The sequence below is a fragment of the Parus major genome, chromosome 4 (genome assembly GCF_001522545.3).
Source record: "Parus major isolate Abel chromosome 4, Parus_major1.1, whole genome shotgun sequence".
Lineage (NCBI taxonomy): Eukaryota > Metazoa > Chordata > Aves > Passeriformes > Paridae > Parus > Parus major.
In genome coordinates, this window is record NC_031771.1 from 8,698,669 (window position 1) to 8,770,757 (window position 72,089).

General features: G+C 40.8%; 1 protein-coding gene across 2 annotated transcripts; it reads left to right on the top strand.

Moving 5' to 3' along the window:
* Window positions 1–14,835: 14,835 nt before the first annotated feature.
* ZNF330 (zinc finger protein 330) lies at window positions 14,836–27,630 on the top strand. Of its 2 annotated transcripts, none has more exons than XM_015625787.1 (10): window positions 14,836–14,905; window positions 17,663–17,792; window positions 18,056–18,075; window positions 18,202–18,272; window positions 19,802–19,881; window positions 21,205–21,331; window positions 22,039–22,143; window positions 24,652–24,698; window positions 25,796–25,913; window positions 26,249–26,789. In XM_015625787.1, exons 2-10 carry the CDS (start codon window positions 17,673–17,675, stop codon window positions 26,521–26,523), a joined length of 963 nt encoding a protein of 320 aa, XP_015481273.1. In that variant the 5' UTR covers window positions 14,836–14,905; window positions 17,663–17,672; the 3' UTR covers window positions 26,524–26,789. The 2 variants fall into 2 exon arrangements, with proteins under 2 accessions (XP_015481273.1, XP_015481272.1); XM_015625786.3 differs by lacking the exon at window positions 14,836–14,905 and adding an exon at window positions 14,991–15,118 and having other exon boundaries at window positions 26,249–27,630.
* Window positions 27,631–72,089: the final 44,459 nt, after the last annotated feature.

A 72,089-nucleotide genomic window follows, 5' to 3' on the forward strand; every position in this document is an offset into this window, starting at 1 on the left:
GTATGGATGAGGAGAAGGGGAAAATGGGCTTAAAATGTAAAAGGAACAAAGAAAGTTTTATTAATGGAACTACAAGAATAAGAAACCATAATAAAAGCTCCAGAAACCTTTTCTCCCCCCACCCAACCTTTTTCTTTTCCCAGTTGATACCATAGAGACAAAACCTGGGATGTTAAAGCAGTACTGACTATACAATAGTCTTTTCATCAGTCTCTGTAGTGAGAGGAGTTTTCTCTTGTCATTCTATGGAGAGTTCTCTACAAGAAAACAGTTTCCTCGTGGCTTTTCATTTTCATGACTGGCAGCCACCTGGAAAAAAACTCTGCCATCATGCCTTCCTCTCATTTTCACACCACTCAGAGGTGTGTTCATGGGCCATGAACTCAAGGGGTATTGTTTTAAGGATGAGTTATTCAAAGGCAAAGGTTCTCTTCATCTGTTTCTGTGATCATCTCTGGGAACAGAGGCTTGCTTCTTCTCTCTCTTGGGGCAAAGGGTCTTCATCAGCTCTCACTTCTCTCTTTCACTGTTCAAGCATCTCATGGGATCACAACTGCTCTACCATCTGCTTAGCTTCATCAATGGATACCTTTGCTCAGATCTACAGTTTGAAATACTTCATTCCTCCCAATACTCTTTCATGAATTAAAGGAGTTTTTCAGAACATTATAGTCCATCTGTATGGCCTTACCAAAAGAATAGTTCAGCTTATTAAAGCATCTCTTAATTTTCTTTCCATCTGGAGCTTGACTCTTTCTTTTACTGACCTTGATGTTTCATGTTGTGTTTTATGTGTCGAGCTCCCACTTTCCTCTGTCTGGAGAGGGTATTAAGTCTGCAGGTCTCATCTGTGTAGTGAAATGGGCTAAATCTGGCCCAAGCCATGGAGGCCTTCATGGTGTCAGGTTTCAGGTGTCTCTCTCAGCCCAGCAGCCACAGGGAGGGAGCAGATGGTTTTCGGCTGGGAGCTGTCTGTGTGGGCCATGGTGGGGGAGAGGGTATCAGCAAGATGTCAGCAGCCCTGGCCCAGCCCAGCCTAGGGCCAGGGGGGCTCCCCTGGCTAGAGCTTCAGCCACCCCCCTGGAATCAGACCCGGAAGGCTTCCCGGGCCCCACAGCAGAGCAAGGCCTTGTTCTGGGGCCGGAGGAATCCCCACAGTCTCCATTCCCCGCCCGGGAGCCACGGCAGGCTGAGCCCAGCCCTTGCTGGGCCTCACAGGCCGTGGGGAAAGGGGACAGCCGCACTACAGCTCCTTTCCAGGCTGGAAACCAAGAGAGCCAGAAGCTCCCAGGCTTAGGTTTAAAAGGTGTTATTCACAAAGGTGATCCCACTTTTCAGTGGTCCAAAATGCTGCCCGTTCTCAAAACTGGCTAGCTATTGGCTTGATCTCAAGCAGAGAAGAAACTCTGAGCAGCCTCTCTCAGAGAAATCAATTCTGTAAATATTTCCCACTTTTTTTCCTAAATGCCAAACTACCACAACTTCTCAATCTTCAAGATACAGATTTTACAATAATGTTGACAATGCATACCCAAAGAGAACAGCATTACAAACTAGGTCTGTCCACAGGCACCGAGAGCATCTTGCACATCACATTTCACAGCATTCTGCACTACCTAGCAGGGGCACAAAGGAAGCACAGCAAAGATTTCGATGTTCTACAAAAGACAAATTGTTTCCTCTCTCAAATGCACAAGCAGGTCGGTTAATAGATTTTTAATTTCCAGACCATAGTTGATCATAACAATGCAATCTTAAATAGTACAAGTTTTCACTTGACTAGAGGTAGTGATAACTTTAAAAGAACATTGTCAGCACAAAGTATTAAAAACACCAGCCAGTGTGAAAGCACATTAGATTACTTACAAGCAAGATATTTGAGAAATACATTTTTCTCCAGCTGATGCAGAATATTTAGTCTCTGCCTCAGTCAGCATGAACAGTGAAAATATGGTATTTTCCTGTATAGCAGCACAGTGCCACAGCTTCTGGATTGTACCCATTTAGTCTGTTGGGAACATTTACCTGGAAGACTTTAATTACACAAACTTTATTTGGTTTTTTGTTTCACTTTTATGGATGATTAAAAAAAAAAAGTCATTTCAGCCTGCAATGAATGAACTTCCAGCAAAGAGGCAAAATAACCCTCTCTGACAGTATGTTCATACTCCCCACTTAAATAAGGGATTGCTATAGGAATGGTGAGTCTATGTTGTGACTCCTTCATTTAATAAATATCTGAACTCTTTTAGACATGGGCCAAGTCTGAATCTCTACAAGAGAAGCAACCACAAGAGGTCGTCCTTGCACCATGAGAACCCTTTTCTCAGCAGTCTAGGAGGAACACTTCACAAGTGTATTGGATCTACACAGTATTTTCAGGAGTTACAGAACTGAACATAAAACTGACACAACTGAGATTGTTTTGCTTTATTCATTAAAATAAAAAAGAAAAGTTTCTGTAGTAAATTCAAAATTATTCTTAAAAATATGTAGCTTTAATACATCTTTTCTCACTTAAATTTCTTTCTTGAACCTTTCCACATACTCATAGTTCAACTTCAACACAAGGACCAAGGAAGGGAATATTATCTGTGACATTTTTCTTGCTAGGAGAAACAGCTATTTATCAGTCCAAAAGAAGAGAGAGTAAAAATCAAAGCTCACATCCTTTCTTAAGAGATCTTTCGACCTTCAACAATCAATTTTGTCCCTTGTCCTGTTCTCAGTTTAAAAATACAGTTGAAATATTAAAAACTGCTTCTTTTCTATTGTTATCTGACCTAAGACTGTCTCACTGCAATAAGGAGGTAGAAAAGTTTGGAAACTGTTCTAAACTCCAAAGATTCTCTTACCCTGATTACTTCTAAAACTTGCTATTTCTTTACCCATAATCTCTTGAAAACGATAGACTTAACCACACTTGTACATTAAAAGTCTTATCTAGGAGCCCATCTCATGTTGTAACAGGAGCTTCATTCATCTCACATAGTTTTGTCCTGGGGTGACTTTTATGATTCTTGTATTCCCAATCGTCTTTTTTATGTTACACATTAAGTTCTACACCTTTAAGAGTATTACACACTCTTAAAGTAAGAGTTCTACACCTTTGAGAGTGAAGAGGGGGAAGAACAAGCATGCAGTTTGTGTTCAGGAAGAGCACTCACTCCCCCGCAGGCTTCTTTTGGATTGTGTTTTCTGCATCACAGACAGACAGCGGGACAGAACTTTCCTTTGCTTTTAATTAGTTTTTAGCTAGCTGAAGCAGAGAAGTTCCCCAGACTCTTTGGTTTTCTTTTCCCTATTTCTTGAATCTGTTCAAACCTGCTCTGGACTGGAAACCCAGACAAAATCCCAGGAGCTCACGCCTGTGGCCCACTGGGGCCTGGGCCTCGGCACTTTCCAGCACCGGAGGGACTGATAAGAGCCTGAGCAAGCTGAGCTACACTACATGAAAAACACTTTTCTGGATTTGCCATCTCTTTGAACAGCGAGAGGTTTTATTTTTTACTATTACTCAATTTCCGTTAAATAAACCGATTTTTTCCACTTTTCTCCAAAGAAATATTTTTCCTGAACCAGTTGAGGGAGGGGCCACTTGAATTTGTTTTCTGGACAAACCCTATTCAGAAGTTTTCTCCCAAATTTTCCCTAAACTAAGACAAGCTTCCTCCACCCACCTCATTAGCTTCCTTTTGTCTCGTCCTGGCACTTGCCATTTTTAGGGGAATTCAGAGTACTGTTAAAATGATATCATCCTCTTATCTTGGCCCAAATAAATTTGATGGAAGATATTGTTTTACATCTCTATTCTATTTCCCATGAAAATTGCAACATACTTTATGCAGGTAAAGTTCTCTTAATTCTTATACCAAACATTAGCCTTAATGTAGGATTTAATATCTTCCATCAAATGAACTTTGTCTGCTAAATAATATTATGTGTATGCCCAGATATTCTATTTATTAATGCCCACAGGTTACACCAGTAGACAGCTTTCATTAGTCTGCTAAATCAGTTATTTTATAGCCAGACAGATGAATCCAGCACAACTAAGCAATCAGTAGCAAATCCAGGCCCTTTTAGGAAGCTCAGAGTTCAACATACCCTGCAACTTTCATGGAATGAGGAAAAATTCATGAAAGAATTTTCACATATTTTTATTCACAAACTTCATACAAAACCATGATTCTATCTATGTTCATCTTCTTTCCCCAGATTTCTCTGCTCATGGTTTCAACCCAGCATTTAAGCCCAAACATATCCTTCCCAAAGTCACTGCCTTTCTTGTAGCTGTATGTAGTAATTCTTTGCGTTATCTTCTCTCAGCTTATCTGTTCTGACTGCTGATTCCCTGCAGATGGCCAGATAAGGAGCCAAAAAGCATAGCTGAGGTTCTCTCTCTAAGCTGTACAAGCTTTCCCTGCTCTATATGGTTTTACAGGCGTAACTACACCCAGGAATGTGTTACAGTCACACTGCACTAAACCACCTACAATATTCTTGGGATTTCCTTCTCTTCCCTCCCACTCTCTCTCCTCTCAATTTTATTTTGCTCTCTTTTGTTGAATGAGATCCTGTTTCAAAGTGAAATAATACTGAGATATGTAGCAATTTGAAATTCTGGCATAATAAGACCTGCAATTTTACTTTTTCTCCAGTTTGTAGAAAGCAGCTCTGAAATCAGCGTGAAAGGTATGAAGAACTGCAACAGGAAAGACAAGTGTCAAAAACATCATAAAATGGTTAGGTGTGCAGGCCAACAAGTCTGACCAAGGGGCCAGGGACTATAACCCTGTGATATGTGGGCTGAGAGGAGGTTGAAGTGCTGACCTGAAGCTGTGCAAACAATCTCGGCTCATCTCAAGGTCCCTGTCCACTTGTTAAGGCCAAGGGCTGGAGCAAGGATGGATCTCTGAGGACCAGAAACAAGGTAATAGTCAACTCCCACAAGCTCAGGACAGAATCCAGGATGTGGCCCAAGAGATGTCACAACCACCACTAACTCCAGCAGCTGCCCAGCCAGAACACTGCTACAGCCTGCCCTGTAAGAGCAAGACACAAGGGGGAGCACTCCAGGATTACCCAGCGCTGACCAAGAGGCTTTGCTTATCCATCAATTGCCAACAAGCCTCCACCAGGGAAAACCTTGCAACCTTCCCTGTCAGTGATTGAGTAGGCAGCAAGGATGTTGTCTTTCAGTTCATAATGAACAAAAGCTTTTGATGGCTACTAATGTGTATGAGACTATGGAAGGTGCCATCTTCTACCACAGGATGAAAGTGGAAAGTTTGTGTCAGCAAAATTCCCCAAAGGAAAGGCAGTGAGAACTGTGTAGCAACCTATTTCCAAGCTGGATAATTGTATTTTATGTTTGCCTGCATTTATCTCTGCATCCTTCTTTCCCATGAATTTCTGTAGTACTCCCACTTCCTATTTATGAGCTGCAACTGCTCCACAAGAGATGTAGCTGCGCAACAGAGATAGGGAAACAAACTCTCTTAGGATAATATTTGAGTAGCTTTCAATATTTGCTTTTCTTTTAGCACCTCGGTTCCAGCTCTGTTCTTAGATGGGCTGTGTCACATTGCATTTGTTGTATGCCTCTCACGGGCATTGCTACATGGCAGGGATAAAATATCAGCAATTAAAAATCACTCCAAACTTTACATCCATTTCACCTCTGATGCAAACAATGCTATCTGCTAGATACCCACCCATTTGTATGAGATCAGCACTAGGCTGAAGAGCAGCTGTTGAAGCTGAATCCAAGGAAGTCTGATGTAATGGCAGATTGGGTAAATCAGAGGGAAGAATGTGTAATTTCTTTAGCTTTCCTTCAGAACACCTTTCCAGTTCTTTCACTGCTCTTTAAGAGATGTAGGGCACAGATATTCCCTGAGACTCATGTTTGTGACTGTCCAACTGTGAAATTAAGAAATTGCACCACTCTTTAACAAGGACCATTGCCCCAGTCTCTTCAAAACCTTCTCAAGGTCAAATTCAGACTCACTAACTGACTTGGTGGTAAAAAAAAATAGCCTTTTAGAAAAGCTCTGGTAACTCCATAGCATTCTTGGAATGTCTTTATATTCATCCACAGAACAGCCTACTCACCTGATTTGCCTTCATTTGTGCCTCACCATGGTGGTGGGGGCATGGCAGCTTCTGAAAGATTGAGATGAAAGGACAGACCTGCAAGTCAGGAGGCTGTGACACAAATGTTCCCTGGGTGTCAGCACGGGGCAGAGGTAGGGTGAGGCCAAGGTGACAGTGGGGGGCAAAAAATGCTCAAAGTATCAGACTCAGCAGATCCACGTGAAAAGATGTAACTTGACCTTATGCTCAGCCAGGTAACACTGAAATTCTCTCCCTTGCCTTCTCACAGCACCTTCAGCAAGTATTTTCAGGCTGTCTTTCCCATTTTACATGCTCTCTTCTCACTGCCTTCAATACCCAACTCACTGATGGATGAATGCTGCAGTCCACACCTGATACTGTGTAAAACTTGACAGATCCACCAGTGACTGCAGAGGCACGTGTTGAACTAGAAGGCACCCCACAAGAGGGGATACGTGCACAGGACTCTGAACACATGATTTCCACCTTTCACACAAATGATCCCATTTGGGCTTCACATTTTCAAAGATCTTAATTAGAGCTCTTCCTTTGATCTTTCTGGGAACTTTAAATGACCCAGGAGAAGCTGCTGGGATGCTGAATTTACTTTAGTCCCTGAAATCTCATGAATAAAAATTTAGCAAGGAATGTTTTTTGACAATCCAGTTATTTGATAGCCTTGATTAAGCCTTTTTAGAATGACTGGAGGCTTTGAATATTATTTATTCATATTTGAGCAGAGAAACAGTCACTCATGCATAGAAATCCTCAGTGACTCGTGGAATGATGTGCTTCCTTATGCACAGAAATTCTCAGTCAGTCACACAGTGACACTCTCCTGCCCAGATATATTTGGTAACATGCACAGTGACAGCCTGGCCCAGAGCACTGATTTTAGAAATCCTTGCAGATTTCCATAAGGGCTTCTTCTCCCTCGAAGCTGAAAACAAAACTCCCCAGTGACTCCAGCTCATGGTGCCAAAAGAGGCTCATCCACCTTCTCCTATGAGCTGAGCCTTTTCTCACCACTGATGCATTTCCCTGGTGAGAGTCTCCCTAAGGTCACTATTGCATTTATGAAAGGAAATCTCATTTTCGCTACCTTCACATTTTAATATCTGAATGGAAAAGCACTGCTGTTCTGCATTCTGTTTTATTTTGTTTGGCTTTATATGGAAATTTTACATTAAACAAACATTACATGACAGTAAATGGGATGAGATGGCTCAGGAGATCAGTAATGGGCTGTGAAGTCTTTCCTTTCTAGGCCAGTGATCCAGTTCATTCTAGGCTGTTTTAGCTGGATTTAACATAGGAAAACAGTGAGCTCATTTAAAAGGTTTAGCCCATTTTTATTTAATTTAAGCTTTCTGAAATAAATTAGATTTAAAATTAACTGACCAGTGACAAAAATACCACTATGCAAATAAACTCCATCAAGAAGCCACTTGCAAAAAAACATAAGCAAGCAACATTTTACTTCAGCTGGGTAATGACACAAATGAAATGCTCTCGAAATATAGTGGCTGCCAGGGGCATCCCATCCATCTTCCAGCCCAAATCTGTTACACAACTAGTTTTTGTAAGATGTCTGGAAGGTCTTCAAGCTCAGAGTGGGTCAGATCAAGGCAGGCAGTGACCAAAAGTTATTCCTTTCTAACTTCACCCATCATCATGCAAACTGCAAATTCATAGCCTCAAGGCCTTTGCAGACAATATTTGCATCTGCATCCTAGCTGCAGATGGCAACAGTTTGCCCAGAGACATGACATCAACAAGAAACATAGTAAAACAAGCTACTCCTCAAAAACCTTGATACTTCCAGTGGCCCATCAGACACATATTCAATGCAGAGACTGCAGAACTCTATATTGTCAAAAAGAGATATAACCTAGTAAAAATGAAAAAAGAAACCAGCTTATAGCCCAGAATGCTGTTTTCAGAAACTGTTTGCTTTTGTCTTGTCTTTAGGTACAACAGTGTTGCAGTTTTCACTAGTGTTTGCAATAATATGTAAATGCAATTAAATAATTGGAGCAAACTCTTCAATTCCCCCTCCTACTCCATCAAAAAGGCTTTTTCACAGCTTTTAAACAGTACTATGCTTCAAACACCTATTACAAAAGTGGAATTGTGTTTCACAACACATCACCAGTGGGAAAGCTCTAGCTCAGAATAGGGCTACAGATTCATTACTCCACTGCTGTATTGCACCATGTTAAGGTAAGTGGTTTCTCCTTGTTGCTCCCCCTCTGGATCTGTGATGTGTTAGTTCCTTCCCCCTCACTCCTCCCCGTTGGTTTCTCCCCATTGGTGTAACTTGGCTTCCCCCGCCCCCTTTCCCTCTGTTCAAAAGTCCGCGCGCGAGAGACTCTCGCTCTCTCTTTTCCCAGGAAAGTTCCAAGAGTAAAACAGGGATGATGTCCCGGAAGACAGAGCCTCCTCGTCTTTTATCTCTGTCTTTGCTAAAACCCCCTCCCACCCCCGGTGGACTGCAGCTACTCAGGTGTCTTCCCGGGGCTGGGAGCAGAGGGAAAATAGCACTCCACAATAAATATAAATAAGGAGTTCAGTGAACATGGTGAACACATGACTATTTATATTGACATTTCAGTAAGTCTAAATGTACAGGTACTTGAGAAGCAATAGAACTGTTATTACAATTTTATGAATGAAATCTAATAAAACACAAATGAGAATGAATAGAAACAATTTTCAGAATATCAACTAACAGTAGTGGAACATAAACAAATGGGTTTTCTAAATCAATCAGAATACTGAGGACTGATATCCATGCCTAGAAATGGTTCCAAGTGTCATTTTTCATAGTGCCATAAGCATCTGATTTGACACTTGATTACCTGCATTCAAACATCTTATTTATAATAAAGGTATTAAATCACCTACACTGTGAAATTCAATATATGATGAATTGCTGTACGATGCTATGCTACACTGGGTGCATTCCTGTTCTTTATCCACAGTGCTTTTCAAAAATATGGTGAGGGCAAATAAGATGGAATCTTGTTAATTTTGTGGAAGAGAGGATAAGAGAGAGCTCCTTACAATGTCAGGGAAGTGAACACTTGATACAAAATTTCTCTTTCAGTCCTCTGAATCAACAGCTAAGCCACCCATGTTGTATGCCATAAAACAAATGATCTGTCCTTCAGCTTTCATTAGCTGAATGAATTCAGTTTTAATTCAGCCAATGCTCAGTGCCACTGATATTAGTGCCATCTAAATGGAGCTCTAATTAGACAGAAAAACCATTCAGTTCATATCTGCATAAGAGAGTTCTACAAATTAATTCTACTGAACAAGAAAAAGCCATAATTAAAGAGAAAAATTGCTATCTAGATAAGAAATTACACCAAAGAGGAACATGTCACACAGCTCAATAACAGAAAAAAACCCCACAGAACAGCTGAAATGTTGAATTTTTTTAGAACAGATATTTCAGAAAAATATGGCAAACAAATATTCTACCAAATATTCTATGACACAGTCCAACTGTCTTTGAAATCAGTAGGATCCTCCTATTCAGGATCTTTGCAGGCAAGGTTGCTAATCCTGGGAAAGGAGTGTCCAGAGCAGTGGTGCAATCCCCATTCATGGCAACACTTAAGATTTAGCTAGACAAGGCCTTGACCAGCCTTACTTGATGTAGAAACTTTTATCAGAAGACATGGACTGGTGACCTCTAGAGGTCCCCTTGTATCTAATTCATTGTATTATTTTAAGAATATCCATTCTAAATGCAAGAGAGTTTCTTGACCTCAGTTCTTGGGGCTCCAGCACAGGTTTTCAATTGCTTAACCACTCTTGCTTCAAAGGATTTTTTTCTGTATATCAGTTGTAATTCCTCTTGCTGCAGTTTGTGACTGTTGCCTGTCATGTTGTCACTGGGTACCCTTGAGAAGAGCCTGGCTCTGTCTTCTCTATAAATTTTCTTTAGGTCCTCAAAGACAGCAATTAGATCTTCTCACCCTTCCTTTCTCCAGGTTAAAATGTGCCAGCTCTCTTCATACATCATAAAACTATGTCCCCTGAACCTTGACATTCTCCCACTGTTGTTCTCTCTCTCCCCATGTGGCCCCAGGCTGTAAAATTTCGTTCCCATTTGCTCTTGTGCCAGAATAGGCATTTTGCTCACCCTCTAGCTCAGCACACAGATGGAAGCCCCACTCTCCCATTCTAACCTTTCATTTTTCCAGATACAGCAGATCCTTTAGGCCTCCTCCTATGGGACTGGCTTCTCAGTTTCCTGATCAACTTCGCAGTCTTCCTGATGAGAGTGTGAATTACTCTCATATCCTGTGACCAATTAAAACATTCACATTTTTCATTCTCCTCTGCCGCATCCACCTGACAAGCCTCCAGCACGGACAGAGAAATTCTTGTCATCAGTCATCCTCTGTCTGATCTTGATTTTTTTTTTTTCTTTTAACCTTTTTCATTTCTGTCACACAGGTGCTGCCATTTATCAGGCATCTCCCTCCTCTTCAAAAACAAAGCCTCCCAGATATGCAGCAAATATATAACTATGTGCCAGTCTTTTGATGGGATCAGAGGGAAGAGAAACAAGGTAATTTATGATATTGAAATCTCATAATGGAAGAACAATACTAATAACTTGCCACCAGACAAGTTCTTTCTCCATAAGAAAAAACTATATCTTCCCCCTTGTTACAAAATGAGTAACTGATTAGCCTTGCACTATCCCCTCACCTCAGCAATCTTAATTAATATATGGTAATTAACATATGATGGCACATTAATTGTGCACAAAAACCCTAGTATTAGCTTTACTGCATATCTTTAATCTCAAAAAAAAAATAAAATAAAAAAGCCCCAGGAAAATACCATGATAAAAATGTTGTTCAGTATTTTGTTGAAGTCATGGAAGAAATGTGAAATAATGCAACTTGAATATCATAGGAAATATTAATAAATTTTAATAAAGAAGTTGACACCTAAGTGAGCTCCCCGAATCAAGACTCTAATCACTTAACAGCAAAATTTCTCTTTTTGTTTTATCTCTGATCTTTCTTCTTTTCCCTCTTGATACTTTCCACAAACATTGACCAGATAAAATAAGCATTTAGAAATTTCTTGGGGAATGACTTTCCAGGGCTAAGATTAAAGCATGCAAGCATGAGGCAGGGGGAAAAGAAAACACACACACACAAATTAGACACTGAATGTCTAATTCAGTAGGCATCAGTAAAGATTTTTGCCTCAAGTTATTTTCTTTGTTTCCCATTTCTTTATGTAGTTAAACCAGCAAATATAAATGTCTTCAGACAAAATTATCTTACATCAAGCAAATATTGACATGACTTTTAAGGTCAATTGCTGCAAGGCCAGGATTTAAAAGCAAATTAAATTTGATGTATGCTGTTTCAAAGGTCATTTAGAAAGGTATATGCTGCACCTATTTTACAATACAATCCCCAGGGAGGTAAACATATTGAATGCTGCAAGGAAACATTGCAGTAATGAAGATAATTATGGTAATAGGCAGGTAGGTAATAGAGACTTAATTAGATCAGAACAAGCATATTATTCACAGAAAAAGAAATTTCATTTCATTCAATTAGAAGTGAATTATAACAACTCAGGTCAGTATTTATTTCAAGTTGAGAGATATTATGCTTTCTTGTATCTTTAAAGGGACTGAAATATCACAGCAAAAGGCAGTAAAAATATTTCATTGTCATCTAGCATAGTATCCAGTGCCACTGCATATGAAGGTCTTATCTGCCCCAGAATATTGCCATTCTGATAGAGGTTGTGCACACACCTCATTTCTTGATTTTCCTTTCTCCATAACTTTCAGTAGTAGAAGTGAGAAGACCTGAATCCTTTATTATTACATGAGTAAGTTAAGGAAAAAATAAATGTCCATTCCTGAAACATGCTCTCACAGCAAAGGAAGAATTTTTGAGATGAGGAGAGGAAGAAGTGAGCGGAACAACTCTGAAGATGGTCAATGTCCATGTGAGGTCATACACGGCACTGCAATGGCACTACTCAGCTTTGCCACTGGAAAAAACAAGCCCACCTTCCCTCAGACAACTGTTCGTAACACCCTTTTGCTGAATTATTCCCATTTGAAATGCGAATTTACTGCCTTAAAAATATGTATCTGACTAGCAATCAGTATGTAACTTAGAGTGCCATTGCTCTGCTTTGCCACATGACTCTGAAAGGTGAACAAAAAAGAGATCAAGATGGAAAGATATTGCTCAAAATTTCCTTTTTCTGTATCCCAGACACCCACTTATTTTTGAGAGAGTCTGATTTATTGGCATCTTTTGGCCCTTTGTATAGTTAAAACTGACTTTATGAAATGCATGATGACACAGCAGAGCAGAACAGAAGAGAAAACCAGCACATGATGCTGCAGGGCTATGCCTTTAGCGTGGGAAGTCTAACAGCTCTGCTCTCATTGCATCATTTAGCTTACAGAAGTGGCTTTCACTTTTCTCTCCAGTGTCCTCTGCAGGTAGCTCAGCTTAGGGTTAAGACAGTCACCAATACATGTACCATCTTGAAAGTACTTGCCTAGACAAATACCTTTTTCAGGCAGTGTAGGGTACCCCTCACCTCTTATCTTGGCCAGCCAGACAGTAGGCATTAAGCAAAGACGTGACAGTTCTGATCCTCTGTAAGGTAATACAAATGATAACCATTCAGAGACACACTCACTGTCCTTCCACTGCTTCTTGCACAAAGGTAACTGAAAACACTTCTAAAAATGAGGCTCATTTTTTTGAAACAAGTCTGCAACAATTCTCCAGAGACTAGTCCAGTACTGCTAATGGAAATTCTGTAAGCTCTAAATTGGCATTCTCGTGTATTTATTTATTTTTTTTAATTTTAAATTCACTTCTATTACAGCTATAGGCCACTCTATTGGTTCTGAAAATAAGATGTTTTACTGTTTTACTATTCATGACTGAAGTGACAAACTCCTGCCATCTAGAGGGTGGTTTCTGGAACATATTTGGGGCAGATACTGTGTCACAGTGTAAAATAAAACGAAGATAAAAAGCTTAGTGTCTACATATCTCCTTGGGGTTTTCTAGATTTCTCCTTCTTTTTCATTCATGAATTTATGTAAAAATGCCCAGTCACATCTGTGCATGTATAATAGTTCTTTCTTCAAGAGTTCCATTCATTCATGAGAGCAGATTAGCTGACTAGGATAATGATTACAAAATAGATTAAAACTTTCTGTTTGTATTTTTTTCCAATGAAATAACATTTATTCTCATTGTGTTCTTGCATTCATGGCTGCTTAAAACAGACTACAGTGGTCACAAGCAGAATACAAGAATATTGGTGATTAATGACATTCATTAAGAAAAGTGAGACTTACACAAAAACAACTCTAACATCTCAGAAAAGATGGTATTTTCTAATTAGGTTTTTATTTAAACAGTGTGTGGCCAGGGCTACCAACAATAATTAAAAACTACTTCTCCACACACTTTCTCACAAAGAAGTGTCCAGTTTAGTGACCACCATAATTTTTTTGTTGCTATAACAATAATGCTGTTTTCTGTGCATCCCACTAACGTGCTGTGAAGATCACGTCTTGAAGGAAAAACATGACATGCAAACAAATTGTTGTAGGAGAACCAACAGTGGTCTTACAAAAGTTAGGAGTGTCTTCCTGGAAAGGCAATGATGGCCCATGAAAACCTCTCTCATTAAGTGAAAATCACATTTCATAACCAGCAGCCAACTTTTAGGAAGTATTACATGACCAAATACAATGTGAAGCAACATAAACATCTCACTTGAGCAAATTGATGATCAAAGCACACAAAGCAATGCCCTAGATTATCAGTGATGAAGAGAGAAGGGGACAACTGACTCAGCGATCAGAAGCCAATTTTACTGGGTTACATAAGCTTACATACCATTCTAGGGAAGCTAGTAATTTTTTACTACAATGGTTGAATTAAACATCATACAAACATACATGCATATTTCAACATTGATTCAATCTTCTGCCTGTCACCAGACTTGATTCAATCTCCTTGAAATCTTCAAATCTCTGTTTGGTCCTGCCAAGGCATCCTGGCTATCAGATCTCTTATGCTAGTCAAGTTCAAAGTACTTTCTGATTTCACTATACTAGATATTACTTACATGAAATATGTATCAAATCCTTACTATGTGAAAGACCACAAAATACACTGGAATGTGATCCATGCACTTATCTTCCATTAAATATCTATACAATACATCTTCTAACTATTTTCACAAAGGGTTTTCTAGGCAATATCCATCTGTGATAGTAACTTGCATAACCTCAGTTAAGACAGAGCTGCTTGCAGGGATTTTTTATAGCATGGATATAATTTCCCTTTTTAAGCTACATTGTATTCCTACCATTTAGATTAATCAATATGTCACTTTAAAAATAGCTCAAGCCACAGATGAAAGATTTCAGAGATAACTTTGCAGGGGCCCATTACAATCACATCTGATCGTTGCAATTACTATACCCAAAATTCGGTCTCTCGACAAGTGAGAGCTGAGGTACAATTGCCTCTCAAGCAAACAAGATCTGAGGCTGGGCCATGCACGGAGCACCAACATCCATGCAAACAGATGGAAAAGCTCTTTCCTGATGCCCGCGCCGCACCTCGTGAGGGAAAAGGGGCAGAATCGTGCTCGGAACGTTCCCGCCTGGCGGCGCGAGCCAGGCGGGCAGCGCACCGCAGCGCACCGCCACTTCCGGCTTCCGCGCGGCCGCCCGAGACAGGTGGGAGCGGGAGCGGGGCCGGGAATGGGAATGGGGGCGGGGGCTGGGTCAGGGGCGGGCCCGGAGTGCTGAAGGTGGTGCTTCAAAGGGGCTGGGCTAGAGGTGCTGAGGGTCTCGGTTCCGGGCTCTTGCGGCTTAAGTGCTCGAACAAGCGAAGCGGTGTCCGGCGCCCCCGTGACCAGGTGCCGGGAAACGCGGAGCACGGCGATCCAGGTTGGCGGCGTGATGCGGCACGGTTTGGGGGGCCCAAATACCGAAGATGAGAGAAAGCGCTAAAAGCTGAAGCCCGGCAGTGTGCGTGCACACGCTCAGAGCAGCCCTGCTGTCGGCGCCTCACCCCACGGCCGCGGGGCGGGTCTCGTCCGGCTCCCGGCGGGACGAGGTGCCCATGCTGAGGAGGGAATGGGTCAGAGGGGCTCCTGAGGAAAGCCCCTCACACCTGGGCACGTACAGCACCGCTGCCCCCAGGTGCTGCGGGTCCACAGTGCAGTTTTTAGTCACTTTGCTTCCAAAAGATGGAGTAAGTCATGGTAATTTGAAGTAACATGGAGTAAGCCTAGAAAGTAATTTTTGCATTATTAGGGCAATAAGTTCATGACCCTTTTAAATATGAAGTACTGTTAATGCAGTTTTTTTAATTATAATTTTGTATGAGTGGTGAAATAGATTTTGAATACGCATAGAGTGGAAGCTGTTTAATGGTCAAGCACAAGAAATCTTGAAGTACGGAAAGCCTCTTCTGGGTGTTGGTATTTGTGGCCTGACAAGAGTAGCCCCACAGTTCCCTGCCCCCCAGTAAATAGCTTGTTCCAGCTGTTGGCCATGTCTGTGACAGCAGGGTGGGCAGTGTATCACCAGATAATGAGGCAGGGCACTGTCCTGCTCAGCACAGAAGATCCAGGAACCTGCTGGTGCAGTCAGGGTGTGTCTTTGGGTCCTCACTAAGGACAAGTAGTCGTGGCTTTAGCAGAATTTAGATGCCGAGCACTATTAATGCACAACCCCCAGTTAAAATCCACCAGAGTCTTTGGAGCTGTGGTGGGAAAACTGTGGTCTTTGCCCATGGTTGCCTTAGCAAATAATGCAACAGGAGCTGAACATTTACAGAATGGAACACAGTGCTGGTGACCCAATACCCACATAACATGTTTTAGGGGTTTTTCTTTGAAGTGTTCATCTCATTCCTACACAGCCTCCTGATACCTGAGATCTGCTTCCTTGTGCTGCAGCATCAGCCATTAAGCTGGAGAGCTACACACACTCCCGCAGCTGCTGTTGTGGCCCAGGCACAGCATTTCACTCCTGAGTAGGAAACTTTAAATGGAGAAACAACCCTCCTGAAGAGTGTTCCCCATGCAGGAGCTCCAGTGCAGCATAATTGTACCCTCTGGGGCTGAGGGAGGAATCAGGCATGGACCTCTTATTTTAGGTCCTCCAGTTGTACTTTTCTGTCCCACACATCCCTCAGGGGTGTGGGCTGCACACAGAATCTACTGTATCTTTCCTTCCTGAAAGTGAGTGTGCCAAAAGTGGAGGTAGAGCACTCTGCAGAGGCATTTGAATACTAATTAGGGGTTTCAAAAGAGATGATAGTCTCATTTGAAAGGTCGACAGGGTTTATGCTGTTGTAATTTCTGGAATCACAACATTGTTAAGCTCTAGTCCAAAAATTGCAAAGATGGTAAATTTCTTTAAAAATCTGAGCCCATGATGAAGACAAAAAACAAATGAAAACTCAGAGGGAAAGAGTGATAAGAATATTGATCTATAGGCTCTTGTTATTATTGGATGCTCTTTGAAAGCATGGATTCAGTCAACAGCTTTGCTAAAGGGACCTGACATTGCAGTTCTGTTATTACTTAGCTCAGTGCAACTTTCTGAGAACTGCCATCTAAAATTTCTTGTACTCTGTGTCCTCAGGAGGTGCTGGGGCAGTGCTTTTCATGAAAACAGTTTGTCATTTTGTGCTTTCCATTATGAGGGGATGTGAAGAAGTCAAGGTTTAAATACTAACGATTAGATTCTGCTGTTAAAACAGCATTTGAAAGGTTTGAAAATTAGTGTGGAACCTGATATTGTACTCTCAGTGTCAGAAATGTCACACTCTAGAATAATGACAGTTGCCAGCAGGCAGTACAGCCATACAATTTTGACTACAAAATACGACACTAATACGATTTAAACATTGTGCAAAATACTACAGGGTAAGAAAACAGATTTATGTGTGCTATCAAAAGCAAATTTTAGTATCTGGTCAACGCTATATTTCTGTGTTCAGGGAAGTTAGGATTCTTTGGTTTATAAGACCTTTTGAATGAAGATACTAATTTTTCTTCCAAGTTGAAGCTGCTAGAATTGACTGCCTGTTGATGCTGCAATTGTTCCATACAGATGCTTATTAAACAGGCAAGGCAAACCAAAATCAGAGGTCCATCACAAATAAACTTACAGACAGTAATGGTTTAGTTTTTTTTTTAAGGCAAAGCACTTCAAAGATAGTTAAACACAAAGTTCAGGACAGCAAAGACTTCCAGATCACAAGATTCTTTATGGTTCGTCACATGGCTCTTCCTTGAGGATTGTCCCCTTATCCTACATTTCAAAAGGAAATTTCACACAAGCAAATTAATGGAGACAAAACACAGTTACTGCAGAAACTGTAAGATCCAGGTTTAGTGCTGGATGTGTCATGCGTGTCCTTGTATTTACATACATAGTTTTGTGTGCATTCATTCCATACCTATTTTTCCCCCACAGATAGTGAAACATGCCTAAAAAAAAGACTGGTGCTCGTAAGAAAGCTGAGAACCGTCGGGAACGTGAGAAGCAGATAAGGGCTTCACGAGACAACATAGACTTGGCCAAACATCCTTGTAATGCTTCAATGGTAAATCAACCTAAAGTATTCTGTAGTAAAATACCTAATTTTCAATTATGTAAACTCAATGATAATACCTTTACTGCATTTAATGCCACTAGAATGTCATTCTTCCTACTATCATTCCTTTATATTTAAGGTTATGTTTGCACAAGACAGAATATGGATTAAAAGGTATGGATCCTAACTGTAACTTCCTGGGGAGGTCTGTAAATTTTATATATTTTGCCTAGAACAAAAATAATAACCAGTGTTTTATTTCTTCTCTTTAGGAATGTGATAAGTGCCAAAGGTAAGATTTATTCCCCTTCTAAAACCAGTAGCTTAGTATTTGTTTCAGACATTTTACAGGTAATTTTTAATGCTTTTTTCTAAAGCTTAACACTTTCTTTTTGTTTTTTCCCCTCCATGTGCCTAGACGACAGAAGAATAGAGCTTTTTGTTACTTCTGTAATTCTGTTCAGAAATTGCCCATTTGTGCACAATGTGGTGAGTAGAAATAATGAATGAAAACAAGCTGTCCTCAGTCCTGTTCCTGGTATTAAACTCTCAGTACCTGTGTTACAATAGCTTTTTTAAGTACATCTGTGATGTGGAGCAGGCTCTTTTGAATAAGCTGTGAATATCCTCCTTGAGAAGTGATCTTCTTTGATTGGTATATGTGCCTCTAACCCCCAAAGGTTTGCAAGCCTGGATCGTGGCTTGTCTTCTTTGGAAAAATTAGTCTCACTTTCTTTCAGGTTTGAGAAATCTGACTGTTTTCTTAGGTTGATTACATGAAGCATTGTTTCATAACAGCAACAAAATTAAAAATGCTCTGACTGCTAGCACGGCACAATAAATACTGTATTTTTAGGGATTGTATAACTTCTGATCAATATCAATTAAAGCAACAATATATTATTCACCTTGCATGGGATTGTAATGTAATGTTTAACTCTTGTTATTCATGTGGGCTTGAGGGCTGATGCTTTGAAATTAGAAGGGAAGGACTCCTTGTGACATAACTGCTCTGAATCAGGCTAAAACATCCTTTGCTTTTAAACAGCTGCTTGCTTGCAGGAGATGTTGATATTCCTTTCATACTGAAGTGAATTTTGTTGTTCCACTGTTTCAACACATCATTGCAGATTTTCAATTTGTCATTAAGCAATTTGACTGTTTTGGAGTTTGACTCTCAGAGCTGCTGACATGCAGCTTTCAGTGCCTTTGTTGTGACCTGTAGATACTGAACAATTCTGGAAGCCAGGCTGTTAGTGTGCAGTGGCAGTGTGTCACCCTTTGTAAGTCTCCTTTCTGTCACCATGCAGTGAAGTACTGAAAACATGCATTCTGTCTTACGGTTCAGTTCTGTGTGTCTGGAGTAATCTGGAGTATGCTTCTAGAGGAAAACCATTCCTGTCAACAACTATACTATATTGAGAGACTCAGGGTTTTCCAAACAAAAACTGTTAGAGCTGTTTGGTGCATAATCAAGCATTGGGGACTGTAAACCAAGAGCATCTTTCTTAGAGGAGCCAGTGAGGTATGGGACCAAGATAGTTCTGTTCCAGTACTCCACACCCAGTTATGCCCCCACCACCTCTTACTGGCTCACCCAGCTCAGCTGCTTTTATGGTGGGACAGAACTAGCAGTGGTTTTAAACATAACATAAACGTAAAGTTTCATTGCTGGACTTTGACCTTAGTTTTGTTCTTTGTTTTGACATTTGAAATTTTTGCCAGTGTCTCAAAACATAGAGCAAGACCAACACATTGTCTTATTATCTCAGTACAGGGGCAAGAGGGATGACTGAAAACAGACAATAATTAATTTAACTTAAGGGAGATGTGAGGGTGGGTTGCCAAATGCAGCAATAATGCAAACATCTTTGCATTATTTTTACCTCGATTTACAGTTAAACGCAGGCATTTAGTTGAAGTGCTGTTCTTGCATAAGGAAGATGCATTCTATTGTTTTTTTAAATTTTATTTTTACATAGTTTTCTTATGGTTGCTTGCCTTTTTATTTTAAACAGGAAAAACAAAATGCATGATGAAGTCTTCAGACTGTGTTATAAAACATGCTGGTGTGTACAGTACTGGACTAGCTATGGTGGTATGTATACAAAATTGCAGCCTTTTTTGTACTATGATGATATTCTGTGCAAATCTTTCCAGAAAAATGATAAAACAGATTTATGGAATGATAGTGTATATGCCATGCCAAGTTTAGTTTTTTCCTTGCTTTTCTGTAACAAACTGATTTTTCCCTTATACTGGAACTCCCAAATTTTTCATTTTTAGATTAAGCTCCTGCAAATTCCAGCACATGTCCTGAATGCTAACGGATCTGTGTTGGTGGCAGGCCCTATACACATGCATGAATAGCACTGGACCCTTACATGCCCCATAGACAATTCCCAGCCTTCATTAAAATGTAGGATTATTCTGGAGAAGCCTGAAGACTTTTGTTGCTGTTGTCTTAGTACTGCAGAGATCATCAGTATCACAGAAAGGAATCTGTTCCATTAGGGGGGAATGTTAGTGAGCAAAACCCCTATTCTGGGCTCTTAATTAGAGATTATCATGGCTTCAGGCCTTTGAAGCTTTGTTCTTAGAAGAACAAGTTAGTGTCTGCATTCTAGAAAGCAAAGTGTGACCTGTCACAGCCTGTGGATTAAATGGACTAAACCTCTGTCCTGTTGCTGCCTGCAGCTGGTTGTCAGCTGTTCTCTGTAACACAACCAGCCTTTACATGCTGGCATTTCTAAACTCATCCCATGCATTCACTGATGCAAGAGTGAATGCATCAACAGTTAAATTTGGATTCATAATTGTTTTCTTAGCTTTGTGTGCATTTAATGCATATAGTAATTAGTTACCTATGATCTGAAAAGACATCTTAAATGCTACAGTTAAGGATAGCTGAAGTGGAGATCTTACAATTTAATCAAAATAAAAGTTAGACTCTAACTTACTTCTAATGAGTTATTTGACATTTGCTCTCTGGAGAGCTTGTGCTCTAATATAGCAGAGTTTAAAATCCAGATGAGTGATTTCAGCTGCAAGATTCTAGAGGCATTTTTCAGGTCTTTGAAATTTCATTTTTGCCTGAACATTATTATAATTTATGGATCCCAGGTTTCAACTGGAGGACTCAATTTTCCATGTGCAAAATATGTGATAAGAAATGTAAAAACCAGGATTGAGGTAGATAACCGAACTATTTTGCATCATACTTAATCCTGCAGAAATTAATAACAAACAAACATGGATTGTGGAGCAGCTTGGTTGGAACACCGGTTTGGTTCAATATTCTCACTCAACAAAAGTGAGCCCATTGAGAGAATGGATACTCGGTGATACACTGAGAATTATGGTATAAGTCTTTCTGCTGGTATTGCAGAACTTCTGAGATGATATCTTGCTGTGATTACAGGGTGCAATTTGTGATTTCTGTGAAGCCTGGGTGTGTCATGGGAGGAAGTGTCTCAGCACCCATGCGTGTATGTGCCCTCTGGCAGATGCAGAATGCATTGAGTGTGAAAGAAGCGTCTGGGACCATGGTAGGTTGCTCATATTTAAAAATAAGAAAATAAATGTTACACTTTCCTTGCATTGCATCTATATTCTTAACATACGCTTTTTAGTCTTCACTGATTAGTCCTTGCAGTATGCTTGTTCAAAGCAAGGATTCTTCCTTAGTCATTATACAGTGGGGAAAGTAAATTATTTGCTCAAGAACATACAGTGCTCAATTCAAGGATGATTATGTAATCTAAATTATAATGGTTCTATGAGATTAATTATTCACATAATTAAGCACTGCATCAAATTGCCAACACAGTTTTCTGCCATTCTTACTTCATTCTTCTGCACTAGTACAGGTATTTGGATTCACAGTTGCTTAGGAAACCTTACTGGTCTCCAGTTATGGAATCCTTTAAAGTGTTTATTTCAAGTGTGTATCAGAGCTGAGTGGAGAAGACTGGATGAAATTGTGATCTGATTTAAGAAAAATAGTTAATGCTACAGTCAAATTAAAATGAAGTACTAGAAATAATACTTGCTTTATAGTTATACTGTCTTATATTGTTGGATAGAAGGTAATTTTCAGTGTAAAAATGTATGGCAGTGCCTGATTTAGGACATTAAGCATTTGTGACAGAAGGGAGAACTGGTCTTCAGTCAAAACTACCACCAAAATTGTTTGCAGAGCAGGACTTGATGCCTGTGCCCATTGTTGATTATTTTGCCTTGATAAATCTTTCAGGAGGCAGAATATTTGCCTGTTCTTTTTGCCATGATTTCCTCTGTGAAGATGATCAGTTTGAACATCAAGCCAGCTGCCAAGTTCTGGAAGCAGAGACATTTAAATGTAAGTTAGTTATTCATAGTCTCTTTCACCACAGCCAAGCAGACTCTCTACTTGCTTCCTCTGTGATCCAGAATACTCACCATCACCTTTCCCAAGTAGATTTTCCACCACTGAAGGGAAGGGCCTGTTTCCTATGGGCTGGCTTTTGGTATCCAGTTGTCCAGACTAGAACTTTTTTTCTCTTTCATGGGCCTTCCTCCATGGCAGAGCATACATGGCAGTTGTTTTCCTGGCAGCCTGCTACAGGCCTCCCATGGGAAGCTGCTCTTGCAGGAGCCAGCCTTCTCCAAAGTTGAAGTGTGGGCAGTGGCAGGACTGCAGCAAAACAGTCCTGTTTTGAACTGGAACTGCTGATGCTGGTTTTTCACTCCACAAAGCTCTGCCAGCAGAAGGAGCTGTGAGAAGGAATCTTCTGACCCAGTGATGAGCTAGTTCTAGATACCCGTTTCTCCTGGAAGACGGCTGCCCTAAACAATGCCACTTGTCTTAGTCTGGCTAAACTTTCCCAGGTTGCTGTGGAAGACCTGTGTGCTGGTGAAGGGTTAGCAGCTGCTCAAGTCCTGAGGAGGGCTGTGACTCAGCAGTCATCATCTGAGTCAGTGAGACAGGGTGAACACAGAAGGAAGTGACAAAAATAGTCCCAGAGCATGATTTCAGTGTTCATTTCCTCACTGACCAGTGTGTGTCAGTAATGTATCAAATGCTGATATATGTTCACTCTTTTGAAGTAAAGAACAGGTGGCTGAACAATTCTTTTTGAACTTTGATTAATTGTGTGGACAAAACTGAAACTGGTATTTGTAAGAGGACATGATAGCCATACCCAACTTTGCTCACTCATTACTCATCTCTGGCTGAAACAGGGAATCTTCAAGGGAAGTTAAAAAAACCAAAACAACAATAAAACAAAACAAGCCAAGGCTATGCATATTTGAAATAACTAAATTTTTCTAGCAGTATTTCTTGCCTAACCACCATTTGGTTTATCACAAGACAGGCATTTTTTTGTCCTTCCCAAATCTTGTATGCATGTATTTTGACTATTATAACATTTTCAATTCTTATTATAGAAATTCAAAGTGCTCTTTATCATAATGCTATTTTCCTTTGAACTGACTAATTTCCTATCCTAATTGATTTCTCCTGGTCCAGAATATTTGTGATTTCAATGTTTTAATTGGTGTCTTTAGACATCTCTTATCGCCTTGTCATCTCCCTTACTCTTGTTCCTAGACAGCTATTTTTTAAGCCTTGCTTATCTTCCCTTGATGTGTTCTGCCAGAATTTCTTCCTGTGTAGCGATACAGAGGCAGCAACAGCTGTTCTGCAAGAATGTTTTTTCAGTGATTGTTGGGAGCTCTCAATTCATGGCTGTGGTATCACACCTTGAACAGAAAGAGTTTTTTTGAGGGTTTTCACTGCATTTGGTATTTTGTGGCACAAAGCAAACTTTGTGGAGACAAGTTTTTTGTCAGTGAGGTAACAAGATTATAAAACCTGTACTTTTACAGAATACATGAACTTCAAATGTGGTCATGCAACTGTAGTATTGAATCTATTTTAGCAGTGGGAAAGGTACTGCTACTTTCCATCACTATCAGAGAGGTTTTTTGAAGTGCAGATACTCAAAAAATGATGAATATATATGCATCAGCATTTCCAGTTCTATCTCTAACCATGCTAGAGCTCCAAATCCCGCATCTGTCCTGCTTATGTGGAGAACTCATGAAATTTATTATCTCAGGTTCAAAAACTGCTATCACAGGGGGTAGACAAGGAGGAAAAGAATGAGTTCTTGCACAGAAACTGGTTAAGTATATGTTACTGCTTCTCAAGGAGAAACTATTCACCAAACCTTGTGTTGCTGCCAATTCTTGAGTGTTTCCCTTTACTGTACTCCCTCTAGTGGAATAATAAAAACAGTTTGAAGCTGAAGACAAGTTAAATTTTGTGCACTGATTCTGCTCTTTACACCTTGTGTGCCAGCTCCAGTTCTAAAACACAGACTCTCTTATGAAGGTTTGTGCAGTCAAGTATCCAGAGGATACATGGCATATCCAGAGGATATGACAGAAAATACAGAATGTAACAATTTTTCTAGGTTTAGAAATTTGCAGGCTTAAAGTGTTATTGCATCTCTAGCTCTCCTTCTTTTGAATGTTGTGAGAAAAGGAAAAGCAAGATGAAACCTGAACACCAAATTGGTTCTGAAACTACAGGTTTTAAATGTTCGGAAGCTCAAGAAATAGTTAAATGTTTCAGCTCTTGAAATTTCATTTTTTTGTCAAAATGAGGTTTAGAGTTAAAAAAAATCTAGTTAAAATGGTACTGTTGGGTAAAATGACTGATTCACGTTGCCAGAGTGCAGTTGTGTCAGGGAATTAAAAATAAATGTTTTAATTATGGTATTGCATACTTTTACACAAGGTTTTAGAAACGTGACAGGACTGCAGTTTCCAAGTATGAATTTTCCAAGTATGAATTTGTCATACTGCTTTTTTCCAACAGGTGTCTCCTGTAACAGGCTGGGACAGCATTCCTGCCTGCGTTGTAAGGTAAAGAGTAAAGATAGTTGTGAGGAGCTGATTTTAGGCTCGTTGTCCTTGGACTCCAAGGCTGGTGTCAGGCCTTGCCATGTCTTCCTCTCCATGATTAAAAGGAAATTCAAACTTTTGTATTAGTTTCTGTAGCCTGGGGTCAGACTTTGGGGGACAGAAGGTCATTTATCTTTGCTTGCCTGTTAACCACACTGTTGTGTGAAGTAATCTTTTCCCAGCCCTCTTAGTTTAAGTTGGGCCTGCAACATGTTGGGGCTTAAAAAAAAAACAAGACAACAAAATAAATCCTTGGTTATAAAGAGAATCCAAAGCTTTGGAATATGCTTTGATCCAGTGTGGAACTGCAACAATTAGAAAACTTGTTCTTTCAAACAGTTAAGTGATTATCTGACCAGAAATTGCTGCATCCAAAGGAATACTCTCCACAGTTAATTCAGGCTTCCATGTGAACAGGCTGATTTGTTGACATTGGTTTTGTGGTTTTAACACTCAGAAGTAATTTTGTATAAAAAGCTCCACCTGCTTCATCATCAGCATTGCCTGGATTTCTCCAGGTGCTGGTTCATTGCCTACTCTTACCCTTCTTACCCTCCATGTTTTCTCTGCACTCTCCCATGGCATTGATGGCTTATTCCAAATAGTTCCTTTTTACATGTATTTTACATGTATGCAGCTGCACCCTGGTGCTCAGCATGTGAACTTCCCATCTCGAATTCTTGCCTTCAGGCCCCTGCATAGTTTTGTTCTGGGATACATCTCATTATGTTTATTTAAGCTTGTCAACACAAACCCAAGTTTGCCGGGCTCCTTGTGCACAGTGCTGCAATCCAGCCCTGGAGTATGTTACTTTGTCTGCTTGTTTACTGGCACTTTTATCCAGCCTCTTACCCAGAAACCCTGGAACCACATTGAACACAGAGTGGTTCCTCTGTGCACAGACCCCGTGTCCACTGCAGGAGAGACCTCATTAAATTTTAATCCCAGCCAGAAAACCCTGCTGCTATTTGATACATTTTTGTTTGCTTCTTGCTGAGGAATGTGCTTCTAGGATTAAAGCATTTATTTGGCCTTTGTATTCTCCCTTCAACACACAGGCTTGTTTTTGTGACGATCATGTGCGAAGTAAAGTTTTCAAGCAGGAAAAAGGGAAAAAGCCTCCTTGCCCTAAATGTGGCCATGAAACTCAGCAGACAAAGGATCTGAGCATGTCAAGTAAGCCAGTTTCTCTAGCTAACAAGCCATACAACTGCCATTAGTGACTAATTTCTGCCTAGGAGCACTGAATTAAGTCTTTTACATTCAATTGTTATACACAGTTTTGCTTCATTTGTTTTGAGAAAAACTTTGTGTTTCTGAGTTCTGGAATTGAGCAGTCTCATTCTTAACCATTAATTGATTCTAAGAAAGTGAAAGTTTTTGTTTAGTTTGAGATTTTAGTTGTGAAAGAAATGAAAAATAATTGCCATTTAAACTAATCCTCAAGCAGTGAAAAAAAGATAGAAATGAAATGTTGGATTGGTGGGAACATGATTTTTCTTTGCCTGCAGCACGCTCTTTGAAGTTTGGCCGACAGACTGGAGGAGAAGATGCAGATGGAGCTTCTGGTTACGATGCCTACTGGAAAAACCTTTCCTCCAGCAAGACTGGGGATGCAGGCGACCGTGAGGATGAATATGAGTATGAAGCAGTAGATGATGATGAAGATGACAATGATGAGCGAGGGAAGGATTCAGATTCTGAGGCCACAGATGTATTCAGCAATTTGAATTTAGGAAGGACCTATGCTAGTGGGTATGCACATTATGAGGAATCAGAGGATTAAGCTTAGTATGCTGGTAAGCTAAAAACATTTTGAAGGAGTCAAGCAATGCTTCACTGACTTGTGTACATGCCAGTAGGATAACTCTATCAGGTACTTACACATCAGAGTTAGAGAATAAAGAGTGTGGGACTTCTGCAGTAAGTCCGATGGACATTTTTCCTGTAGATGAACTGATGTTGGGTTTGGGAATGGGGGAGAAAATCAGGGTAATTTTATTCCCCTAAACAACAGAATAGTTTTGTCCTTGAGTATAATGGTTCAATGCCATTTTCTCCTATCAACACAGGAATATGGGACAGCTGTAGAACTTGCTTCCATTTGCCCATTAGAAATTAAGTTATTTTTTTACAATAATTTTGTTAACTGATTTCATACATTAATGCAGTGGTGGGTTGGTGACTGCATTTTTTTTGGTCTGCACAATAAAAGTCAACTGTATTCTCTAATGAACTGTCATAAATATTGATCTCCCTTGAATAGTTGGAAAGCAGGTTGTATACAAAGTGTAAATTGACACTGAAATTACTTCCTTGTTTATGTCAGTATGGCAGATCAATGTAGTTCCCTGTGTATTTGCATATCATCTTTTCAGTGTTTTTCTTATTAATTGCTTGGGCTATATATAGTCATTATAAGAGCACTCCAGATAATCAAAACTTTTATGGAAATGAAATGTTAGTATCCTCTCTGCCACAAAAATCTGTAAGGCAATTTCCCAGTAGATGAAAGGGAGACTGGTTTCATCTGTACCTAGCCTTCAACTCTTTTCCTTGCACATGATAAGAAAAAAAAAAAAAACTAGATAGGAAGCAATGCCATATATGAGCTGAGAAGGTGAGAAAACATGGGGGGTTCAAAATGCTGGGTTCAAATACTGTTCTGTGCAAGCCTGCCAGTACAAGGCAATTGATCAGCACTTCTGAGCTGTGACACCTGCAGAAGTGTTTGCAGTGGTTCTAGTTTGAAAGTAAACATGTTAATTGGCCATATACAGATCTAAGTGATGGCATTTATTTTCTCTATGTAGGGGAATGTTTTATAGCAGACAGGTCATGATACAAGGGCAACCACCAAAAGTGTTGCTTCAGCTTTCTCAGCGCCATGCTTTAATGCAAGAGAGCCCTTTTTGTTATCTGTCAAATACCTGAACTGATTATATCATTACCTGCTTTTGTGGTGTTTCTCTACTTTTTTGTAACAGCTAAAGGTCATGTGTTGGCAGAGCATACCCTATTGAGAGTAATTTTTAATGATGTTAGGATTGCCAAATGAACATTTCATAGCAAAACAGGATTGGAAAACCTGGTCTTGATACTTCCCTCCTAAATGCATCTCATACCAAATACGTGAAAGATGAGAGCTCCAGAGAGATCCATCTAGGACAAAAACAAACTGCTAAAGAGCACAACTTGGTAATGGCAGCTGAGGGAGCAGCTCTGTAGGAGAAGGGGCCACAGCTGGTGAGTGCATGCCTTTGGAACTGGAGATGAAACAAGTGAATGCACTGTCTGAAAGCCAAATCCCCTTCAAACATTGAAACATCCAGTATCATATGCAAAGGCCTATCTTAAATGAAGTACCTGAGAGATGTCTTGATCAGTCTTTTGCATAACCAGACATGAAGTGATGGAAGTGGGACACCTGCCAATTCAACTCCGATTAATTTCTGAAATTGGCACATGTGAGAGAATTTCTGTTCAGCTTCATGTGTTCCAAAAACTTCCACATTGAGTTCATCTGTGGCTGGTCAATTCCAGCAGCAATGTCAGTTTTTAAATCTTGGTTGGTGTTTCAAATGCAAAACACTTATCAGTACCAAGTCCTCTACAGAACTGAGGAAAATACATGTGTTTCTGCATATATGTAAAATTACCACTGCTTGTGTGTCATTTATTAATATTATTAATATTATTAACATTATTAACCACACAAAACCCCTCTTTAAAGTTCTTGGCTCTTCAATTAGGTTTTTCTCCTCTGAAATTTGCTGCTGTCACTGGCTGTGCCAAAGGCTGCTGACATAACAGAATTAATCATCATAATCAGGGTAAAGAATTACTCATTTTCTCATTGAAGTGCCCTTGCACTGATCCTTGCTAGATCAATACTCCAAAGCTAACAAGGTTCTATGGCACATCTGAAGTGAGGGTCACAGCAGTGCCTGCAGCAGATGCTCAATGTACCTGCTGTAATTTAGCAAAGTCACTACTTGGTGGACATTATTTTTGCTTTTCTTTTGTGCTTCTCTTCAGACCACTGAAAATGCTTATGCTGTCAGCTTGTCTGGAAATTTGGTCCAGGAATTAGCCCTGCAGTTCCTGGCCTCCCAGGGGTCAAAACAGGCAAGTTTAAGCTGCTTTAAAGTAATCTGGTGCATTCAGGCTGGAGCAGACAAACATGTCAATCTGTGGCAGCACAGGCTCGATAGGATGTGATGTGTTGCGTTTCCTCTGCTTTTTCAGTACAGGTAAAGGCAGGCGCTCTGTTTGGGATAGGCCCTCAGAGATTGCTTTCAAAGAAAGTGCATAATTTTGGTTTTCTTAAGGTAAATGGCAGGAACAGGATGGAACAGAAAATGAACATGTATTCTGACTTCATTGAAGAACAGGTCTGGGACAAAATTATACTGGCTCCATTTTTCTTAAAATGCCAACTGTAAGCATACAGTGTTGTTCTCTGCACACCATTCCTTCAAAGCACTCAGTACAATTTTAGTGTTCAGCTCTAGATAGGGAAACATCTTTATTGAACTTCCTACATAATTTCTTTGCTTAAATCTGTGCTCGATAAATTATTTTTCTAATAAGGTAAAAACAGTAATTATGAGTTCTGTACAAGCTTGTGGACATATTCTGTCCTTCCTGAGGAAGAAAGCAAAGTGCATATACCTTCACAGAATTCACAGAATGACTAGGTTGGAAGAGACCTTCAACATGAAGTCCAACCCATGCCCTAACACCATAACTAGACTGTGGCACCGAGTGTCGCATCCAGTCTTTTTTTAAAAAAACACATCAGGGAGGGTGACTCCACCATCTCCCTGGGCAGACCATTCCATTACTTTATTATTCTTTCCATTAAAAACTTCCTCCTAATATCCAACCTATATTTCCCTTGGTGCAGATTGAGATTGTGTCTTCTCCTTCTGTCAGTTGCTGCCTGGTGAAGGAGTCCAACCCCCACCTGACTACAGCCACCTTTCAGGAAGTTGTAGAGAGTGATCAGGTCACCTCTGAGTCTCCTTTTCTCCAGGCTAAACAAGCCCAGCTCCCTCAGACATTCCTCATAGGGCTTGTGTTCCAAACCCTTCACCAGCCTTGTTGCCCTCCTCTGGACCTGCTCAAGCATCTCAACGTCCTTCCTAAACTGAGGGGCCCAGAACTGGACACAGCACTCAAGGTGCGGCCTCACCAGTGCTGAGTACAGGGGAAGAATGACCTCCCTGCTCCTGCTGGCCGCACTACTCCTGATACAGGCCAGGATGCCATTGGCCTTCTTGGCCACCAGGACACACTGCTGGCTCATGTTCAGCTTGTGGCTGTGGACCAGTAGCTCCAGGTCCCTTTCCACCAGAGCACTGTCCAGCCACACTGTCCCCAGCCTGTAATGCTGCAGGGGGTTTTTGTGGACAAAATGCAGGACTTGCACTTGGACCTATTAAGCTTCGTCCCACTGGACTCTGCCCATGCATCCAGGTCTCTCTGCAGAGCCCTCCTCCCTTCCAACAGATCGACACACCCTCCCAGCTTGATGTTGTTTGCAAACTTACTAATGAAGGACTCAATACCCTCATCCATGTCATCAATAAAAATATTGAACAGAACTGGCCCCAGCACAGTCCCCTGAGGAACACCACTAGTGACTGGCTGCCAGCTGGATGCAGCATCATTCACCACCACCCTCTGGACCTGGCCATCCAGCCAGTTCTTAACCCAGCAAAGAATGCTCCTGTCCAAGCAGGATTGAGCTGCCAGCTTTTCCAGGAGTATGATATGGGAGTATAGTAGTTTACATTCACCAATTTAGTTTCCTGGCCAACGCACAAAATAATGTCTAGCTAAAAATCACTAGAAAACTTTCTCATTTCTTGCTCTGAGATATGGATTAGGAGAAGGGCAAAACAAGCTTAAAACTTAAAAGGCATAAAGAAAGTTTATTAACAAAACTACAAGAAACCAGAATAAAACCTCCAGAAACCCTTTTTCCCCCACCAGCCAACCCTTGTCCAACTGACAACATAGAAACAAAACCTGGTGGTTAAAATAGTCCCAACTATATACTAGCTTTTCATCAATCTTTGTAGAGAAAAAGTAGTTCTCTTTTGTCAATTTATGAAGAGTTTTTCATGGTTTTCTATGTCTCTGATGCCAACTGCCCCGGAATCTCTGCCATCAGTCCTTTCCTCCCATTTCACACTACCCTGAGGTGTGTTTATGGGCCATGATTCAAGGGGTGTCATTTTAAGGATAAGCTATTCAAAGGCAAAAATTCTCTTCATCTGTCTCTGTGGTCATCTCTGGAAACAGAAGTTTCCTCTTTGTCTCTTAAGGGCCACATATCTTCATCAACTCTCACTTCTCCTTTTCTGTTCCAGCATCTCATAGGATCACAACTAGTTCACCATTTGCTCAGCTCTATCAATGAACTACCTTTGCTTAGATCTACATTTTGAAATACTTCATCCCCCCAAAATACTCTCATGACTTAAAGGAGTTTTTTCAGAACATTATTGTCCATCTCCATATTTTTTACAAAAGACTATTTCAGCTTATTAGTGCATCTTCTTATTCTCTTCCCACCTGAGGCTTAATTCCTTTCCTCACTGGCTTTGATAGTTTATGTTGTCTCTTTACATGTTGATCATTCTCTCTCTTCCTCTCTCTCTGGAAAAAGGATTAAATCTGCAAGTCTCATCTGGGTAGTAAAAGGGTTAAAATCTTGCTCAAGCTGCAGGTATTCAGGGTATCAGGTTTCAGCTCAGCGGAGCTCAGAGCTGGGGACCCCCCTGGGAAAAGCTTCAGCCACTCCGGAGGCTTCCCAGGAGGTTGCAGCAGAGCCCGGCCTGGCCTGGGCCCGGGAGAAGCCCCGCAGGCCCCATCTCCTGCCCGGGAGCCACGGCAGGCCCAGCCCAGCCCCTGCCCAGGCCACATGGCCTGGAGAGGGGATGGGAGCCAACTGGAGTTCTGCTACCTTTCAAAACTGTAAACCAAAGAGAAAGAGAAATTCCCAGGCTTCAGTTTTAAAGGGTGGTGTTCACAGGTTGATCTCACTTTCCAATGGTCAAAACTACTGCCAATTCTCAGAAATGGACAGTTATTGGTCAGGAGAAAAACTCCCATTAGCCTTCAGCAGCCTTAACTTCCGTAGGTGGTTTTCACTTTTTTTCTTAAATGCCAATCTATCACAGGGAGACAGTGTCAAAGTCCATATAGACAACATCCACAGCTTTTCCTGCATCCACCAGGTGGGTCACCTGGTCATAAAAGGAGATCAGGTTGGTCCTGATACAACCTACCCCTCCTAAACCCATGCTGGCTGGATCTGATGCCCTGGCCATCCTGTACATCCTGCATGATGACACTCAGTATCAACTGCTCCTTACCAGGTACTGAGGTCAGGCTAACTGGCCAATAATTACCAGGGTCCTCCTTCCTACTCTTTTTGTGAATGGGTATCACATTGGCCAGCTTCCAGTCATCTGGAACCTCACCAGTGAGCCAGGACTGTTGGTAAATGATGGAGAGCGGCTTCACAAGCTCATCTGCCAGCTCCCTCATCACCCTGGGATGGATCCCATCTGGTCCCATAGATTTATGAATATCCAAGTGTATCAGCAGTTCTCTGACTGCCTCCTCCTGGATAATAGGGGGGCCATTCTGCTCTCTGACACCATCTACCAACCCAGCAGGACAGTTGTCCTGAGGACAATCCATCTTCCCACTAAAGACTGAGGCAAAGAAGGCATTGAGCACTTCCACCTTCTCCTCATCTGTGGTTACTAAGTTCCCTCTCTCATCCAATGAGGAACAAAGGCTGGTCTTACCCTTCCTTTTACCATGAATATATTTGTAAAAATATTTTTTATTACCCTTTACAAAAGTTGCCAATTTAAGTTCAAATTGAACTTAGGCCTTCCTAATTTTTTCCTACATGCTCTAGCAGCCCCCTTAAATATTTCCTGAGGGACCTGACCCTCCCTCCAAAGATGACACATCCTCTTTTTATTTCTAAGTTCCTCCAAAACCTCGTTGCCCATCCAGGCAGGACACTTGCCTCATTGACTCATCTTTCAGCACACAGGGAACACTGTGTTCCTGTGCCCTCAAGACCTCTGTTTTGAAGCATGCCCATTCTTCCTGAGATCCTTTGTTTTTAAGGGCTGCTTCCCAAGTAACTCTCTGAATAAATCTCCTGAACAGGCCAAAGTCTGCCCTCCAGAAGTCCATTGTAAAAGTCTTATTGGCGTATCTTTTGATTTCACCAAATATCAAGAACGCTATAATTTCACCATCGCTGTGCCCCAAGCGGCCTCCTCATGGGTGCAGCTTTGCAGCAGTTGTTTTTCCAGGCATTTAGGTTTCTGCAGGCTTCCAAAGTAGTCTAGTGAAAGGTCATATTTCAGTTGTTACTACCTTGAGCTGGCACACCCTGTGAATTCATGTTGACATCTAGAGTGAAGTCTTTGCACACCTCTCCTGATGGTGGGAAAATCTCAAAGGGGCTCATCCTTTTCTCTGCCATACTCATAAGGTGATGAATTTAAATCAAATTGGAGGCATGCCAAGAGTATATGTGCCTAACTAGCAGGGATTCACTTCAAAATAATCAACCTCTTTCTCTATGCCAAAAATAAAACAGTAGGAACAGCAACAGGCAACTATAGCAGTGAAATACTTGTATTACCTGTTAAAGAAATTGTGGGGGGTTGGGGTGTTTACATTCTAATAAATTCATTTTTTTAAATTAGTGGCTTTGTAATGTGAAAATCTACAACAGATGTGACATAAAATAAAGTTGAAGTAAAAACATTACTTAGGCCCTGAGGCACTCAGTATTTCTCATTTCAGAGGGAAACCAAAGTGAATCTCAAATTACAGGTAAGTTTGGGAAACACTTTGGGAGAATCACGTGTTTCATAAGTGAGGTTTAAAAGAATGCAGCAAATGCTTTAGTGTTAGAAAATAGTAGTAGTTGAGATAGCTAAGATAGTCTTTCTCATGTTTTGCAATTTTTTCTCAGCAAACCTGCTTATCTGTAGTAGCTTAATTTGGTGAGACAGAAACATAATTTAGTTTTTCCCCCTTCCATATTGAATACAGGCTGTTGAACCTACTGTTTGTTTAGCAAAGGGAAACTAGGGGCTTTTCTATGGATTATTCTTCACATCTGTGACATTGTCTTGCTGATTTTTGTCTATCTTGCTTATGGAAGCTAAAAACTAGGCCCTGCTTCAAATTTTCCATGTGTAGTAGCCAATTACAGCACACATAATCTTAATAAAGGAGTGTCATAAAATACGTTTAGTCTGGACCTTCATGGGTAGGTGATGGAGAGTCCAAGCTGCAGAGGGCTGCTGCCAACTGGACTGTTCAGGCTGTGATTTTTTCAACTACTGTTTTCTGTCTATGTACCTACAAAAAAAGAGATGATGAAATTTGTCTATGTCCTAAGTGCTTTAAGCTTTTAGCAACTATTTATTAATTACATGAAGACTTTTGGGAGATGACTAATTACATTTCTGCATCTTGTAGAATCTGATCTCTTGCTGCTTTAAGCAGCTTCATCTTTCAGTCTTGAGAGCATTGTCCAGTGGGAACTGTTGAAATTTAGAACAAATATTTTCACGCTAATGGTTAACACATTAACGTCATGTTATAAGATTTTCTTCATCTTCCCCACTTCTGCTTAGGCTCACATTGTGTTCCACAACACCTCCTAACATTTAAGACGAACTGTAGATACTGAAGATTACCGAGTTGTTTCCACTTGGATAAATGGGAACTTTGCCATTGGTTCTTCTGAAAATAGGATCAGGACCTGGACAGATGCATGTAATGTCTTGCGAGACAACTAATACTCTTCTGCCTGAACAAATTTTAAGCTCTGAGCACTTTTAAGTTTGTCCTCTAGCTCTCTGTGACATGCCTGCTACTACTTTTTCAACTGCTCAGTACACTATAATGATCTTCCCATTCATTTTCTGGAAAGATAACTACCGGATCAAAAGACTCACAGTCACGGGTGCTAAATTACACCTGAGTATAAAGAAAAATGCATTAAATCTACAGGAGTATGCAATGAATTCATAATGAGCTGGTGCTGTTACCATAATAAACAAATGCAATTACATTTGTAATTTAAGTCTGTAAATTTAACTCCATTTAAGTCTGGCAGTGCAGGCCAAGAAAGCATTATAAAGAGCTTAACCTTCGGGCTTTTGTTTGCCGAAGCATTCACAGTTCCTGTGGACCACTGTGCAATTCCTTACCAGGCATTTAACACATACAACCACTGCTGCCAGATTTGGAACTTTAAGAATAATTCAGAAGTTAGATAATAAATTGCATTCCTTCCACATTCTCCCCACTTTCTTGATGTTATATACATTTCAAAGATTCCCTCCTGACATTTACTTGCTAGTACTGCACAAGAACACTGCTGTTATCTACTCTCAAGAGCATTTCTGAGCAGACAGGGCCAACATAAAACGTAGCATGTTCCATCTAAGTGTATCGCACCTTCCAAAAAACGCTGCTCTTTTGTTCAACAGTGCACAAAGTCATTAGCAAATTAACAGCTTAAGAAGCCTTTCCTGCAAAAAACATTTCTGACCTTGGTTTAAGTCAGTAGGTTTTAGTCAACATGTGCCCAACATCCTGTTGGTGCTGTAGCGTGGATTTCTGCCATTCTCTGGGTTCTGTCAGAACCGCTGCATCCTATGTAGCCACCTTTGCAAGCACCAGAGCTCACTCACAAAGGAAACCACTCACTGCCACAAACTTTCCCCCTCTTCTGCTTGCCACTAGCTGCACCTGACCATCACATTTCCCGTGTAGAGAAACCCAAGCTGTTACAGGTCAAGCAACTCCAGGCTGGCCAAAGCTCCTGCTTTGTGACACCTCACAGCTCACTCACTGCCTGCTCCCCTTGTTACAACCTCTCTCCCACCTGCACCCCTTCAGCAGGGCCCATCTGACTCTGTGTGGGGTAGTTATGCATGGCATGTCTCCTCAGCTGGCCTCCAGAATTCCCCACACATGACAATTCCTGCAGCCCTGGACAGCTGGATGAGCTGCTGTGGACACTCTGCACATTTGCAGATGCTATATGATCAAATACTGAATACTGCTGTACCTTCCTGCTTCTTCAGAAGATAAAATGTTGCGGCAAAAAGTATAAATAGCATTTATCCTATTTAAAACATGACAGATCTCCTATGCTATGCTATTTTATTATATTTAAAATGAATTTGCAGATGATGATATATATTTTCTGCTGACCCTGAATGTTTTATCATTAAAATCCTAGCACTCTTACTACAATGCCTTCATAATATATTAATATGACTATCTCAGCTTCTAGAAAACTAAAATATAACCTCATAGTCTTACGGGCTATAATTTTTTTTTGGGTAGAAAAAAAAAAATATATTACAGCTATATCAGATTATTAACATTGAAAATGAGCCAGTCCCTAAAGAACCATTTTAAAATATCTGAAAGTCTTTGTCCTTTTGGAGATATTTTGTTCTCAGATAATAACTTGCTTCCAGGTTTATAGAGAGAGTTAAGAGGTCTTCCCACGTGCTTCATGGCTGCTCTCATAAGCTGCAGCCCAGCGGGAGCGTGTGCCCTGGGGTGACAGGCATTGCTGCAGCTGACAGAGAATTAATGTCAGCCCAAGCAGTGATTTGACCCATGAAGTTGCAGGACACAGTGTTTTGTTTCCAGCTAAGCTCAAGTCCTTTGGTGAAGTACCCTAAGGTGAGAACAAAAGCCAAATTATCTGTGATATTCTTTACTGGACTAAGTCTAGCATCTGCATTTTGTTTCAATACATGGGATATTGCCAAACTACATAGTAATAAATGTGAGGGTTGTTTTTCCTATACTTGTCTCTTGTAGTCTTTCAGCTCCCCAGGTCCTGAACAATGCTTTGTGGCTTGTGGTCCTTTGCTCAGCATAATTTCAGTCCTCCTCTCTCCTGCCAAAGCCCCACTGTTGCCCACTCACCTTTAGGTTCAACTCAACTGCAGGGGTTGATGTCTAGTCCAGTAAGCCATGACTTTTGGATGGGATGGGTGTTGGTGAAATGCATCCTGTAGACTGTGGACTGTCCTTGGATAACCTCCCACTTGTTCTGAGCCTGCGGTACCTCAGGTTGAACTTCCTGGGTCTTTTAAGACACACTTGCAACTGTGGCAGGGTCTGCACCACTATGTTGCCCTTTTCCTAATAGTAGTGTTGCTTCTGTCACTAATATTGACCATTTGGTGTGTGAGATCAAATCTCTGAAGCCTTGGAGGTTGCTTTTGCAGTACAGTAATTGATGGACAGCCGGAGTATAACTGACTTCTATTTACCCAGAACTGGCAGCTGGGAACAGCAGGAGGCAATTCTTGTCTCAGGAATCTCAGCCCAGCACCACTTGCTGGTTTCCAGGGAGCCATTGCTGCCTAAAGAATCAAGTCTAATCAAGGACCAAGGCAAAGAGCACAATCTCCAGCTGCTTGCAGAGTTTGTGCTCCTTTGAGTAATGCCTCTGCTCAGAGCCTTGCAAACCCAAACTAACAGCACACAACATTTCATTCTGAAGCTAAACAAAAAGACCAGCACAGAAAGCTGTTTGTGTGGTTTTCTGCAGACAACGTGACTCTCCAATTTTTGAGATTCAGAATTAAGGAATATGCATATAGAATTAGTGGCTGTAGTTTAAAAAACTTTCACTGAAGACTCAGGTCAAATTGCCTGTGTTAAGTGTAGGAAATCAGCAAACAATAATTTCCTGTCATTTAAATGACAAGAGTTGTGCAGTTGATCTTGGGAAAGTTAAAAATGTGCTGACATAACAAGCATTCACTTGCAATCACAGAATTAATTAGGTTGGAAAAGACCTCTGGGATCGTGGAATCCAACCTTTGACCTTGTCAAGCAGGCTATGGCACTGAGTGAGCTGTTTCATGAACACCTCCAGGGATGGTGATTGCACCACCTCCCTGGGCAGCTCATTCCAGTGTTTAACAGCACCTTCTGTGAAGAAATTCTTCCTGATGTCCATCTTGAACCATTCCTGGCACAGCTTGAAGCTATTTCCTCTTGTCCTGCTGCTTGTTGCCTGGGAGAAGATATTGATCCCCAGCTGGCCCCAACCTCCTGTCATGGAGTTCTAGAGAGTGATAAGGCCCCCCTGCGCTCCCTTTTCTCCAAGAGAAACACCCCCAGCTCCCCCCGCCTGCCTCTCACAGGACTTGTGCTCCCTCAGACCCCTCCCAGCCCCATTGCCTTTCTCTAGACATGCTGTAGCACCTCAATATCTTTCTTGTAGTGAGGGGCCCAGAACTGGACACAGCACTCAAGGTGTGGCCTCAACAGTGCTGTATACAGGGGCATAGTCACTGCCCTGCTCCTGCTGGCCACACTCTTGCTGATCCAGGCCAGGGTGCCACTGGGCTTCTTGGCCACCTGGGCACACTGCTGGCTGTAGACCAATCATAACTATATGAACAATCAAGCACTTTACCTTTCTCCTAAGAGCCCCATCTGAAAACAGTTTTTCCATACTCAGCTTTCACATTTACTGAGACCTCTGTTGCCATCTTAACTGGAAATGTATGGCATACTAGATCAACTGTTTGTTGCTACAGCCACACTCTGCAGGGAAGAGGAAACCAATATCATGCTTGATTGACTGAAGGAATACATTTTAAAGGTGTGGAAGATGAAGTAGAAGTGCAGGAGGTAAAATTCCCAGGTCTACTGTATAATGCAATATATTCTGAGATGTTGGAATTGCACAATATCAGTCAGTCCAGATCAATCCTGAGATCTGGTTGCACCAGACATCTGTGGTTATCATTCTTATTTCTGCCATGGAAAGAAAAGTCTTTAATTTCATTCTTGCATTTTGTTAGCCACCATGAAATATTGCATCATGGCTGAAATGGTGAAAGCTGTTTCTCTGTGCCTGTAAGCCACAAAACCACTAATTTTTCATATGAATAAACTCTAACACTTTGAAGATCCAGAAAGTTTGTAAAATTCTCTTCTTTTACTAATGCCACTACTCTAAATATTTGGATTCCAGGCTTATCCCATAGTGCCTTTATCAGTAGAAGAGTAGCTTCTGACCAGATGGCCATAAATTTGTGCTTCTAAATATTACAGAACTTGCACTGTCAGGAAAAAAAAGGTCCCTCTGTGACTTGTCCATTTTACACAGAGAACAGTCAGTTATGTGATACATAAACCATGTCACTGCCCAGTGGAAAAAACTAACACAGTATTAATGTGGCTTCAGATCCATCCAGCTGAGGATATGATAGTTCAGGTATTAAACTGCCTTTGTGATTTCAATTACCTCCCTTTTATATGCCTGGAAAGTAAAGTTATCAGCATAAAAATAATAAAGCAGAGAGTTCTATAAAAGTGGCAAATGAGTCATTGCAATTGCTTTAGTCAGTGTAACCTACTTCTGCATAGTCACAGATCGGGATGGTTTACTTGTTGCCTAAAATTTATATGTGCATAAAGAAAAACAAGTCGTGAAAGCAATCCTGTTTGCACTACAAACTCAACTTTTCCTTCTCCTCACTGCTGTCCTGTCCCACATCCCCCACCTCCCTAGCAGCCAAAAAATCAAATCAATTGGTTTTAAATGCAAGGGATGAAATGGGATGAAATGGGACTATACTTTAAAGTGAAGGAGAAGGTAAAGTGAAGAAGGAAATTACTAACTAAAATTAAATCACAGCTTAGGGGATAAGAGTAACAGTCTAAAGACGTAATGAATTTCAGAAACCCAAAATGCAGCTGGTTTAAATTGTATTTTTTATGTTTGATTGATCAAGAAAATGTGTTACTTTAGAGATAAGGCAAAAGTTATCACACTGCGAGATGGTTTCTGGTGTCACTGTCATCTGGTTAAAAAGATGCAGCACCCAAGGGCTCTGCTTGTTTATTAAAAGTATCTGTTTTAGTTCCAGAAGAAAAATTAAAATTCACTGCTTCAAAAAGGGTATGAGAGTGCTGGAAATTCATAGTTTAAGTGTGTGACATTACAGGGACCCTGACCTTTCTCCTTCCTGTATATGATTGCCAGCACACCAGAGTCCTGCTAATTTCAACTTAACTCCTATACTGCCCAAGAAGTACTGACTGGAGTTTGTCAGTGTATGGTTCACATGTGTGGATTTAACTTCTGCTGAGGAGCCTGATGTCACTGTGAAAGCATGAAACTCACCCCAAAGCAGTGAAGGAGTCCCAGTTTCCTGAGCCAAGGTACCTTAGCAGGATGCAGCACCTGAGCCAGATGGGTTGAAGCTCCTCTGGGTGTGTCTGAAATGAGCCCACTGCCCCAAAGCAGGGTTGTGTGCAGTGGGGATGGCATCATATTCAACATCTGGCCTGATGTTGCAAGTCTGATGCTGTGTCTTCCTGGCCAGTTTACAGCAGAGGCTGAGTCCTGCCCTAGAGCAGTCTGAGCAAGATGGCACTCATGTGTCACCCTGAAAACTCAGCTTCTGAGCTTGCTAACATAGTTTTCTAAGGACTTTCCCAGGACAGTAACTGTAAACATAGATATGTGTACATTCTTTCTGTTACACATCTTGTGATGGGCATCTCTCATCTCTCATAAGTGAGAAAGTGTTATCCTGACCATCCAATCCCTGGCTGTGGTAAGAAGCCTATAAATCCTGGGAGGAAAAATAAACTCTGCTGTTTCTTTCACCACACCTCGACCTGTGTCTGCGTGATCTATTCATCTTCGGCGGTAACACTCATGCACTCAGTGCTTGGGAGAGTGTGTTTGCTGCACCCTGGGAGCTCCAGTCATGCTGTGCAGGACCCACATGCATGTGCTCCAGGAGGGCATTGTGCAGGAGAGGGACTGGAAGCAGCAGAAGTGCTGCAGCTCTAGCACAGGTGTCACCATGGAAATCCCAGGCTGAGGCACACTAACCTGCATAAACTGCTTCCTGGGCTTGGACAAGGCCCCTCACCATGGAAAAATCCCTGCTCAGGAATTATCTTCGTGGTGCCAAGTAATAAGAGGCAACAGCGAGAAACTGATGCACAGGAAGGTCTACCTGAACACTAGAAAAACAACTGCACTGAGCACTGGAACAGGCTGCTCAGAGAAGGTGTGGAGTCTCCCTCACTGGAGATACTCAACCATCTGGACACAATCCTGTGCCATGTGCTCTGGGATGACTGCTTGAGCAAGGAGGTTGGACTAGATGATCTACCATGGTCTTTTGCTGACCCATTCTGTGTTTCTGTGATTCTGTCTTTGCTTGAACTGACAGTACAGACAGGGCCCTTATGCTGGGCAATTGTGTCTCCATAATTCCACTGTTTTGTTAGATCCCAGTGTGCCAAATACAGAGGGAAGGATGGAGAAGCACCTGTTTACAGATGTAAACACTGCCACTCACAGAACCTGAAGACAGAATACAGAATACAGAGTGTTTGAGGGTTGAGTTCACTTCCTTTTCAGCAGCATACTGACTGTTTTTAATGTTTGCAAAGCTTTTGGCTATAAAAGATATATCTATATTTGGCTGGGAGGTTTCTCTGGGTCTATAGTAACTGCCACAAAGGAATTCCTCCAAACTCCTTTTCCTTCCTTTCTTAGCTCCTCAGAGACTTCTGCTGCTGTCCCTGGCAGCAGACCAAGGGGAAACAGCTTCAGTTGAAGCTCCCCTTGTAGCAACAAAACACCATTGATCAGCCACATCTGTCAGTGCCAACAACTTTTTGAAGCTGGCACTCTTTTAATGCCTGGCTTCTCTCTTTATTTAAGGTTCAGGTACACAATGTAAAGAACTCCTCTGGAGAGTAATTTTATTTATTTCATCCTTTTGAAAAGAAAAACTCCTGCAGCTGACCAGCCCTGAAAACACCAGTTCAGATCCATCTTAGGCTGGGCATGGAAGGTCATGAGGTCCTATTCCTACCCTCCAGTGAGTGGCCACTGGCAGATGCAGAGCACTGGGAACACCAGCCTAGAGACATCCCAGGGATTAGAGGCCCTGGGTTGTCCTCAGCTGCACTGGTATTTATTCAGGGCAGTACCTTACCATAGGTATTTTGTATTTATACCTAGGTACTTACTGCATTCAAAGATCCTAATCTTGCTTTCACCCCTATGGGATATTGATTTTAAGAAAATACTCTGCTTCATTTCTCAGGGTTGCAACACAATGGATCATGTACTTGGGGATCCACTCCCATTAATTTCTAGCTTACATTCTCACTCTTTCACAACACCAAAATGTCAGTGGTTTTAGCATTTTCTACATAATTTCCTCTGAGAGCACACAAGTTAAAAAGAAGACAAAAAATAAGCTTTTATTTAAATAACACCATCCACATAGTACCTTTGAGCATGCAGGAAGAGTTATATAAAGGTCCTTCCACTTACCTTTTCTTTGAGCAGGTTAAAACCCCCACTTATTCCTTGATGATTGACTTTTTTTTGCTTAAGTGTGGCCCTTATTCCCTCCTTGTTCACAAATTTAGAAAGCATGAAAGTTTGCTATAATTTACATCAGTTGAATTTTATCAGCAGAAAAGCAGACAAAAACGTAAGTACTACTGACAGAAGAGGCAGTGTCTGAAAGAAAAAATATGCATTTGCTGTTACTGAAATGAAGGAAATTAAACTTATGCTTGTTTATTTGCAGCTATATTCCTTTGAAACATTACAAAACCTCATGAAAATCTAGATGTTAGAGACTGTATAATCACTTAGAAAGTTAATGTGCATAAACATATATAAGATGATTGCTCTTTTTCTTGCACAGCCCTTTTACTGTATTACTGTATAAATCAGACCTACTTTATTTTCCCTTGCTTAGTTTTGTACTCTTTTTAAAGCATCTCAGCGAATGAATACATATTTCTAGATCCTTACAGCTTTAAACTGAAAATTTATTACTGTATTTTCACAGCAAAAAAGGCCTTCCAGACATTTTTCTATGAAACCTATTACTGCAGAAAGGAGGACTGGGGGATTTAATGACTCAAAATATGATTTCCAACCTGGGAGGTGTGTGACAAATCTGAGGGCAAAATGTCATGTCACAGAAGAGTAGAGTCTGAACAGGAGATCTGTAAAGTCGCCGGCCCTGTCCTATTGTGGTGGCAGCTGGGATAATGGTGGACACGGCTCCCCAAAGATTGTAATCTTTTCTTTCTTGCTCTTGCTGGTACCCAAGAGCATATGGTCATGGTCGTATGGATAAGAGAGGTACAAATTATAGCCATGCAGAAACCAGGGGAAAAATCACCCTGATCATTGGAAGCATACGGATCCACTGAGGCTTGAAAGCTGGGCTACAGCATGCTCTGCTGGCAGGGTGTCCTTGTGTGCCTCAGAAAGGGTGATTGTGCAACACAGGGATGGAAACTTCTGTCTCTCCCTTAACAAATGCAGTGCTGGTTTAGGGAGAGCAGGACAAGCCAGAAATGGTGTCATGGGAGGTGCTGCCTCAGGATTATGCTCTGAATTTAGCAGTCTCACAGGAGAAAAAGCACAAACAGGTTAGGGAAATGTTGTAGGGCAGAGAAGAATCATGTGATTACCAGTTTTTTCTTCTAATTGATCAGTGATCTGTTAGACAACAAAGCCCTGGTTGTCTGTGCTGCATGTCGTACACACAGAAAGATGTTTTGCCGGCACACAGAGTCTCTGGTTGCAGCAGTGCCTTTGGCTGTAGTCATATGTGGCACTGGCTCTGGATGTTCAGAAGGGAAAGAAGTATCACCTCCCTCCATGTAATACAGAGAGCTGATAGGTTTTTCTTTCTGCTGATACATCAGTCACAGCTTTCTCTGTTGGCGCCTATTTGAATTTTATTTCTTACCCAAAAGCCCTGCACAGGTACATTCTACCCTCAGGGACCACAGAGGTTATGAGCACAACTGGTGCTGGGGAGAAGAGACCCCAGAGTGTCCAAAAGTGGTCAGTCCTACTTCCAAAAGGGGGCTTCAGTAAGAATACGTGTCATAGTGGTCCTTGCCAATTGCATGATGGCTCTGCCTATAATGTAGGTGTCTGTCTAACGGGCACTGAGCTAAGACCAACAAAACACAAGTCATACAGGCCACAGAACATCTTCTGATGTTGATGACTTTTGATTACCACTGCTTACCACTGTCCCGAGCTGCAGCTGTATTTGCTGCTGTATTTGCAGCTGTATAACAACTGCACTGTGTATAGAGTAAGTGAAATTCCAGATGGAGGACAAAGTGTCTTTTCTTTTGTTTTGTCTGTAATTGAAAAAGCTTAAATTTTATTTATAGCTGTTTTATGATTGACCTTAAACACTGCATTTGCTATAGTGGAATGTTGAAATTTGGAATGGAAACATTACACAGAACCCATCAATTATCTCTATGATGCAAATAAAAATAGTGCCATGAGTGTTCAAAAAAATCTTTCTATCCATTTTGTCTTTTCATATTTATTGAAAAGACAAAATGGTCTCTTCCCCAGGTCACTTGAAATGAAATTATCTTTTACAGGTCAAGCTATGGCTTCTTTGCAGACAGCAAAAAAGACGGGGCTTTAGATCATTAGAAACCTGAAGATGTTACAGCAATCCAAATGATTTGCATTTCTGAAGGAAAGGCTTTTATTTCTGAACTGTTCACCTCTTATTGATCTAAAAATGTACCTTTTTTTCCCTCATGAAAATTCCTGTCCTCAGAATTTTAAAAATAAGACATATTCCTAGCCCTGATGTGCCACCTCTCCATCAGGAGTGCTCCTCTCCCTGAGGAGCTTCCCATTCCACTTTCAGTGGAAGTGATAGTGATGGAGGAATTGAGCACTTTGGGTAGTGGAGCTGCACTAGGATTCTGGATAAAGTGGAGGAAAAGGAGGTGGAAGACTCAGCCCTGGCTCAGGAACCAGATAGGCCATTTCCTGTAACAGGAAGGGGGCTGCTTCTGCTCTGTCAGCTCCAGAGCCCAGGAGCTTTTTATGATCTGGCTGCTGACAGGCAAAGCTGAGCAGCCTTCATAGAGTTTGAGCCTGAAGTGGATGTTTGACGAGTAGATGAGAAATGAGGCTCTCTCATGTCCCCATCAGACAGGAGACACAATGCCCCCACACCTTGACTCCCTCCCCTGCTGCCCTTTGGCGGGGCTGACACAGTGCTATTTTGGGATGTGATGGGAGCAGAGCAGATGCTCAGACTGTGAACAAGAACAGCATGTATTTAACTGGTGGCACCTGTAGAGGCTGCACCTCCACTGCTTTTTCTTGCCTGAGTCATCTGTGCACCATGTTGTGCTTTCCTGCTAGGTTCCCTTTTATCCAAGAGGGAGGCATCCTTGCCTCTGGAAAGAGGGTGGCTGAGCCTGGGTGCTGCCTTTGAGAAGGCTTCCCTTCCCTGGGGTGTCTTATATGGCTCTTATTTTCAGCCCTTGTGGTGGCTGTCACTGGTGCTGCCAAGAGAGGCCAGGGCCATGCCCTGGGCTGTGCCAGCCTGTGGAGTGAAAGAGAGGGTCAGAAGATGAATGAGGATGCATGAAAAAAATATGGCAAAAGTTAATAGAAAATAATACCTCATTGCTCAGAGAGAGGTTATTATATTTCTAAGGCACTTATGAACAAATAAAATGCATCTACAACTGGAGAAAGAGCTTACCTGCCATGTTCCCCTCCCCACCTTCCAGCAATCCTCTCACTTATTAGCATTTCAACGCTACTTTTCTTTGAAGTACAAACTGTATTTCACTAATATTATTTCCATTCATGCTGTGGAAATGAAACTTATGACACTGTTGATTTCTCAGATCTCTTCAGAGTCTTTGGAATTTGCATTAGATTATTCTAATCACTTAACCTCGTTGTATATATTTACAGAAGTACTTTTGATGTTTAAAGAGATCAGGCTCTGATGAGATGTGCAGGGGGAAATATATACCCCTAAGGAAAGGAATGCTGTTCTTTCTCAGACCACATCTTCAACTAGAAGTTTTCAGATAAAACAGTGGGTCAGTGCTGTCAGGACCTGAGGGAATGATTGTTAGACTGGGAAGATGGAGGGATTGGCTCTGCCTTCAACAGCAGAGAGCAGAGATGGAGTGGGGCTGGGTCCCTACAAGTAAGAGGAAGGTGGTGAGGACTCGTCCTCTCGCATGCTTTATCACCAGTGTAACCTGTGCTCCTGGCCATCTGGCAGAAGAGACTGTCCAGCCTGAACCCATGATGAATGAACCCATACCTACAGACACAAGGTTCTGGGGACTGAGCAGCTGCCAAATCCCTGATCCACTGAATTCAGCAGGAATAATAAAATGTCCTTCTTTGTGGACAGCAGAAAGCTGGGACTGTGGTGCAGTTGTTGCAGCTCTGACCATGACATCCAGGCAAGTCCTGCAGGACCTGTGCTCCTGTGGGCAGAAGACAAGGTATCTGGGAAGAATTGCAGCCATATGTTCAAGTTAATTTGTTTTCAGGGCTGGCTCTGTGACATCCAGAATGAGAGACAACAGAAGCAACCTTTACGCAGGAAATGTGACCAGGAAAAAGTGGGGGAGCAGGCCAGACAAAGGAGAAACTGATCTCTTGAAGGCTGAAGGAGATTGCCTGTCTGGAAGAGGCAGGATATTGCCTGCTGTCTCACATGAAGTTTAGCTTCACAAAGACTGGGGATCATATTTCTATTTGCTATTCTTGAGGTATTGTAAAGGAAGAATATTCTGGATTATGATGTTAACTTTATTTACAATGAAATCTGGAGAAAATAATCCATTATAATCCCTGTTTGGTCATTCACTGAAGAGTTCGACTTGATCATCCTTGTGAGTTCCTTCCAACTGAGAATATTCTGTAATTTGGTGATTTTGTGATTATCCAACATATTACCCTTAAAGACTGTAAAACCCATGACAAGCTGTTTCAACACAGTTTTGATTCTGTAACTTGAGATGATGAAGTTTGTGTGTATGTACCTTAAAAAAAAATAGAGGAGCCTGGTCCAAGAATATGCACTTCCAATAACTCAATGACAGATGAGAAAAGACTTTCTCACTCACACATTGAAACTGATCTACCCACTTAGACATAAAAATAACACGTTTTGGGTAAGTCTAATATTTTGAATTGTCACCATTGAGGACAGCTTTTTCCAAAGGCAGAAAAGATCTTTTAGCTCTCCAAAGCTTGGAAACCATGTAGAGTCAAGTAAAAAAAATACAGAACAAAATATAAAATAACTTATGAGGATTCAGAGATACAAAGAATTTTCAATTTTATAAAATTTATAATCTTTTCACAAGCAAAAATTTCTAGGTGCAGTGCTCTCTCCCTTCCTAGGACTGCCTAAAATGGGGGAGCCAAGCCTGAGCTGGAAGAGGAGTGAGCTCATTGCCAATGCTGGATAGGCAGTCACAAAACTCCAACTGTCACCTGAGGATGCAGCAGAAGGAACACCTCAGGGCATTAATTCTGTCTGATTTATTTCATACTTATTCCTAACTAAAAAGTTACATGCCTTGCTGCACTGATGAAGAGATGCTATGACCCATGTGAAACATTCAGGAGAGAGGGAGAGGAAAATGGCCATTTCTCACATTAAAGGAGAGGAATTTGTGAAGCAATCAGAAACACAATAAGATTCTTAACTTTTCTCCCCCAAAAAATTGTATTAGCTCACACAGCAGTACTCAAATGAGGGTTTTTATTCCCAGAGGAAGCCGATTTAAACAGGACATATTGACTTATACCCCCAGCTCTACATCAGTAGAGGGAGAAATGCATTTTGGCGCCTATCCAATGTTAGTAGAACCTCCCAAGATGGACAGGCTCATAACATACTAAGCTTTGAGATCTAGTTCAATTTTTGGAAGCAAATTCTTTAAACAAATATTTATGACTAGGAATTAAAGATGTAATGAATGGAAAAGTGCTATGAAACAGCTTCTGAAGTTAGTTTTGCTCAAGTTGCTTCTTCCTAATGAGGGCACAAATAGTGCCTATGCTAAGGAAGAACAAACAGAATGGTTTGCTTGTGAAGTTTCTAAAAGCAGGTGTAGTTTTCCCTAAAATAACCTAAAGTGATAGAAAAAACTCCTCTCTTCTCTTAAAAAGAAGCATATCCAAAGTGCATATTTCAGCATGCTTCCTCCTTGAGGATTTTTCAGTCTATAAAAAAAAAAGGATGCTTTATCCAATGGCTTTCAACATGCTTGCGTGTCTGCCAAGTGTTTTGCATCTGGCAGTCAAATACTGACGGTGAGAATTTTGAGGACTTGACGCTGCAGCCAATTTGTATCCCAAGTGACTATAAAAGGAGATGACTGCAGCCATTATTTTGTTAGACTTAGTCAAAACATTCCCAGAAGAGGCAGAAAGGCATACTGGGGAATTGTCTGATGAGTCTGCTGGGAGAATAATTATGTGGCCAGCAGTTTGTTTGCATCATCTTTTGTAGCGCTTTTTTCGTGGGTTTTGTGACACTTGAGCACTCACTTGAGCACTCAGTTTTTTGAATTAAAAAGTCTTTACTGCCATTGTCTCTTTAACTAATTCCTAGATTATGCAGTCTTGAATGTGCATTCCAGGGCTGCATCTGTATTACAGGAGATATTAGAAAACTAAACCATATTTTTCAGTATTTCTTACTTGTGATGAAATTTTCTGTACTGTAGGTGTGGTTGAATTACAAAGAGCTCCCTGTTCTGATTGCAATGCTTACACAGATATTAGGCCCACTTGTGTTTTAATCATGCTTCTATGAGCAGGATAAATATAAAAATTTTCAGTACCTTTTTTTTTGTTAAAATTGCACTTTAAAAATTTACTGTGTTTTTTTGGTTGGTTGGTGGGGGTTTTTTGTAATGTAACAAATTACAGCTTTAAAAGCTTCAAAAGCTTTTCAAGAGCAACTTGGGTATCTGGGAAACAAAGTTTTAACAGAATTCTAATATGACTCAGCATCCTTTGAAAAAATTTAATGTGTATGAGCCCCTGGAAGAGAGTATGTGAAAGCATTAGCAAAAGATCAAATCTGAGTTGACAGGAAAATTGAAAGCTGTGAAAGGAACCACGTTAGAACCTGCACTTATTCAACTTGACTATAAGGTGTCCATCATATCTATGAGTGCCTTTTATAGAGCAGGTAGGCAACTAAAAACACATCAGTAACAGCAAACCCAGCTCAGCAAAACATCCAGCTGGGAGCAGCCTGTCTGCTCCTCTCTGTACCAGTTCCTGTCCCAGCTGCTGTTCCTGATAAAACAGACCAGCCTCAGAATATCCCAAGCCAGCCCTAGATTCTGGTTTTCTCTGGTGGGTGTAGCACAGGGCCTTTCAGCTCTGGATTATGAATGCAGATACACAGCCATGTGTCTCTAGATTTAAATACATTGAGGTAAATACAAAGGAAGGAGGAGAAAAAGAAGTAAAGGAGATGAAAATCACCACATCAGAGCCTTTTGCTGCTGTATAGGGACAAAAATGTATTGCTTTTGACTCCACTCAATTGAGAATCTGCTGTTAGAGAATTTACTACAATCTATCTTGTTTATGCACTTGGAGACTTCAAAAGACTTTGTTGGAATGGAGCTGGAAAGAAATTGGATCATTGGCCAAAGCTTAAAAAAACCCCATTTTCTTGCTATGGAAAGATTATTATCATTCTCACAAAGATGACTGAATTGAAACAGGAAACTCATCTTAAAAGCAAAACTGCCTTTGATGAGAATCCTGCACAAAGCACAATAAAGCATAAAAGGGCCTGTGAGATCCTATTTTCTTCTGCTTGTGCTTCCCAATTGCGCTTTTTGCTAATGGGTCACCGGGGATGTGTCTTATTTCCAGCAGCTGAAGTAGGGCATCTTAGGAGGACAGCAGGGATCCTAAGTTTTCCTAAAAGATATGCTGGTGCTGTAAACAGTTTCTTGAAGGGGGAAGTCACTCCAAATCTACTTCACCTTGTGGTCACTTGCACTGCAGAAATGTAGCTTGAGCCACCAGGGAGAATCAGCCTCAGCAACCTGCTCCTGACAGAAGTTAGCATTGGAGAAAAATCCCAAGATATTACCTTGTGGACAATGAAGAAATGATGGCTTTATATAGAGAAACTTGCTTTTCTTTTTTCCATTCATTTGAAATTTGACTTAACTCTGAAACTCGAGGATTTATATCTCTTTTAAGTGTTTAGTGAATCTTTCTGAATACTGAATGTCAATTGTGTGTTTTGTGATCCTTGTATGATTATTTTCTCTTATATTTTAACTCATGACCCTTTGACCTTCCTTTTATTTTATTTTCCATTAACAAACCCATTCTAGCTCAGGTCTACATTATTTAAAAGTAAATTTCATTATCATTTTATCTAACTTCCTTTATATTGAAGCAAGGATTAGTGATCTTCAATTTATAATGATTTTAATTAAAAAATCCCTCCAATAAAAAGACTCTCTAAAATCCTCTTGTAAATAATAGCTAGCCATAGCAGGATTGCAAAGAAAGGTTTGGTCATTGAAACAAGGATAAATAGCCTGGTAGGAATACAGAGATTATCTGAGCAGCCCAGTGAAGTCCAGAGGTGGTCAAATGTGACTTCCTACAGCTCAGTCTTTCCGTGGGCTGCGGAGACTCAATGAGTTACAAACAGGATAGATACAAACCAATATAATGTGTTTCTCTCAGAAGGCATCATAAACACTTGAAGGAATGACTTCATCAATTTTACTGTCCTGGGGACAACTTTTCTCTTTCCAAATTCAAAACTTTTCAATAAAAGAAGAAATCACAACAGGATAACTTACATCAATTTTTTTTACTGCATATTTTACCTAATATTGCCTGACTTATAATACAAATAGCCTTTCTTGGGCTCCAGGCAGAGGAGCTCATGAGCTTCTAACATATCCCAGGTCCAGTGGGCTTCACAAATTGCTCATATCTCCACACCTCCTCTTATCTATCAACTAAACATGACCACAGACACACTAAAGAAAGTGAATTAAAGTGAAAAAGTTTAATTGTAGCACACAAAATCCAAGTTTACTGGCACTGTTGTTCTGCAACTGCTTTCTTTTACTGCTAGTTTCTTTGTATTGGCTTTCTTTGTATTTCTTTGGCTTGGTGTACACAAGAGAAAAAAGACCCTTCATACATCAGTTATTCTGAGGTGAGTCCATGAAAACCTATATGGACACCTCCTGATCTGCAATTAAACATGGGCACAAAGTCTGGTTTCAGAAAGCTGGTGGTCAAATTTATGGCAGCATTTCAAAATGACAGGGCTTTAATAAAATGAGAGATGCTAGGGTGGATTTCCTCCCCCCCCCCCCAACTTTTTTATAGTTTTGTGGCCAGACTGTTGTGATAATTGAGGACCCATTATCACGATCTTCATCAAAACTATTTTTCTTTTTTTTATTGACCAAACAAAGAGGGGGTTTTTCCATCTTCCATTTCATTTTACAGATTTTGACCTTACTTGCAGGCTGGAAAGCCTTGTTTAGTTCTGCTGTGTGTTAGGATCAAAGAAGAGAACTATTTAACGAAAAAATGGGAAGTACAAAGAAGCTGTGGTGTGAGGAGGTTGGGAAAGGGGAGAAGCAGCACAACAGTAATTGCCAATAAATGCACACCTCATCAGTAAGCAGAGTTGTTGAGATATTATTCAAAGCAGGATTCTCTTACCCCAGCTGATCTGCCTTTCCTTACTTGGGTTTTGAAATGAGTTTCTAACTCTATTCTCATGAGGCCCTGACACATCAAAATTTCCTGTGTGGTAACTTTAGGTCCTAATGTGCCTGAAAGGAATGCTCACATTATGAATTTGACCAAATACAGGAATTATTTATGTACGTTTCTCTCATTGCCTCTTTTTCACTGAAACTTTTCACCCAGTTTTACAGTGTCTTGCAAGATTAAATCCTTATCATTTAAAGCACTATTGGAAGCTAAGTGATGCATTAGCAGCTCACATGTCCCATTCACTTCTTTGCATTTGTCTTGTGCTAAGAGGAAAAATAATGTTGTATCCAGAGAAGCAGTAGAGTTGCTGATTTTATTTCAATATTAAACAATTCATTTTAACACAGTCATAAATTTACACCTTATTTCTCTGAAATTAAATGGAGTTATTTGCTTTGACTGCACAAAGGCACAAATGGGACATGTTGGTCATGCTCTTAAACCCCTCAGTTGGCAGACAGTTGTTCTTGGCCAGTACTTAACTACTATGTTTAGGTATAAGGTGACTTATGACCTTTTTTCTGTACCATAACTTTTGCATTTTTATCAGCTGTAGCAGCTGTCATTTTATAAGATAGATTTTATACAACATAGAACCAGAGGTGGCTGTTTAAACCGCTTCTTACTAAGATATCTGTTGCACTATATTACAAATGGTGAGAAGTACAACACTGACTTTCTCAGCTGTATTGTCCAAGAGACCTCCAAGAGAGCTAAGTTTATTATTCTGGATCTTCTTTTATAGACAGGTCTGAGAAGGTCCGAGAGGTAAAACTCTCATTGGTCATTAAAGCAACACATCCCATCACTGGTTAAGTAGACCACCACCACTTGACTCTTTTCCTAAACAACACCTGCAAAGATTGCTGTCCTTTACCAAGGATTGTTTGGATTCTTTTTTATGCTTTCTCAGGCCAGAGTGAGAAGCTTGTGTGACTTAGTTTCACACAGGCTGTGTTCCCTGCTTGCTTTTTGCATTTAGCATCTACAAGATGTCTTCCTATTTGTTTACTTACATTTCTCTTAAGAAAAGTCACAGAACAATTTAAAGACTGTACAGTCCCTTTTTGTGAACTGAAAGCCAACAATGAAAACATTGGTTTCCAGTATGAATTGGTTTTCAGTATTCAATTTTCAAGATGAAAATCTATTTGTTACAGAAATTATGAGTAGCCTGAGTCATCTTAAATAGCACAATCTCTCAGAAATCATGTGCTGCTCAAGGAGAGTGAAGGTAGCAAAAGCAGAAACTTAAGGTTTCTTTTAAGCAAAGTAAAACTTTGTAGTACTAAAATGTGCCCCACCCTCTGATATAAATGAGCACATAATAGCCTCCTTGTTGAGTTAGAACTTTCAAGTTCCACCCTTGATTGTTTTCTTGCACATTTTCACATTGTCTTGCTATTGTCACATCTACACTGAAGCTAGAGATATGCACAGTCATTCCCTAGATACTGACAAGAAGTTTGAGCACATTTGATGACCTGCAGTAATAGGGAAAGAAATTTGTAACAAAGTCTAGCTGCAAAAAATAATTTTCTTAAGATTAAACACCCCATTTGTCATTGTGGCCTGACAGTGATTTCCCAGTAGATGAGAAAACTAGACCCTGTAAATTGTCAGCTGCATGGTGCTTGGTGAGACCAACAGGACAGAGAGGAAAACAAAAATCGAGGGAGTCCCTTGTTTAATGCTCCCTTCTCTGCTACAAAGGGACTTGAGCCCACATGTTCTGTTTTCCCTGACAGACAAGTTTTTCCACTGAAAAACAAGAAAAGTTAAATAGAATGAAAGAGGTGAGAGTGAAAAATCAAGAAAAGGAAAACTACTTTATTGCCTAGGGTCAGCCAGTTACTATAATAAGACTGTTTTTACTAATATAAAACTAATAAAAAAAATTAAATAGAGAGAAGGAACAAGAGGTTCCCAGAAATCTACCTCTTGCAGGACAAGGAACAACATTTCCCTTGTTTTTCCTTCTGACCAAATCCAAATGGACAGTGTTGTAAGGATGGTGTGAGTAAGCCTGTGCTGCTGGTTCCCATGCAGCATTTTTCACACATTTTGGTCAATAGGGTGTCTGTATTCATAAGCATTCAAATGACCTAAAAATAAAACAGAAGAAAATTTCTTTAGAAAGATTCCAGTTATTGGAACATTGTCTGGATTCCAGTAAATCAATGTCACACATAACATGTAACTAGGCCACATTTCACTTTGACAGGCAGCTTTTTTATTTTTCACTTTGGGAGTTGGATTTTTTTTCTTTTTTATGATCTTGGATGGTTTTTACTATTAACTGAGGAAAAACTTACAATAAAAGCATTATTCCTCTTCATTTCATTATGAATTAACTCCTGATTCTTTGTGAACTCTCTGAAGAGCTATTCTTATGTAATGTGTTACACCAGAAAGCTCTGATTTAGATCCTTATGTGATTAAACAATACATTATATAAACAGAGCATTTAAAATATTAATAATGAAATTTCATTATGGGAATTAATTTTCATAAAAATCAGATTTTATTGCCATCTAATAAGGATTTTTGGCAGACAAAAATTTTTCATCATTCAGCAGTATAAAAGATCACATTTTCTTTCTTGAAAACACAGTTTTGAAAACAGTGCTATAGAAATCACTGTCTTATCCAGGATAAAGCAACACACTACATCTAGGGAAAGAAATACCATCCATGTAGCAAAGAGAAATATGTTTAGCTGCCAGAGGTCAAATCAAAAGGAGGTAATGAGCCCAATGACAATTCTGTGGCAGTAAGTGGAAATTCTTTCTTCCAAACAGAAAATTCAGAACAGATAAAAATGAAATTGCATGAATTTAACAAAGAAAGAAAAAAAAGAAAACATGCAGGGAAATATTAACACTACTATTAAATCTTCACATTTAACAGTAAGATAGTATTTCCTTGTGAAGTTACAAATGCAGATAAAGTTACTTCAGACTGAAAATATTAGTAGATTTATTCTCAAATTGTAACCTTGCCACAAATCTTGCACTGTGGTGGCCAGGCAGGTCTGTTAGTCTGACCCAGGATGCCACGACCTTCCCAGAGAGATGTCTCCTAGGAGACAGCTTTCTAGGGGTCTCTGGCAATCCTCTGGCCACCAGGTAACCTCAGCAAGGGGCAGCCTGTGGCTGCAAATGCAGTGATTTCCAGCTCAGTGATTTCAGCTCAGGTTGCTAGGTTATACCAGGCTTACTCAGAGACAGAGAGACAAGAGCATCATGTGGCGATTCCACAAAGGTAGCCGTTATTGTCCAGCAGCCCTGTAAAGGGGTGCCAGGGACAGCAGCTCCCTTCCAAACTGGGCAGAAGCTGGGATTTTTATGGGGGAAAGCAAGGGTGGTACTAAGGGGGAAAACTAATGGGTTACAAATAATCAACACAGGCATCAAGGCATGGTGGGGTAGCTGGAGCCCTCACCATGACAAGGGAGGATGGTCACATCTAAGGGGTATCTCTCCAGGAGAGGGTTGAGATAAGCTTAGCACAGCCCATTCAACAGACATCCCTCCAGGGGAAAGCCATGGCAAACTTGTCTGCATCCACACTGCACCAGGAACTAAACTGTAACTCCACATCATCTATATTGACACAGGTGCCACTGGAGTGGGACTGGTACGCACACATCCTGTGAGCACAGGACCACTGCCATGTGCTGCCATTCAGGTACAGCCTTGTTCTGTAACAGCCACACAGGAGATATGAAAAAGGTGATTTCAGCTGAAGTGAACTGTGAAATAAGCTTTACAAAAAGCAATGTCTGCTTCAGAAATGTTTGTTTTCAGAGTTTGTTTCGACATGCACACTGTTCATTATTGCCAATCACCACGTACCAATTACAGCCTAGCCCAATACCCTGCATATTTCTATGTACACACTTTATATCTATAATAGACCTTGAAAAGAAGATATGCAGCAGGAGAGTTTTGTGCTGTGATTGCAGCTGAAAACACAATCATCAAATATGTTCTCTATTCTTCAGTTCTGCTGTTGTTCTCCACAGGATTTCCTAAATATTTGGGACTGCATGACCTTTATGCCTTTATATTAAATAGGAATGTACCCAGATACCACTTAGCAGACAATACTATTTCTATGGCTTTGATTTCTGATAGAACCAACTTTTTTTTTTTTTTGTGGAGTCTTTCCTGCATACTTTAGAAACATGACCTCCATGAAATATTTAGAAAGGAGTAAAAGAAATTGTGCTTTCAAATGGAGCAGGTTCTTTTGAAATGGAAGCTAACCTGGAATATGTTGCTCAGAAGAATTACAGACAGTGGTACAATGCCCTACACCCAGTATTTGTTTAAATGTTTTAAATATTTTAAACATTTAATTGAACATTCAAATATTTTAAAAGCTTCTATAGAATTGCACCACTAAGAAGATGAAAAAAACAGATTTTTTTCTTCTTTCTTTTTTTTTTTTTTTTTCCCCTGATGGGAAAATCATAAAAAGGAAAGGTCAGGTATTAGAATGCAATATAAAAACATTGGAAACAAATTTTAGGTCTTTTAAATGGACAGCACATTTTTTCCCATCTCCCTTAAAGAGCGTGCCATAAAAAAACACATTCTAAATTCTCCCCAGAATTAATTTCCACATGTCTGTGATATATGAGACAAGTCAAGATAGCATCATAATTGTGAGGCAGACAAACATTCTGTTCTCATAATGGAAAATTCCAATAGGCTGAGACTTTTTAATTAGATCACTGAATCTCTGCTGCTGTACCAAATTGCTTCTACCAGTGCACAGCTGATTTAGTGACTACCCAGGCCCATCCTACATTTGTTAAATCAAACAGAAAGGAATTTTTAGGATTATTACTGAAATTTGATCTATTTAAGGAAAGTAATGGCATTTTATTTCTCCTCTTTTATAGAATATAGTTTTATTTTAGGTATTTTTAGGTAATTTAGGTTTATTTTTAGGTAATGAAATTGAAGTATGATTTTGGACACATTTATGTTACAGTGCTACTGGCTGCCGTTGTTGCACACAGTGGGGGCAAGAGGTGCAGCTGCTCTATCCACGAAAGTGCTGCAGTGGTGATAACAAATGGGGAATTTTCTCCCACCCACAACACAGAATGTGTACATCAATGGCTGTCACATGCTCAAGGAAAGGTTATGCTCAGATGTTTCCTGTGTAGTCCCTACCAAAACCAAATCTATCTAAGAAAGATAAAAAGATTCTATTATTATTTACTTGACTGATTGTTCCCTTGGCAGTTAAACAGACAGAAACCACAAAACACTGGCCTATCACCCCAGCATTTGCTCAATTAGCATTGCAGACTATGAGCCAGAGTGACCTTTTCATCCCATTTCCGCATGTGAAACCTGAAGCACATTCTCAGAAGAGAAAAACAAATCCTTCAGCATTCTCGAGATGTAGGTTTTAAATTGCTGCAATGATTTCCTTCTAATGGGACTATTTCTGAGAAGATGGGGAAAAAAAGGAGTCAGCAAGATCCCACTTTACTTCCTCTAGATTTTTCTTCCAAGAAAGCTCAGGATGAGGAGGAGAGTGACTTATTTTAGACTGAAGTAGGTTTTCATGAGGATGGTTATTTGGGGTGTTCTCATAACAGTCTTGGCTATATGTACTTTCAGATTTTATATGAAGCACTGTATTCCAGAAACTGAAGAAATCTGACTTAACATAAAGAAGCAAAGTAAAAATGTCTTTAATTCATACTTAAGGAAGAACAAGCTTTGTACACACATTTACTTTTCTACATTGCCATCTGTGAGCAGAATGATGTATTACTGTCTATAGCCTAGTAAGGAAGCCTTACTTTTGCTCTGTGGCCTGTTTTACACTTTGCACACCACTTGCAATGGTATTGTCCCAGTTTTGTTTTTCCTTAACTAGAAATAATGCAGCCCATTTTTATCTTAGAAGATCTGGAAGTAAAAGATAAGTCATGGCTCTGGTATTGTGCAGTTCCTGCCTTCATTATTCTGAACCTCCAGCCAGTGCAAGACACACACAAGGTCTCTTGTATGTTATCTTTCTGCATGCTCATGGAAGTAGGTAAGAAGAGAGGAATGCTATCTGTGCACCAGCTGAGCATCATCTTTCTTCAGACACTGGAGAAATTGTGTGTTAATTCTCCCTGTGGACAGTATTGAACAAAAAATTCTGTTATTATTGGTGAGTTTGATAATAAGAGCTGCTCAGAGATCAAAGCTGTACTCTGCTGGGTTCTGAACACATTTAATCTGTGCCTTGCATCTTTTATAAATCACAGATCAACAGAGGAGAGGGTGAGAACAAGAGGCAGCAGAAGTCAGTGAGGTGGGCAGTACCATGGGATGTGGCCTGCTATCAGTGCTCCTTCAGGCATCATCACTAAAGAAAATGTTTAAAGGGGCTCAAAACAATTTTATTCTGTTTTATAAATGAAAAATTTATAAATTTATTATATCGGATTTATAAATTATAAATCCGATATAATATTTATATCGGATGTTTAGCAATCAGGTGCACACTTACACCTGTCCTTTGCAGTCTCTGGATGTTTTGTATTTTGAGAGGCTGTTTCCAAAAGAGCACATCAACTGGAGACATCACTTCAGGCATTGCCTGAAGAAGCTGGTCAAATGACCACCACCAAAGAGCTCTGTACACCAACATGCAAAATGAAAGGGCAGATGCAGGGTATGTAGATGATTAGAAGGAAACTGGTTGTCTAAAACTCTCTGAAAGTGACTGTGTTTCAAGAAAGAGAAGAAACTGCAAGCAGGGATCAGAAGAACAATTGGTTTCCTCAGTTTGATTTAAATTTACTGAATTACCTACAAGTGAATAAAAAACTCATGCAAGGCAGTACATAAAGCAGATTGGAATGATTTTGTTTCTCTGGATTTGTACCTCACCTCTGCTAATTATAGAATAATTAGTTTCTGTACCTCTTCTGAAGTCTGTGCATCTGTCTGAACTGGGGGAATCATGTTCATGAAGATATGATCTTTGGAGTTAGCACAGCAACAAGAATATTTAGAAGCATCAACACTGATCAGAGCTGAAGTTCTTCTTCCCTATTTCCTGCAGACAGAGCATTCATATTAAGAAAGGGAGAAAGGCTGGAACTTGTCACTTGACTGGGTCCCCCTGCCAGAGCACAGCAGTAATGGAGGCATGTGGTACCACCACCATGTCAGTGTGGTGGTACCACATGCCTCCATGACCATTGAGTGCCTGGTACCACCACCAGGCACTCAATGGTCTCCAAAACACCCTCTCTGGTGTTATGACAGCTGATGTTCATCACCAAATTTATGCCAAAGTTGGGTGCAGCAGGTAAGATAAGATTGCCTCAAACACCCTAGTGCTTTTGAAAAAAATAAACCTAGAAGAGAAACTGAACTTATGTACTTAGGGAGTTATATGTTACCTTTGTGGGTCTTGCTGCTTTTCACATGCAAGCCAGAGTAATACCCCTTTTCCTATCAACAAGTAGGCCTGAACTAACAGAATTAACTATGGAGGGGGAAGACCTCATTGCAGTCTGCAACTTTCTCATGAGAGGAAGAGGAGGAACAGGGCCTGAGAGAATGGCCTGAAGTCCTGCTTGGGGAGGTTTTGTTTGGATATCAGGAAAAGGTTCTTCATCCTGGGGCACAGAAACAGGCTCCATAGGGAAGTGGTCACAGCACCAACCTGACAGAGGTCAAGGAGTGTTTGGACAACACTCTCAGGCACTGTGTGGAATTCCTAGGGAATGTGCAGGGCCAGGAGATGGACTTCGATGATCATTGTGTGTCCCTTCCAATTCAGCTATTCTGTAATTTCAGTACTCTAAACAAAAGGGCAGCCTGTTGTCAAAATGTGCTGCACTGTGTCTTTGACAGCAACCTGTGTTTGTGTCAGTGCAAAGAGGCTGCAGAATCACAGCCTCAGCTTTACTCACCTTCCCCATTGCATTGTTGGTGAAGAAAAAAGAGAAACTTCAGCCCTTAGCTTGAGGGCACTCCCTCCTACATCACCTTTATCTCTCCATAGTCCCATGAGTCAGATTGATGGGAAATATTGAATATTTTTATAAATATTTTCATAACATCATAATTTGGATCCTCAATATCAAGAGCCTATAACAATAGGAACAGCAAGGTTGTCATGTACTATCTTGCCCCTTTCCTAGGTAAGCCTGGTAGCCACTGGGGTTCCACAACTATGCCTTCCACCAACAAAAATAAAAATATCAGCATGTCTTGGTTCTAGAAGACAGGTGTCTGCTAGGGAGAGCAGGAGCCTCCCTTGGGATGAACCAATGTAGACCCCCTCCCTCCGAATTATTATAAATTTGAAATCAAGGGGTTTTCAGGCAGAGATCTGGGGATAGGAATAACAGTTCTTTACTAGTATAACTAGGCAAACAAACAAACAGTAACTACAGCAATAACAAGAACACAGAACCAGGGACCCCGGGACAGCTTTCTCGGCTGAGATGGGATGGAGGAGAGGCTTTGTTTTCGCAAACCCCTCGGGCAGTCAGTCCCGGTGCTCCTGCAGGGCTCCGAGGAACAGTCGGCTGGAAACAGCAGGGATGAGCTGAGATCCTGGGCCGGTGGCTGAGGTGTATCAGCAGCTCCGCGGTGGTGGCTGGCACTGCCACACGTCCCGGCAGGACAGGGGGTGCGAGGCTGCCAACAAAGAGGGGAGAAGGAGAAGCAGCAGCCGCTCCGTCTGGGTGATGGCGAAAATTCCCTTCTCTCCACCGCAGCAGCTTCGCGACCCAGCACACCAACGTCCTTCCCCGAAGCCGAAGAAGGCCCAGCTAAAAAAACTGTCCCCACCCTCGTTTTCTGCCCCTTTTCCTCCCCCCCTGGGCCCGGCCACTCTTTGTCTGTTGTGAGCACCCTTAAGTACCGGTAGTTAGCTTGTCTCAGCACATAATGGGTAAAAAATTCCCCGGGCAGGCCAGAAGGACAAAGCAAAAAAAAAAGGACACCTAACCCTCAACACAGCAGAACCTGAACAATTTCCTTTCTGCCTGGGAGTGGAAAAAAAAATACAAAATATTCTTTTTTTTTTTTTTCTTTTTTTAAATTCATGCTCAAAGTTGACTTCTGTTCTCATCTTGTTAGGGAAACAAACCACTAAACCAAACAAAAGCCAAAGACATCTTACCTTCCTTCCCTAGGACAACTTAAGTGCTAACTCCTCTTGGCCACTGCCTCCTCCAGAAGACATAACTGGCTCCTGGTGCATACAATTCCTCTGGCTAATCATCTCCCTCTGGCATGGCATGTGCTATCACCTCCCCTGTCCTTTCAAACCAGAGGGGTTGTTTTTTTCATTGTAGGTTACATATCACAAGCATGAATCTAACACATGTAAAGTTTATGGTAAACAGAGATTGGAAAACTATACTGGAAAATCCTCAGCAATGTCTGCTGTACAGGAAACATTACTTCTGTGCAATATATTGAAATAGGCATTCACAGAATCACAGAATAGGTAGGGTTGGAAAACTCTCCTGGAGATCATCCAGTCCAGCTTGCTGGGGACTGATGGAAAGAGTCTAGCACTCCTCTTGGCACCAGTTTTGTGATACTTAATGTGCATTGATGACATCCTCTCTCAGTCTTCTTCAGACTAACCAGGCCCAGCTCCTGCAGTATCTCCTCATAAGAGAGATGCTCTAGACTCCTCATCATCTGTGCGCTCCTTCACTGGACCTTCTTCAGTAGCTCCTTGTCATTTTTGTCCTAAGGAGCTCAGAACTGAACAGAGTCCTGCAGGGGGGGCCTCACTAGGTCTGAGTAGAGGGGCAGGCCACACTCTTCCTGATGCTTCACAGGGTACCATTGGCCCTCCTGGCCACAAGGACACACTGCCAGCTCATGGTCAACTTGTCATGCACCAAGACTCTCAGGTGCTTCTCCACAGAACTGCCCTCCAGAAGGTCACCCATCAAACTGTGCTGGGACTTGGGGTTATTCCTCCCCACATGCAGGATCCTGCATTTGCCTTTGTTAAACCTCATTAAGTTTCTCTCCATGCAACTCTCTGGCTTATTAAAGTCCTATGGAATGGCAGCAGAGCTTTCAGGTGTATCAGCGACTCCCCCCAGTTTTGTATCACCAGGATATTAAAACAATCCTTAATATTCCTGTAGTAAGATTGGTATTATCAAGGCTTTAACTTTACTGAGGTCAGGTTCGCTGACATGAAAGGAAGTATTTCTGTGAACATGAGTGGGGATTTGATGAGGGTTAATTAAAGAACGCTCTAGAGTTGTGTGAGATTTGCTTTCAGTAGTGACATAAAAAAGAAGTAACACAGTTTGGATAGACTTAAAGTTTTAGGTTTATGACCAAAAATCTTCTCACAGGATTTCAGAACTATAGAAAAGCACTGTGCAAGCTGGGAGGATTTTTATGTTGACATAATGGTTACATCAGGAATAGCGAGGAAAACAGAAGTTGCAAAAGCTTTCAGAGTCTAGCAGACGAACTAATTTAAACAATAAAGGAACCAAAACAGAGGGAACTGAAATAATTGGATTTCCTTAATTGCAGCTGTTTCTAAATAATGACAGGCATGAAAATTTTTAGTAGTTTTGTAAGAGGAGTAACCTGTGAATGCCAAAAGCAGTCTTCTCTTTAATGCACACAGCTGGAAAGAGAACAGGCAACCTGTTCAACACAAATCATGTTCATTCTACCTGCAGACTTCCTTAAAAATCCAGCCCCTTTTCCTTTGGTAAAGTTCTGGTTTAGGTTTTCACTGTCGCGCCTCTACATCTGGAGCTTCCTCTTTCTGATTTCAACCCATCTACTTTCTCTCCCTAGAAAACTGTTTAACACATTGCAGAAAAATGTATCTTGCTGACTTATGACCTCTATAGTATTTTCATAGTCTGCAACCTTCATCTGCCTCTACCGGATCAAATCTTTTCCATGCTATTACCCCCTTCTATCAAAGCACACACTGCTCAGCGCTTGCTTGCAGCTGACCAAGAAGATAAAAGGTGACTCCAGCTGCTGGTGCTCTCCAATACTGCACTACTGCTTCTTCCTCTTTTATCACATTTCTTTTGGAAATGAGAAACTTCCTGTAAAGAGAATCTAGAGTCACTTCAAATTTCTGCTTAAGACTTACTGATGCCTTCTGGTTAACATAGCAGCCGACAGTGACTCATTGCCCAAGACTCAGTGCAGCTGCACAGCAAACCACTACTCACATCAACAGTTTTCAAAGAAGCAGTCCCTTGGAAATAACAAATATGTATAACATATAAAGACAAATATACAACAAATACAAATATATACAACAAACAAAGAATGATTGGATGAGTCTGTGCATGTTGCTATGTTGTCATAACAATTTTAATTAGTCTGGGACCAAGAGTAGACAACACAACACTGTGAAATCATGGAGAAAAAAGTAGGTCTATAGATGTCTGTTGGAAGTAGATTTTTCTATTTACTTAAATTCTCTGTGTGTGTGTGCACACATGGACATGTAAAGCCATAACCCGTAAAGAAGGAAGGAGTTAAGCAGAGAACAAAAAACAGCAGAAAAAGGCAGGAGGAGGGATGCAGCAAAGCATTGCTTCAGAAATGAAATAGAGGTTCAAAAGCAAGAGAAGAAAGGCCAGCAAGAAAGGATTTGGGCATCAAAGCAGCAAAGGCCACTTCTCAACAAGCAGTGACAAATTGCTCAATCTCCTTCTTTTCAGACTGAAAGGAACTGATGGCAGGGGGCATTGGGGAGCAGGAGATAACACCCTGTAGAGACTTGACAGAGGCCACAAGATCTTAGTCCATAACACTTGCACTTGCAGGTCACTGCACAGTGACACAACACTGACAGTCAACAAAAAGAAAACAATTTACTTTAGAGATTAGCCCTGGAAAATGGGAACAACCATCCAGGGACCCAATGGCCTATGACAAAAGCAATGTCATTTCTCATTACTTAATTCTTTCACAAAGTAATTAATCTTTTCAGAAAGCTTCTAAGCAGGAAACACTTATTCATCTCCCCTAGTCCTTGCTGGAGAGATTTTCCCTGGGCAAGAAGCCCAAGTGATCTGAAAGAGTGTGGCCCCTCAGAAATCACAGGCTGCTCAAGGTGACTTTAGGTAGCAGAAGCAAACTCTTGCTATGCTGAATCCTGCCTGACCTCAGAGGAGCCTCTTCCTTTACAACAGCCTCCTCTTCCTTTTCTTAAATTATCAAAGTGTATTTCTTTATAGAAACATTTTAACACTGACATTATATGGCCTATATCCAGCCATGAAAGAAAAATATAAACTACTACAAATAAAGAAGTCAACATGAAAAACTCCTTTGGAATAACACAGGAGTGCCTGTAAAAAATACAAATAAAGGTTTAATAGAAAATAGTCACAGAGAAAGTAACTATGAGAAAACTGATAAGGAAAAAATTGCAAGGCTATATGTGTAAATACTGAGGAAGCACAAGGACATTATGATGTGACATGCTTAGAAAATATGGATTCCAAGCATACCTCTATAGCAGTGAATTTGGTAACATCTATACTAATCCACTAAAGAATTTCCCTCTACCAACATCTATGCAGTAGCTGCCATTTCACACAAATCAATTGCTTTTAGTGATCTAAATACTAATCAAAACAGTATTGGGTTATTTCCTGAAAATGGTGCAAATACCACAAAGACACAGTATTTGGAAAAAGATTTTGTTATGAAAATCTCTTTTCCTCCATCCATTTTTTCCGATCAGTTTTACCTTTCATGTTTAGTTAGAATTCTGAAGATCCCTCATTTCTCTTGCTTTCAAAATATCAAGGAAATACTGCATATAATTTTTCAAAAGGCTTTATCAAAGGATATTTCATGTAATTTCTTAGGGAAAAGTGGAATCTCCTTATGCCTGTAAGCACTGGGCACTGTCAAGGCATGGCTGAACCTGGGCTGCAGTCAGTGCAATCATCTTCCAGAGCCAGTTATGTTTCCCAAGGCAGCACTTGGGTGCACCCCTCAGCTCCCAGGCAGGCTTTGTGTGCTGGGCTCCACTGAGCAGGTACATTTACTCCTCTGTGTCCCACTAGAACAGTCTGTAGATGTGCTGCTTAAGTGTTCCACATAAAATAAGGCACCATACATGGGACAGAATTCAGGAGTCACTGATGTCAAGACCACCTTTTGTCATTTTTTCAGGTCACCTAGAAAAGACCTCCAGAATTCCCTCTGCTGCATGATGCAGACTGAGGACTTCAGCAAGAGTGACAATCAATCCCACTTTTATCTACTTCCTTTACTGCACTGACTAATATTCCTTTTGCTAGCATTTCTTTCTAGAGTTCTTTTTTTTAACTAGATGAGGTGGAGACAGGAAGACATTTTAAAACAGAGCTACCATTGGGGCAGTGTTTCAGTGTAGGAGGATATAACACACCTCTGCAATGTACCCCTGTATATTGTGTAATTCTTCAAAAGGCCAAAAGGCAAACAGCAGTAAAAGAAGATCAAGCTGCACAAACCCAGTAGTGACACAAGTTGCATTAGTGGAGCCCTTCTGACCACTAATTTTTTTATGCTCTCTGATTTTGCCTGTTGCCCAGGACAGGCATCTTAATAGTACAGATCCAAGTACTTTAATATGATATAATCCATGTCCTCCAAATTGTCCCCTGGAGCTATCCAGGAGGTTATTAAGTGATATAATCATTAAAAGTGCATGACAGTCTCATACAAGACAGAATGTTGGGGAGTACAAAGGCTTGGGGAGTGTCTGAACATCCTCCCTGACTCAAAAAGCACAAAGTAGGTGGGTGGAGAGGGGAAACTAAATAATCTCACAAATAAACTCCTCCATTATTTTGGTCCTTTTAGTTGAATCATTTCTACCTATTTTTCACTCACCACCTTAGCTTCTGGTCAGGTCTGGTAAACAAACCTTCTGACTCCTTTATACATATATGTGGAAATTCAATGCCTGAAGCAAAACTGGAAAAAACTGAATTAATTGCTCTGGCTTAGAGGTTGCCAGAAGAAACCTGGGTAGTCCAGGTCTGCCCTGTTTTCAGCAGCACGGAATGCAGCAAGGATGAAACACCAGCAAATAGGTCAGGGGAGAATTAAACAGCCTCTTCACTGTGCTTGGGATTTAGGTTTTACCCATTTTACAGGGATTCTTTCTGCTAGACAAGGCACTTGCGTCCCAGACTGGTTCTTCATAGCAGTTTCTATTAGTGGATCCAATCTGTGCTTCACAGTGGGCACAGATATTATGGATTCAAAGTAAAATAAAGCTGGAGAAAAGTGAAAAAAGTTCACCCTAAATGAGATTAATCATACTTAATGCTGACACAATTGTTTTCTTACTGTAAACACAGCTTTCAAACTTAAAGGTCATTTGTTATAAACCCGGAGCCATGTATGCTGAGAACCACTGGACAGGCTTCTGTTCCTTGGAGTGCCTAGAGAAAAAGAAGGATATGGCTCTATTACAGATCTCAGCTGCATGTGCAGCTATAATCTAAAGCAGCTTTCCATTACTGACCCTTGGTTGCTCCCTTTCTCCTACAGACAATGGGACTCACCCAGCAGACACCTCTGACACTGCCTCACTGCATTTAAACGGCATGAAACAGCACCAAAAGTGCTCTCATTTCAGGAAAGAGCCCAAATCAGTTTAAATACCCCTGAAAATTAGCAGCAAGTGTGTAAAGAGACAATACTTTACAATGCATACCCAAAACTGTGGGGTTTGTAGGACTGACAAAACAGGTTTGCTACATCCTGTGGATTCAAATATCTCTTCTCAACACATAAAACAGAGGACTAGCCAAAGTAGAGACACTGCTTATAGTTTCATTCTGCAGTGGCACTCAGATTACACCTGTCATTAGCATTTGATAATGACTTCGAAATAGTGAAAATGGAGACTTTGAACGTGTAATAGGTTGTAGGGTTTTGGTTTGTTCTGTTTGTTGTTGTTGTTGTTGTTAAAAATTTGCCCAGAGTACTGAGCTGCTCTGAGGTTTGGTTCTAATAAACAAAAAATAAACAAATAAAAAAAACCCAACTCTTTTTCCTTAAAGGATGTACTCAGGGGATTTTACCATGGGAAAATATAGTTTGGAGGGGTTTTTTTTGGGAAAAGATTCAGCATCACACAGTGAGTCAAAATGGAAATCTGTCATGTGAGGGTGAGAAATGGGGATGCCTAGGCAATGTTACCTCCTTGTGTCTTGTCTTGAGATTCTCTTCACCGTACACAGCACCTATGGATAATATAAGAATCTCATCTTAACTTTGGTCTGCTCCTCACATGTTCCATCACATGTTCACAAGTGATGCCTGGGAAAAGCTCAGCAACAGAAACCATTCTTGCTCCTGAACTGATCTTCAAGAGAAACAGTTAAAGCTACAGAAAAAGGAAGGAACAAGTAAGACCGTCCCATAGAGACTAGAACCAAACAGTTTGCTGGCAAATCCTGAAGAATAAAGATGTTTGTGTAGCGTCAAAGACTTTTGTGGATGCCCAGTTTTCCTTCATGACATTAGCCATGGCTCAGGCAGACTGAATAATAACTCCTAGAGCCTGATCTCTGCCAAGAGCTTGAGATCACTTACCATGGTGTGCTTGTCACTGCAGGTCCCCAGCAAAGAATGCCAGAGCTGCACATGATCACCCAGAAGTACTGCTTTGGTCTGGATCAGGCCATGGTGGTTTTGTTTAACCAGAGTACACAGCCCAGAGTGGTTTTTATGCTGGTTTTGTGTGAATAAACATTGCTTGATTTGATAGCATGCTAATACAAGAGTGTAATACGACAGTATTAGAAGTTAATGTAACAGTACTACAAGTTACAAGTATACAAGGTAAACATACTGCTTTTGAACGAATCTGAATATTTAGGGTGAGTTTACACTGGATCACTGCTGTGTTTCATGCAAGCAGAAACTCTTCAATCCCAATTTAGAAGTCTGAAAGTTGGATTTACAATATAATCAATTGATGGCCTCAGCTGAACTCTTAAAAATTAATCTGCTCAATATACTGCACGCCACCTGGTACACTTCTATTAACTACACCAGTAGAGAAGTATGTTTCAATGACAGCTGGAATTTCCCTAGCCCCTCTCCCACCTGTTTCAGCATTAGACAGAATCCCAGTAGAGTGAAAAAGGATGAGCAAATGGATAAATCTATTGCTGCTGTTCTTATAGTATTTAACTTCTATCCTTGGCCTTGTTTAAATGCAATTTGTGATGAACCTTCTTTTTTTCCCAGCAAGGACTACTGATATGGAATATGTATATAGGCTAAAGCTAAAAGAGGTCCAGGGGAAAAGAGGAACTCAAACTGAGGATGCATGTGTTAAGGGCCAGAAAATACTCTATTGGAAACATCATGCCTCATAGGAACATAAATATGCAGCTGAGAGGCAATTTCATAAAAGTTATGGGAAAAAACAATTCTGGGGCCCGTTACCACAACTGCTCAAGAAAAGAAAAGGATGCTTCATGTTATGAGGCAATAATAGGAAGGGGAGGTTGCTCCTGGTGTGAGTAATGCTTGCAGAGACAGTTGGCTCACAAGCAGCTGGGATGCAGAAGTCTTCTGCTGTTCCTGCAGCTGGGGTGGAAAAACAATGGGCAGCTGATTGCAGCTGACACTGTCTCAGGAGACTGCAAAATTCACTGGGAAAACAGCAGGATTAGGCTTGATAAGTACATGGAAGAATTAACCTCATTTTGAGGCTAAACAGCAAGTGTGGTTGCCAATAAAAGAACTAAGAAAAGCGAGTCATGTGTCACTGAGAACATATTATGGCTGATGTACAGAATATCCATTGTGGCTGACCAGCATGGCAGGACAAGCCACAGGCTTGAATAATGAATTAAGTACCAGATTTCATTTGAAATACAGAGGGGAAGAGACTAGTAATCAGGAAGCCTCCATTTTCTCCTAAAAGGGTTGCTCTAAAGTGCCTCTATAATTTTAAGGAGAAAGTTTCCAGGACAGTAGATTGAGTGTAGAAGCAGTCCCCTCTGTGCTTGTCAACCAGTCAATTCCAGCCTGCCCAAACACTGGATTCATGACATGGAAGCTGGCTGAAACCAGGCAGAGCTGCAAATTGCACCAAAACCTCTTCTCCAAAGCTGCTGTCAACCCAAAGCCACTGAGCTGTGTACTATAAATAACTGAGATCACTTAACCTGGCTAAAAAACCCTTTTACTTTAAAAACGTGTGGCTTCTGTGATGTCAGGCAGAATTTCTACAGTGACAGAAGATACAACCTTTGCCACATTGACAGGTACAATTATTAATGGGAGACAGAATCTCGGCTGCCTGCCAAGGGACCCATATGAACTGAACCAGATCCAGAGAGACTCATTTGTCTCAAACATCACAACACTCCCACCTGAAAAGAGGTAAAAAAAAAGATGCTGAAGTGTCATGACTATTAAATGTGCTGGGAATGGAATATTATACTAGATGATTACAGGCTGCATCTATGAAGAAGTTAAATCCCGTAAACATTAAATACCCATTTGCTGAAGCAGAGTCTAGCGCTCAGAAGATATCAGAATGTAACGGAAAGATAGTAACCCCCCCCCTCCCTCTTTACTATGGTAATGCCTTTTGCAATTAGCCAATAGCACCTAGCTGTGATGAAAGCAGATGGGAGTAACACAGTGACCCTAGGTTATAAAATGTCAAATTCTCCAGCAATAAACGCCATTTGCCATCCATCACATTGATGCTGTGTGCAATGGACTGAGTGGCCTGGGTGCTGGTCACCGTGCTGTTCCTTGAACCAGGGTGTTTGCCTTGCTTAAAAGGCAACACCCATTGAAGAAATAAGAACCATTATTTATATACCTACTAGGCCAGCTACTGCATAAGGCTCTCACAACTTGTGAAGATTTAGAACAATTGGTTCTAAAAGGGATGCTGTAAGGTCAGGACAGACTCAGGACCTGGAATTTGTAAAAAAAAAAAGTAAAAAAATGTACTACAAGCAAGACACTGATTTTGAAACACTATGTATTTTGCAACATGAACAGCAACAGTTCTGTGTTCCAACAGGAGTCTGAGGGACAGCAGCTCTGTTTTAAAATGAATGCTCATACACAAATAGCCAGACACATACATGGGTAGAAATGCAGATATAATCTATGCTCTTAGGCATGTAGCAAGTCTTTTGCAGCCTAAAGTGGAAACACAGCCTGCTCACAACAAAGAATCATAAGTGCACCTGGCAGAGATTGTTCACATCAGAGCACTGTACAGAGCACAGTGGCAGCTGGGCAGATCTCTGACTGCAGCAGACACACATGGCAGGCACATCTCCAGGGACAAGCACTGCATCCAGGTGCACTGCTGGTGGCCCTGCAACACTGTTTCTCCACTGGACTTTCACTGAGCTAAAACACTACCAGGAATCATAGCTTAAGGTTGGAAGTGACCACAGTGGGGTGAATTTCAGATGGCTCTTCTCTGCCTACCTCTCCAACCTGTTGAGGGACTTCTGAAGGGCTGCAGTGCCCTCTGAGGTATCAGTCACTCCTCCCAGCTTTGTGTCATCAGTGAATTTGTTGAGGAGGCCTCTGCCCCTTCATCCAAGTCATTGGTGAGCAGGTTAAACAGTACTGGACCCAGTGTTGAGCTGTGGGGGACATCACTGGTGACAGGCCTCCAGCAAGACCCTGATCATGTCCCTCTGGGATCTGTCATTCAGCCAGTTCTCAATCCACTGTCCACTCATCTAACCCACACTCCTTAATTTTACCTATGTGGATGCTATGAAAGACAGTGCTGAAAGCCTTGCTAAAGCTGAGGCAGACAATCACACCCCAGGCTGGCCATGTGGTCAGGAGTAATTGCCACACAGACTGCTCTCTAGGGTGTAAGTAGCTGTCTAAGCAAGGTTAAATTTCCATTGAAGGGATAAAGTATAATCCAGAAAATTACAGTCTGGTTACTTTCCCCTTGGCACATCAGCAATTTCTAGGCACACCACCAACAATACTGGACTGAAGACTGGCTACTGATTCTTCTAAAAGGAGCAAGATATTTACTTATAAGGTATATACTTGAAGAACTTGACAGTTCTCCAGCATAGTTGCTTTGAAGTTTACCTTATACCAAATACAATTTATCTGAAGAGGCAATCCATTTCCCTCCTGTATTTATCATGAGGAATCATCAAAAGATTAACAGAATATCTCAATTTTAGCAGCTGTTGGCACGTGTATACTCCAAAAGAGGACTAAATCACAGACAAACCTTCCTCTGTTCTTTATGGTTCCTTACGTGATTTTTGAAGTACATTTTTCGCACTGGATCCCAGAAAGATACGACACTAATGTTTTTAAGATGCTTTCCCAATAGTGTTTTATGGCAGAGCTGTCCAAGAAAAGAAACTCCATATTAGTGATACAATAAGTTTCTAAATTAGTGAAGTGTTGTTCTACAAAATTTCCTTTTTTTACCCCTTAAGAAAATAGTCTCTGTATCTTTTCTGACTTTTTAACAATCTTTTACATTTCAACGTCCATTTATGCAAGGTGTTTGTCAAAGCATGTTTACTTACTTTTCCATTTTTACTTGCAATCCATGGAAATATTATGTGTTATTAAAATCAGGTCAACACTGATTTAATAGCCTCTCTGGTAAGTTTTGTGTTTGATATTAAACTCCACCACTGTCTGGTAATAGTAGGCTTATTTAAGATCAGTGCCTGAGTCCAAAAAGGAAGGGAAAGCTCTTTACTCTTGAGAGATCTGGAGTGGAGCTTCCCCCCTTCTTTACAGAGAGCTTTGCAGTGGTATTGAGGAGAGATGAATGAAAGGGCCAAATTAAATGTTAAGGAGAGACAATTTTTTTTGCTTATATGGTTTTGGCAGTCCTTCAGTTTAAATCACAGCAAACCACCTGTGGCCAAACTGTAGATTTATATTTGACAAGTCCCTGGAACAACGTGCTGCAATATTAGCATCTCTTCAAAAAGCCTGAAGTTGTTGAATTGGTGCTTAAAATATTTCAAGTGGGAAAGACATTACACTCTGCATACTCTAGTGATTAAATACACATTGACTACATGTACAATAGACTTGGAGAGGGGTGTATGGATAGTACAGCTGCTTATATGGGTTTCTCCAAAACAGGAAAAAGTAACTACATTTCATAAATTGAGCATTTATTTATCCCAGTCTTCTCCTTTGGGTTTTTTTTTTGGTTTTATTAGCAAGATTATTGAGCCAACTGACTCCTGTTTGCATGTTAGAAACATTAACATATTGCACACTTGGAAATTTGGTTTCAAATTACAAAGCTTATGGTTGGAGGAGTTTCAACTCATTTTTCTTTCACTCCTTAATATGGTATCACCTGCTATTACCAACTGATCTGTTGCTGTAAAAAAAGAGAATCAGATCATTATGACCAGAAAGCTTAAACTGATTTTCTGCATTTCTCAAATTGTGTTTCAGTTATGGCTCATTTAAATTTTCCACTGGTCCCTGATGTTGCCAGTCTAGTCATGGAAGCACAGTTTTTCTTAACTATATAATTGGCAGCAAGAATAGAAGTGTGTTTCCCAATGTAAAAATGATTCTATGTAGGCT

Bases quoted from the DNA above. Each gene is read 5' to 3' on its own strand.
- ZNF330 (XM_015625787.1), top strand. From the start codon at position 17,673: ATGCCTAAAAAAAAGACTGGTGCTCGTAAGAAAGCTGAGAACCGTCGG. The intron at 17,793-18,055 runs GTAAATCAACCT...TCTTCTCTTTAG, and splicing joins ATCCTTGTAATGCTTCAATG to GAATGTGATAAGTGCCAAAG. The intron at 25,914-26,248 runs GTAAGCCAGTTT...CTTTGCCTGCAG, and splicing joins AAAGGATCTGAGCATGTCAA to CACGCTCTTTGAAGTTTGGC.